Here is a 72089-nt window from a genome sequence, read left to right on the forward strand (position 1 = left end):
GAATGTAAGAGCAGAATCTGTCCAATCTGTCACCCCATTCTTGTTGTGAACCCTCTGGTAACACAAATAGCTACTGCAGAGTTTTGCTAAATTGGAAGAGATTAACGAACAGGAGGAAAAACCACACAACCCCAAAATAAGGAAGCTACTGATACAGACAGAAGGAAAAGGTAAGAGAAAAGAAACTGCTCTTAAAAACAAATGTTTGCCTAAACTATTTCCAAAACATTTGTAGTTCCTAGTTTACTAGGAAAATCCTTGGTGTTTCTGACAATATAAACACTTCAAGTTGCTTGCCCTGATGATTCTTGACTTGAATCCTGAAATCCTTCCTGTGCCCTTAACTATAACTTTAATGCAGAAACAAGCAAATACTCATCAAAATACTGCTCAGCAGAGACGGGAAATCTCCTTACCATGACAGGAATGCAGAGCCCTGAGAATCAGCATATGATTCCAACATGTCTGAAACTGTCTATCTTGGACAGTGCCCTTTATGTTTCCCCTGTACAGTCCCTGCAGACTCTCTGATTGGCCAGGACTTCCAGACAATTCCTTTGGCTCTGTGAGCAATGGGAGGAGCAGAAAATAGACTCTGGAGAACTACAGCTTGAGAGCTTCCATTGGGAGTGAACAAATAATTCGCCAATACCAAGGGCTCCGATTTCAAGGCAAACTCAGTCTTGCAGACTGTTCATCCTAGCAACTGATGGTGGTTTTTTTTTTTCTGGTGTGTAAAATACTGCCATCTGGACTATGTGTGGGAATGCTGCCACAAGACCAAACATCATTTTCAATTAATTATAGCAATGGGTTCCTTCCCCACTCTGAACTCTGGGGTACAGATGTGGGGACCTGCATGCAAGACCCTCTAAAGTTCTTTTTACCAGCTTAGGTTGAAATCTTTCCCAAGGCACAAATTCCACTTTGTTCTTGAACAGTATGCTGCCACCACCAAGTAATTTAGACAAAGAATCAGGGAAGGACCACTTGATGTTTCTCTTTCCCCAAAATATCCCCCCAAGCCCTTATACCCCCTTTCCTGGGGAGGCTTGAGAATAATATCCTAACCAATTGGTTACAAATTGAACACAGATCCAAATCCCTGGACTTTTGGACACTGAAAAAAAGATCAATCAGTTCTTAAAAGAAGAATTTTATTTAAAAAAAAAGGTAAAAATCCCCTCTGTAAAATCATGTTGGAAGATAACTTTACAGGATAACAAAAGATTCACAAAACACAGAGGAACCCCCTGTAGCCTTAGTTTCAAAGTTACAACAAAACAGGGATAAACCTCCCTCCATCAAAGGGAAAATTCACAAGTTGAGAAAACAAAGATAAACTAATACGCCTTGTCTGGCTGTACTTAAAATTTCTGTACTATGAGAGACTGGTTCAGAATAGTTTGGAGGACATGGATTGATGTCCAGTCCCTCTTAGTCCCAAGAGCCAATGAACACAGAAACAAAGAACCCAAAACAACCCCCCCCCCCCGGATTTGAAAGTATCTTTTGTCCCCATTGGTTCTTTGTTCAGGTGCCAACCAGATTATTTGAGCTCCTTAACCCTTTACAGGTAAGGAGGAATTTTAGGCTACCCTTATGGTTATGAAAGAGGCCAAATGACTTGATCATGAACATGCAAGTCCACTGTGTGGAAAAGGCTTTCTTCACCGAGGAATCTGGCATAAAAGATACTTGCCAATATCCCTTTGTGAGATCTAAAGTGGATATATATTTGGCAGGTCCCAACTCTTCAAATAGTTCTACTCTCTGCATTGGATAAGCATCAAATTCAATACTGTGTTGATCATTCAGAAATCGATGCAGAAACAGGTTATGCTATCCTGGGTTAGAACTAACACAATGGGACTTATCCACTCACTGAGTGATTCCTTCACCAGTCCTCTGGCCAAAATGCCCTGGAGTTCATCTCACATGGTATGCCACATTTTATGAGGGAACAGCTACGGAGTGTCCCTGATCTGATGTCCAGCAGCCATTTCAGTATGGTGGTATTTTAGGTGGGTGTGCCCTGCTGGGGAGAGAACATAGTGGTAAAGGAATCAAATAACTGCAACATCAGGATCTTTTCTTCAGGCTGCAGTCCCTCTCCCATTCTTGTGTCACAGGGACAGGGGGAACTAATTTGGGCTCTGGAGGGTATGAGTGTGACTGGTTGTCACCCCTGGGGTGCAGTCTGGGAGCTGTGGGAACTGATGCATCCCTCTAACCAACCAGCTGGGCTGGCCCCTTTTCACACTGTCATTGTCTCTCTGCAGGTCTTCCTATCGCCCAACACAACAGTAAATGGCACCACACACCCAAATGGAGCTACCAGAGAGCTAACCTAAGCCACCCAAGTAGAAAGGGAGGACATCAGCCAATTTCCGCACTCCCCAAGTTCACACCACCTACTGGACTGAATCCATAATACTGTGTTGCACTCTGGAGGGGGTCTGTAGATTGTAAGCTCATTGGTAGATTTCACCCTCCCCTCGATGTGGGAAGGCTATTCAACAGCCTGTGTCAAACAAGTTGAGATTTTCCCCAGAAACTTCACTCAAAGGCACAGTGGTTTAGATAAATCAAAAAGGAAATTTAACTACAGAAATATATATTTGAAATTAATATAAGTGATACCAAAGAGGTCAAAGCAGGTTACATAGCAAATAAACAAAACTGCAAACTAAGCCTTAGATATTATATAGATTGACTATGAATCAGCAATTTCTCACCCTGGCTGGTGATACAAGAAGCACTCCGTGAAGCTCCATACACAAGTCAGAAATCCTTTTGGCCTGGGACCAGCACTTCTCCCAGTTCAGACTTTGTTCCTAGGATGTTTCCGGTTCTCTTGTGTGAGGAGTGAGACCACAAGATGCAGTCACACCCCACCTTGTATAGATTTAAAAGAGTATATGGCAGGAATTCTTAGTTCCAAAAAGAGTTCCCTGCTCACTTTGTGGAAAAATATAGGTACTCAAAATGGAGTTCAGTGTCTTGTGGTCTGGTCGCATACCCTTGCATGCACTCTTCGGTCATAGCAGGTATTATCCAAAGACTTTTGTTGCATTCTCAGGAAGACTTACCAAGTGGGAGATAAGCTTTCCTATGGCTAACTGTTCGCCTAATGGTGCATTACCCTGAATAGGGTCTTCACCACTTGTCTAGACTGGAATCATTTTGCTTAATGGGTGTCACTGATATGTAACTACATTTGAAATACAGACACATAGTCAAAATGCATCACATCATATAAAAATGACATGTGCACACAAACAGGATAATCATTTTCAGCAAATGGTAACTTTTCAGATGACACCTGACAAGACATATATTTTACAAAATGAGGAGAGATTAATAAGACTGGGGCTTTTCCGCTTGGAAAAGGGATGGCTAAGGAGAGATAATATTAAGGTTTATAAAATCACAACTGGTGTAGAGAAAGTATATAAGGAAGAAGTTTACTACTTCTCATAACACAAGAACTAGAGGTCACCAAATCAATTAATAGGCAGCAGGTTTAAAACAAATAAAAGGAAGTATTTTTTCACACAACACACTGTCAACCAGAGGATGTTGTGAAGGCCAAGTGTATAACAGGGTTCAAAAAAGAATCAGATAACTTCATGGTGGAGAGGTGCATCAATGGCTATTATCCAGGATGGGTTCTAGCCTCTGTTTGACAGAAGCGGGGAATCAGCGACAGAGGATGGATCACTTGATGATTCCCTGTTCTGTTCATTCCCTCTGGGACACCTGGCACTGTCTACTGTCGGAAGACAGGATACTGGGCAGGATCGACCTTTGGTCTGACCCAGTCTGGCAATTCTTATGTTCTTATGTTTTTAGGTTCATAATCATACAATTATGAAGAATATGGTGTTCAGTGTCACTTGGAGGGTCTGAGGAGGATCCTTTCTAGGTTTTTAAAAGATTCAAATGATAGCCGTAAACCACAATAGAAAACAAAAAAAGAAAAGGAGTACTTGTGGCACCTTAGAGACTAACAAATTTATTAGAGCATAAGCTTTCGTGAGCTACTGCTCACTTCATCGGATGCATTTGGTGGAAAAAACAGAGGAGAGCATTTTCCACCAAATGCATCCAATGAAGTGAGCTGTAGCTCACGAAAGCTTATGCTCTAATAAATTTGTTAGTCTCTAAGGTGCCACAAGTACTCCTTTTCTTTTTGCGAATACAGACTAACACGGCTGCTACTCTGAAAATAGAAAACATGATTCCAAATATACATACCAAATGATGGGGTCTAAATTAGCTCTTAACACTCAAGAAAGAGATCTGGGGGTCATTGTAGATTGTTCTCTGAAAACATCTGCTCAATGTATGACAGTAGTCAGAAACGCTAATAGAATGCTGGGAACCACCAGGAAAGTGATAGATAAGAAGACATAACATGCAATAATGCCACTATGTAAATCCCATACGGTGAATACTGAATGCAGTTTTGGTCTCCCCATCTCAAAAAAGATATATTTGAAATGGAAAAGGTACAGAGAAGAGCAACAAAAATGAATAGGGATGGAACAGCTGCCATCTGAAGAGAGATTAAAAAGACTGGAACATTTCAGCTTGGAAAAGAGAGGATGTGATAGAGGTCTTATAAATTGTGAATGGTATGGAGAAAGTGAATTCAGAAGTATTGTTTACTCCTTTACTTAATGCAAGAACCAGCAGTTAATAAGCAGCCGGTTTTAGCCAAAATGTTCAGGGACACAACCCCATGTTTCCTGTGTCCCTAGCCTCTGACTGCCAGATGAAGGGACTGGATGACAGGAGAGGGATCACTCGATAATGGCTCTGTTCTATTCTTTCCCTCTGAAGCACCTGGCAATGCTTCCTGTCAGAAAACAGGTATACTGGACTAAACGGACCATTGGTCTGATGCAATATAGCTGTTCTTATGTTCTCATCTGGGCTTCCTTTTTCTTCTCTGTGTGCTGGACCTCATAGCTGATGGAACCCACATGCCTCATTATCTCCAAGGGTCCCTCCCATTAAACCATTCATATGAACAGGAAACTTGGTAGTAACCATAACACCAGTCTGAACATTTGCAGCTAGACCCCCTATGTTACAGATCTTCTCTTGTACCTGTTATGCATTCAGCAAATTCTTCTAGTAAACTCCCATAATATCTTGAGGCCCTTTCTTAATTGAAGATTGTATTGGGGCTTTTGCTCTTTCATGATTTTCCAAGCAAGTCTAGAAATACTCGAGGTGCTTCCCAGACAGCGTTTCAAAGAGAGCACCTTACTGATAGCAAAAATGAGGTGGGGGAAGAGTTGGTCCCAACATTTGGAATTTTAGGCTACAATCTTGTTTAATGTCACTAGGAAAGTTCTGTGAAATCACTCTACCAATCCTTCAGTTCTAAATGCCATTACCCTCAATATGCTCGTTTGTTCATTTGGCTCATAGCCAGAGTGCAAGGACTATGACTAGAGGACAATAAACATGGCTGGGTGCCTTTCTCACAGAACTCTGCCTGGGGTCTTCCATGCTGAGTAACATCGAGGTCTGATGTATGATAGATAAGAAGACATAACATGCAATAATGCCACTATGTAAATCCCACACGGTGAATACTGAATGCAGTTTTGGCCTGGGGTCTTCCATGCTGAGTAACATCGAGGTCTGATGTATGATAGATAAGAAGACATAACATGCAATAATGCCACTATGTAAATCCCACACGGTGAATACTGAATGCAGTTTTGGCCTGGGGTCTTCCATGCTGAGTAACATTGAGGTCTGATGTATGATAGATAAGAAGACATAACATGCAATAATGCCACTATGCAAATCCCACACGGTGAATACGGAATGCAGTTTTGGTCTCCCCATTTCCTGGACAGTCCTGCCACTAACTGAGCTAGTCTATTGCAATGTGCATACATGTATTAGTGTACCTGTACCAATTGAGCCAGAATATTTATGACCGTGCTTTGTTGAAAATAAATCTGAGCCAATTCCTCCTCTACGAGCCAAGTCTAGATATATCGGGAAGATCGGTTGCAGCTGGCTGTATGGCCTATCTGGCCAGAGTCAGTACAGCACAAAGAAAGAACTATATATATCCCACACAGTGAATACTGAATGCAGTTCTGGTCTCCTCATCTCAAAAAAGATCTATTTGAAATGGAAAAGGTACAGAGAAGGGCAACAAAAATGATTAGGCATAAGGAACAGTTTCTGTCTGAGAAGAGATTTAAAAGACTGGGACTTTTCAGCTTGGAAAAAGAGAGGATGTGATAGAGATCTTATATATTGTGAATGGTGTGGAGAAAGTGTATTCAGAAGTCTTGTTTACTCCTTCACTTAATGCAAGAATCAGGGGTCACCCAAGGAAATTAATAAACAGCTGGTTTTAGCCAAAATGTTCAGGGACTCTGTCAGGGTTCCCCTCCCACTCTAAACTTTGGGATACAGATGTGGGGACCCGTATGAAAGGCCCTCTAAGCTTATATTCTACCAGCTTTGGTTAAAACTTCCCCAAGGCACAAATTCCTTTCCTCATCCTTGGATGGTATTTCTGCCACCATCAAGTGATTTAAGCAAAAATTCAGGGACGGGTCACTTGGAATCCCTGTTCCCCCAAAATATCCCCCAAGGCCCTTCACCCCCTTGCCTGGGGAAGCTTGAGAATAATATACCAACGAATTGCCTTAGCAATGTGACTACAGACCAGACCCTTTGTCTTCAGGATACTAAAATCAATCAGGTTCTTAAAAGAAGAACTTTATTATAAAGAAAATAGTAAAAGAATCACAATACCAAAATCAGGATGGAAGGTAACTTTACAGGGTAATAAAAGATAAAAGATAAACTAAAGCATTTCCTTGCCTACTTACAATTTCTGTGGTTTAGATGGATTATTGCAGGAATATTTACAGGAGATGTTGTAGCTGCTTGGTGTCTCTCTCCACCCGGAGACCTGGATCTCCCGCGGTGAGATTTTCAATCCCGTCTGGTTTCCTCTGAGCCAGAAACATGCTTTTCTCTTTATTGCCTTTTGGTTCTTCTAGTCTTCTCCAGAACCAGAGATGCAGGGGTACAGAGACAGCAGACCCCTCTCCTCCCCCCCACAAAAAGAATTGTTCTACTTGTTGTGAACCTCTAACCCTGTAGGTTTGAGATTTGAGCAACTCTCCTGTCAGTTCTTCCTTGGTCCAAATGAGCAAACCCATCCATAGAGGCCACAGGATTCCTCCAGTTGAAGTCACAGTTGTTGTAAATCAGATCATTGATTTAAGTCCCTACATGTGACTGTCATAAATATAAGTACAAGTAGCTGTCATAAATATAAAGGGAAGGGTAAACACCTTTAAAATCCCTCCTGGCCAGAGGAAAAATCCTTTCACCTGTAAAGGGTTAAGAAACTAGGATAACCTCCCTGGCACCTGACCACAATGACCAATGCGGAGACAAGATACTTTCCAAGCTGGAGGGAGGGAGAAACAAAGGATCTGTCTGTGTGATGCTTTTGCCGGGGACAGAAAAAAAATGGAGTCTTAGAACTTAGTAAGTAATCTAGCTAGATATGCGTTAGATTATGATTTCTTTAAATGGCTAAGAAATTAGACTGTGCTGAATAGAATGAATATTCTTGTCTTTGTGTCTTTCTTGTAACTTAAGGTTTTGCCTAGAGGGATTCTCTGTGTTTTGAATCTAATTATCCTGTAAGGAATTTACCATCCTGATTTTACAGAGGTGATTCTTTTTACCTTTTCTTCTATTAAAATTCTTCTTGTAAGAAATTGAATGCTTTTTTCTTTCTTCTTAAGATCCAAGGGTTTGGGTCTGTGGTCACCTAAGCAAATTGGTGAGGATTTTTATCAAGCCTTCCCCAGGCAGGGGGGTGCAAAGTTTTAGTGAGGATTTTTGGTGGAAAGATTTCCCAAACAACATTTTCCCAGTAAACCCAGTCAAACATTTGGTGGTGGCAGTGGAAGTCCAAGGGCAAAGGGTAAAATAGTTTGTACCTTGGGGAAGTTTTAACCTAAGCTGGTAAAAGTAAGCTTAGGAGGTTTTCATGCAGGCCTCCACATCTGTACCCTAGAGTTCAGAGTGGGTAAGGAACCTTGACATGGTGGCTGCGGTGGGAATGGTCACCCGCAGCCAGACTAAACCAGTGGTCACGCCTAGCGCTGTTCTGGAAGCTTCTACCAGGACCCAGTCAGAGGTGATGGACCCGGACCCCAGGCCAATGTCTGCAACAGCAGTAGTGGATCCAGTCCCAGAGACCCAGACAGAACCAGTTCCAGAACCGGCACCAGCGGAATAACCAGCACCAGATCCATTGCCAGCACTGAATCCAGTACTTGCAACTCCAACCCCAGAGGGCCCCACCAAACCTGAACCGGCAGCAGCCAATAACCCTACGGAAGAGGCTCAGCCGGAGCCTGAACCCCAACATATTGCACCAGCGGAGAGCGGTTCACAGTCAATGGAAACAGCCCCATCCCCTACATCACTTCCAGAGGGACCAAGTATAGGTCCACAATCCAATGAGGAACTGATGTCTCCAGCATCAAGGGAACAGTTCCAGGCTGAACAGGAAGTAGACAAAAGCCTTCAGAGAGCTTGGATGGTGGCGCAGAGCAACCCACCGCCTCTCAGCTCTTCTAATCGATCCAGGTTTGTTGTAGAAAGAGGACTCTTATACAAGGAAACTCTTTCTGGTGGACAGCAGAAGTCTGGCATCCTCAGGGACAATTGGTAGTTCCAACTAAGTACCGGGTCAAGCTCTTGAGCTTAGCCCATGATCATCCCAGTGGCTGTGCTGGGGTGAACAGGACAAAAGACCGGTTGGGGAGGTCATTCCACTGGGAGAGAATGGACAAGGATGTTTCTATCTATGTCTGGTCTTGTGAAGTATGCCAAAAAGTGGGAAAACCCTAAGACCAGGTCAAAGCCCTCTCCAGCCACTCCCCATGATTGAAGTTCCATTTCAGCGAGTTGCTGTGGATATTCTGGGTCCTTTTCCAAAAAAGACACCCAGAGGAAAGCAGTACATACTGACTTTCATGAATTTTGCCATCCGATGACCGGACGCATTAGCTCTAAGCAACTCCAGGGCTAAAAGTGTATGTCAGGCACTTCAGGACATTTTTGCCAGTGTAGATTGGCCCTCCGACATCCTCACAGATGCAGGAACTAATTTCCTGGCAGGAACTATGGAAAGCCTTTGGGAAGCTCATGGGGTAAATCACTTGCTTGCAACTCCTTACCACCATCAAACAAATGGCATGGTGGAGAAGTTTAATGGAACTTTGGGGGCCATGATACATAAATTCGTAAATGAGCACTCCAGGGATTGGGACCTAGTGTTGCAGCAGTTGCTCTTTGCCTACAGAACTATACCACATCCCAGTTTAGGGTTTTCACCATTTGAACTTGTATATGGCCGTGAGGTTAAGGGGACATTACAGTTGGTGAAGCAGAATGGAAGGGATTTATACCTTCTCCAGGAACTAACATTCTGGACTTTGTAACCAACCTACAAAACACCCTCTGAACCTCTCAAGCCCTTGCTAAAGAAAACCTACAAAATGCTCAAAAAGAGCAAAAAGCCTGGTATGATACACATGCCAGAGAGCGTTCCTTCAAAGTAGGAGACCAGGTTATGGTCTTAAAGGCGCTCCAGGCCCATAAAATGGAAGCGTCATGGGAAGGGCCATTCATGGTCCAGGAGCACCTGGGAACTGTTAATTAACTCATAGCATTCCCCACCTCCAACCGAAAGCCTAAGGTGTACCATATTCATTCTCTAAAGCCCTTTATTCCAGACAATTAAAAGTTTGTCAGTTTACAGCCCAGGGAGGAGATGATGCTGAGTGTCCTGAAGGTGTCTACTATGAAGGGAAAAGTGATGGTGGTGTGGAAGAGGTGAACCTCCCCATTACCGTTGGGTGTATGAAGCGACAGCAGATCCAGGAGCTGTGAACTAGCTATGTGCCAACGTTCTCAGCCACCGCAGGGCTGACTGAATGGGCATACCACTCCATTGGCACAGGTAATGCTCACCCAATTAAAGTCCAACCTTACAGGGTGTCTCCTCAAGCTAAAACTGCTATAGAGCGGGAGATCCAGAATATGTTACAGACGGGTGTAATCTGCCCATTCCATATTGCATGGGCATCTCCAGTTGTTCTAGCTCCCAAACCAAATGGGGAGATACGTTTTTGCGTAGACTACCATAAGCTAAATGCTGTAACTCGCCCAGACAACTATCCAATGCCACGCACAGATGAACTATTAGAGAAACTGGGACGGGCCCAGTTCATCTCTACCTTGGACTTAACCAAGGGGTTCTGGCAGGTACCACTAGATGAATCCGCCAAGGAAAGGTCAGCCTTCATCACACATGTCGGGCTGTATGAATTTAATGTGCTCCTTTTCGAGCTGCGGAATGCACCCGCCACCTTCCAAAGACTTGTAGATGGTTTCCTAGTGGGATTAGGGGAATATGCAGTCGCCTACCTTGACGATGTGGCCATATTTTCAGCTTCCTGGGCAGAACACCTGGAACATCTACAAAAAGTCTTTGAGCGCATAAGGGAGGCAGGAATAACTGTTAAGGCTAAGAAGTGTCAAATAGGCTGAAACAGAGTGACTTACCTTGGACACCAGGTGGGTCAAGGAACTATCAACCCCCTACAGGCCAAAGTGGATGCTATCCAAAAGTAGCCTGTCCCAAAGTCAAAGAAACAGTTTCAATCCTTCTTAGATGTGGCTGGTTATTACAGACAATTTGTACCGCAATACAGCCAAATCGCCGCCCCACTGACAGACCTAACCAAAAAGAAACAGCCAAATGCCGTTTAGTGGACCGAAGAGTGTCAGAAGGTCTTTAACCAACTTAAAGTGAAACTCATATCTGACCCTGTACTAAGGGCCCCAGACTTTGACAAACCATTTCTAGTAACCACAGATGCATCCGAGCGTGGTGTGGGAGCAGTTTTAATGCAGGAAGGACCGGATCAAGAATTCCACCCTGTGGTGTTTCTCAGCAAGAAGCTGTCTGAGAGGGAAAGCAACTGGTCAGTCAGTGAAAAAGAACGTTACGCCATTGTCTACCCTCTGGAAAAGCTACTCCCATATGTTTGGGGATGGCGTTTCCACCTGCAAACCGAACATGCTCCGCTACAGTGGCTTCATACTGCCACGGGAAATAACAAAAAACCTATTCGGTGGAGTTTAGCTCTCCAAGATTTTGGTTTCGACATCCAACACATCTCAGAAGCTTCTAACAAAGTGGCTGATGCACTCTCCCATGAAAGTTTCCCAGAATCAACTGGTTAAAATAGTCCTTGATATGTGGAAAATATTGTTAGTCTTTATATACTTGGTAGTATATTTAGAGGTGCATGTGTCTTAATAAGTCTGTTTTTTTCCCTAGAGCTCCAGGAAGAAATCCCAGCCTGTGTTTCACCCTAGCTGTGATTTGGGGGGCGGGGGCATGTCATAAATATAAAGGGAAGGGTAAACAACTTTAAAATCCCTCCTGGCCAGAGGAAAAATCCTTTCACCTGTAAAGGGTTAAGAAGCTAGGATAACCTCTCTGGCACCTGACCACAATGACCAATAAGGAGACAAGATACTTTCCAAGCTGGAGGGGGAGAGAAACAAAGGGTCTGTGTATGTGATGCGTTTGCCTGGGACAGAACAGGAATGGAGTCTTAGAACTTAGCAAGTAATCTAGCTAGATATGCAAAAAGAAAAGGAGTACTTGTGGCACCTTAGAGACTAACAAATTTATTTGAGCATAAGCTTTCGTAAGCTACAGCTCACTTCATCGGATGCATGTGGTGGAAAAAACAGAGGGGAGATTGATATACACACAGAGAGAACATGAAACAATGGGTTTATCATACACACTATAAGGAGAGTGATCACTTAAGATAAGCCATCACCAGCAGCGTGGGGAGGTGGGGGGAAGGAGGAAAACCTTTCATGGTGACAAGCAAGGTAGGCTATTTCCAGCAGTTAACAAGAATATCTGAGGAATAGTGGGGGGTGGGGTGGGGTCAGAGGGAGAAATAACATGGGGAAATAATTTTTGTGTAATGACTCATCCATTCCCAGTCTCTATTCAAGCCTAAGTTAATTGTATCCAGTTTGCAAATTAATTCCAATTCAGCAGTCTCTCGTTGGAGTCTGTTTTTGAAGCTTTTTTGTTGAAGGATAGCTATTCTCAGGTCTGTAATCGAGTGACCAGAGAGATTGAAGTGTTCTCCAACTGGTTTTTGAATGTTATAATTCTTGACGTCTGATTTGTGTCCATTCATTCTTTTACGTAGAGACTGTCCAGTTTGACCAATGTACATGGCAGAGGGGCATTGCTGGCACATGATGGCATATATCACATTGGTAGATGCGCAGGTGAACGAGCCTCTGATAGTGTGGCTGATGTGATTAGGCCCTATGATGGTATCCCCTGAATAGATATGTGGACAGAGTTGGCAACGGGCTTTGTTGCAAGGATAGGTTCCTGGGTTAGTGGTTCTGTTGTGTGGTGTGTGGTTGCTGGTGAGTATTTGCTTCAGATTGGGGGGCTGTCTGTAAGCAAGGACTGGCCTGTCTCCCAAGATCTGTGAGAGTGATGGGTCGTCCTTCAGGATAGGTTGTAGATCCTTGATGATGCGTTGGAGAGGTTTTAGTTGTGGGCTGAAGGTGATGGCTAGTGGCGTTCTGTTATTTTCTTTGTTGGGCCTGTCCTGTAGTAGGTGACTTCTGGGTACTCTTCTGGCTCTGTCAATCTGTTTCTTCACTTCAGCAAGAGGGTATTGTAGTTGTAGGAATGCATGATAGAGATCTTGTAGGTGTTTGTCTCTGTCTGAGGGGTTGGAGCAAATGCTGTTATATCGTAGAGCTTGGCTGTAGACAATGGATCGAGTGGTATGATCTGGATGAAAGCTAGAGGCATGTAGGTAGGAATAGCGGTCAGTAGGTTTCCAATATAGGGTGGTGTTTATGTGACCATCGCTTATTTGCACCGTATTGTCCAGGAAGTGGATCTCCTGGAGCGGCAGCGAACCAGCGGAGCAGCGGGGACAGCAGAGCAGCTCACAGCAGGAGTTTGCCTGGGACTGGTAAGTATCCGAGTGTGTGTGTTTGCTTGCTGAGGAAGTATCCGAGCGTGTGTTTGCAGGGAGGGCAGGGAGAGAGCCTGAGTGAGTGTCTGATTGGCTGCTAGCCTGCAGGGGGCGGGCATTAGGGTGTCTGTGTGTTTGCGTCAGGGAAGCCTGGCTGTTTAAAAATAGCCAGAGCCTCGCGAACCAGCGGAGCAGCGGGGACAGCAGAGCAGCTCACAGCAGGAGTTTGCCTGGGAGTTCGCCTGGAGTGAGCCCAGTGAGGCTTACATCTTGCCAACGTCTCTGAGGAAGCTCATAGTAGGTAGGTGATATGGAAGGGGGGGGTTCAGCTGTTGTGACCTGCACTGGATGTGCCATGTTTGTCTTTCTTCCACAGGACAGAAGCGACTTTGTCTGTACAAAGTGCAAGCTGGTCTCCATATTGGAAGAGAAGATTGAAGGTCTGGAGCAACAGGTAACGACCCTGCGTTGTATACAAGAGACTGAGGATTTTCTGGACCAAACTCAGGATAGGCTTCTAGGGGCACAAAGCTCTAAAGATATAGAGCAGGTTGCACAGAGGAGCCAAGAGGCCAGTGAAGAAGCTTGGCAACATGTGACCTCCAGAAGAGGTAAGCGGAATGTCCGGGTTCCAGTAACACAGACACAGGTAACTAACCGCTTTCATGTTCTCTCCACAGGTACCATTGCGGAGAGTGGACCAGATGATATGTCTGGGGGGAGAAAGCGGAAGGAGACTCCGCTGGTTGGGAGGCATGAGATGCGATGTCCTGAGGTTGGGGGTTCCACGACCACCACTCCCAAGAGGAGAAGGCGGGTGGTGGTGGTCGGGGACTCTCTCCTCCGGGGGACTGAGTCATCTATCTGCCGCCCTGACCGGGAAAACCGAGAAGTCTGCTGCTTGCCAGGGGCTAAGATTCGTGATGTGACGGAGAGACTGCCGAGACTCATCAAGCCCTCGGATCGCTACCCCTTCCTGCTTCTCCACGTGGGCACCAATGATACTGCCAAGAATGACCTTGAGCGGATCACTGCGGACTACGTGGCTCTGGGAAGAAGGATAAAGGAGTTGGAGGCGCAAGTGGTGTTCTCGTCCATCCTCCCCGTGGAAGGAAAAGGCCTGGGTAGGGACCGTCGAATCGTGGAGGTCAACGAATGGCTACGCAGGTGGTGTCGGAGAGAAGGCTTTGGATTCTTTGACCATGGGATGGTGTTCCATGAAGGAGGAGTGCTGGGCAGAGACGGGCTCCATCTTACGAAGAGAGGGAAGAACATCTTTGCCAGCAGGCTGGCTAACCTAGTGAGGAGGGCTTTAAACTAGGTTCACCGGGGGAAGGAGACCAAAACCCTGAGGTAAGTGGGAAAGCGGGATACCGGGAGGAAGCACAGGCAGGAATGTCTGTGAGGGGAGGGCTCCTGCCTCATACTGGGAATGAGGGGCGATCAACAGGTTATCTCAAGTGCTTATATACAAATGCACAAAGCCTTGGAAACAAGCAGGGAGAACTGGAGGTCCTGGTGATGTCAAGGAATTATGACGTGATTGGAATAACAGAGACTTGGTGGGATAACTCACATGACTGGAGTACAGTCATGGATGGTTATAAACTGTTCAGGAAGGACAGGCAGGGCAGAAAAGGTGGGGGAGTAGCACTGTATGTAAGGGAGCAGTATGACTGCTCAGAGCTCCGGTACGAAACTGTGGAAAAACCTGAGTGTCTCTGGATTAAGTTTAGAAGTGTGTGCAACAAGAGTGATGTCATGGTGGGAGTCTGCTATAGACCACCGGACCAGGGGGATGAGGTGGATGAGGCTTTCTTCCGGCAACTCACGGAAGCTACTAGATCGCATGCCCTGATTCTCATGGGTGACTTTAATTTTCCTGGTATCTGCTGGGAGAGCAATACAGCGGTGCATAGACAATCCAGGAAGTTTTTGGAAAGCGTAGGGGACAATTTCCTGGTGCAAGTGCTAGGGGAGCCAACTAGGGGGAGCGCTTTTCTTGACCTGCTGCTCACAAACCGGGTAGAATTAGTGGGGGAAGCAAAAGTGGATGGGAATCTGGGAGGCAGTGACCATGAGTTGGTTGAGTTCAGGATCCTGACGCAGGGAAGAAAGGTAAGCAGCAGGATACGGACCCTGGACTTCAGGAAAGCAGACTTTGACTCCCTCAGGGAACAGATGGCCAGGATCCCCTGGGGGACTAACATGAAAGGGAAGGGAGTCCAGGAGAGCTGGCTGTATTTCAAGGAATCCCTGTTGAGGTTACAGGGACAAACCATCCCGATGAGTCGAAAGAATAGTAAATATGGCAGGCGACCAGCTTGGCTTAATGGTGAAATCCTAGTGGATCTTAAACATAAAAAAGAAGCTTACAAGAAGTGGAAGGTTGGACATATGACCAGGGAAGAGTATAAAAATATTGCTCGGGCATGTAGGAAAGATATCAGGAGGGCCAAATCGCACCTGGAGCTGCAGCTAGCAAGAGATGTCAAGAGTAACAAGAAGGGTTTCTTCAGGTATGTTGGCAACAAGAAGAAAGCCAAGGAAAGTGTGGGCCCCTTACTGAATGAGGGAGGCAAGCTAGTGACAGAGGATGTGGAAAAAGCTAATGTACTCAATGCTTTTTTTGCCTCTGTTTTCACTAACAAGGTCAGCTCCCAGACTGCTGTGCTGGGCAACACAAAATGGGGAAGAGATGGCCAGCCCTCTGTAGAGATAGAGGTGGTTAGGGACTATTTAGAAAAGCTGGACGTGCACAAGTCCATGGGGCCGGACGAATTGCATCCGAGAGTGCTGAAGGAATTGGCGGCTGTGATTGCAGAGCCCTTGGCCATTATCTTTGAAATCTCGTGGCGAACGGGGGAAGTCCCGGATGACTGGAAAAAGGCTAATGTAGTGCCCATCTTTAAAAAAGGGAAGAAGGAGGATCCTGGGAACTACAGGCCGGTCAGCCTCACCTCAGTCCCTGGAAAAATCATGGAGCAGGTCCTCAAAGAATCAATCCTGAAGCACTTAGAGGAGAGGAAAGTGATCAGGAACAGTCAGCATGGATTCACCAAGGGAAGGTCATGCCTGACTAATCTAATCGCCTTTTATGATGAGATTACTGGTTCTGTGGATGAAGGGAAAGCAGTGGATGTATTGTTTCTTGACTTTAGCAAAGCTTTTGACACGGTCTCCCACAGCATTCTTGTCAGCAAGTTAAGGAAGTATGGGCTGGATGAATGCACTATAAGGTGGGTAGAAAGCTGGCTAGATTGTCGGGCTCAACTAGTAGGGATCAATGGCTCCATGTCTAGTTGGCAGCCGGTGTCAAGTGGAGTGCCCCAGGGGTCGGTCCTGGGGCCCGTTTTGTTCAATATCTTCATAAATGATCTGGAGGATGGTGTGGATTGCACTCTCAGCAAATTTGCGGATGATACTAAACTGGGAGGAGTGGTAGATACGCTGGAGGGGAGGGATAGGATACAGAAGGACCTAGACAAATTGGAAGATTGGGCCAAAAGAAATCTAATGAGGTTCAATAAGGATAAGTGCAGGGTCCTGCACTTAGGATGGAAGAATCCAATGCACCGCTACAGACTAGGGACCGAATGGCTCGGCAGCAGTTCTGCGGAAAAGGACCTAGGGGTGACAGTGGACGAGAAGCTGGATATGAGTCAGCAGTGTGCCCTTGTTGCCAAGAAGGCCAATGGCATTTTGGGATGTATAAGTAGGGGCATAGCGAGCAGATCGAGGGACGTGATCGTTCCCCTCTATTCGACACTGGTGAGGCCTCATCTGGAGTACTGTGTCCAGTTTTGGGCCCCACACTACAAGAAGGATGTGGATAAATTGGAAAGAGTACAGCGAAGGGCAACAAAAATGATTAGGGGTCTAGAGCACATGACTTATGAGGAGAGGCTGAGGGAGCTGGGATTGTTTAGTCTGCAGAAGAGAAGAATGAGGGGGGATTTGATAGCTGCTTTCAACTACCTGAAAGGGGGTTTCAAAGAGGATGGCTCTAGACTGTTCTCAATGGTAGCAGATGACAGAATGAGGAGTAATGGTCTCAAGTTGCAATGGGGGAGGTTTAGATTGGATATTAGGAAAAACTTTTTCACTAAGAGGGTGGTGAAACACTGGAATGCGTTACCTAGGGAGGTGGTAGAATCTCCTTCCTTAGAGGTTTTTAAGGTCAGGCTTGACAAAGCCCTGGCTAGGATGATTTAACTGGGACTTGGTCCTGCTTTGAGCAGGGGGTTGGACTAGATGACCTTCTGGGGTCCCTTCCAACCCTGATATTCTATGAATCTATGATTCTATGATTCTTGTGTGGACTGGTCCAGGCTGAGGTTGATGATGGGATGGAAATTGTTGAAATCATGGTGGAATTCCTCAAGAGCTTCTTTTCCATGTGTCCAGATGATGAAGATGTCATCAATGTAGCGCAAGTAGAGTAGGGGCATTAGGAGACGAGAGCTGAACCCATTGTTTCATGTTCTCTGTGTGTGTATATCAATCTCCCCTCTGTTTTTTCCACCAAATGCATCCGATGAAGTGAGCTGTAGCTCACGAAAGCTTATGCTCAAATAAATTTGTTAGTCTCTATGGTGCCACAAGTACTCCTTTTCTTTTTGCGAATACAGACTAACACGGCTGCTACTCTGAAACCTAGCTAGATATGCATTAGATTGTGATTTCTTTAAATGGCTAAGAAATTAGACTGTGCTGAATAGAATGAATATTCTTGTCTTTGTGTCTTTCTTGTAACTTAAGGTTTTGCCTAGAGGGATTCTCTATGTTTTGAATCTAATTACCCTGTAAGGTATTTACCATCCTGATTTTACAGAGGTGATTCTTTTTACCTTTTCTTCTATTAAAATTCTTCTTGTAAGAAATTGAATGTTTTTTTCATTGTTCTTAAGATCCAAGGGTTTGGGTCTGTGGTCACCTATGCAAATTGGTGAGGATTTTTATCAAGCCTTCCCCAGGCAGGGGGGTGCAAGGTTTTAGTGAGGATTTTTGCTGGAAAGATTTCCCAAACAGCGTTTTCCCAGTAAACCCAGTCATATGTTTGGTTATGACAGTGGAAGTCCAAGGCCAAAGGATAAAATAGTTTGAACCTTGGGGAAGTTTTAACTTATCTGGTAAAAGTAAGCTTAGGAGGTTTTCTTGCAGGTTTTCTCTGTACCCTAAAGTTCAGAGTGGGGAAGGAACCCTGACAGTAGCGTCATCTCAATGGGCCAAAATTTCACCTTTCACCTGTTTATCTTTCGGCTCTGAGCTGCGGAAATTAAAGACACTGGTCCTGCTACAGAGAGCGCTATTCTGTTAGGGTGCTGAAGGAGTCTGAAGGAAATCCCCAGTTTATGTACCATTCTGAGACTCGATATGAAATATGTAGATTCCAAAACACGTGGACCCTGATTTTGCTTTAGGGAGGTGTTCTGGGCCAGGGTGCTCGAAACCCCACAAGTCCGGCAGGAGTAATCTGAGAAAAACGAGGCTTACACACAGCTGTGAGTTATTGGCTTTATTGAAGGTTAGTGACTCACCCGCAACAGGGACTCCAAGCGTTGCAGTCATGGGGCAGGGACCTTCGGAGCTTTGCCTGGGACTGAGTCCAACGGAGGGGCAGACAGTCAGCATTAATAAGCACTACACAAAAATAGCTCATGAATATAAAGTTAGGTGCTTCTTAAAGTGGGGCTTTCTACTACCTGGCGAAGGGCCATGCAAAGCAACTGTGTCCTTCAAGAACTATCTATATCCTGCAATAACACAGCAGCTGTGTTCTTCAAGAACTATCTCCTACAATAACAAAGCAGCTATCTATGTCCCACAGTAACCTCTCAGATCGAGAAAGCGAAAGTTCCCTAGCTAGGCTGTAACAAAGTCTTCCGCAGTCCCTTACATGAGGCCAGTGTCAATTTGGAGTGACCCACTGAAGGCAGAATGTGAGAGTAGAATCTGGCCAATGTGTGACCCATTCTTGTGGTTAACCCTCTGGTAACACAGATACCCACTGCAGAGGCTTTGGCTGCACTTCCTAATAGGGTAGGGTTGCTGAATTGGAAAATTTGAGCAAATCTGAGAAAAAACTACAGCACCCTCAAAAAGAAAGCTACTCAAACAGATATAAAGACACAGTAACAAGGAACTGATCTTAAAAACAAATATTTTTCTAAAGTATTTCCAAAACATTTGTAGTTCCAATTTTACCATGTAAATCCCTTGGTGTTACTGACAATACTAAGCAGTTCAAGTCTCTGTCCTGCTGAATTCCTGACAGATTGTTCTTGACTTGAACCCTGAAACGCTTCCTGAGCCCTTACCGCTAACTCTAATGCATAAAGAGGCAACTCACCGAAATCCTGCTCAGCAGAGAGAGGAAATAAACTTACAGCAATAGGAAGGCAGAGCCCTGAGAATCAGTGTATGAATCTCACATGTCTGACACTCAGCGTGCTCGGCATTTATCATTTCCCTGAACCGTCCCTGCAGATGCTTATATTGGCCAGGACTCCCAAACAATTCCCTCAGCTCCATGAGCAGGGAGAAGGGTAAAAAAATAGACCCCGGAGAATTTCAGCCTGAGAGCTTCCCCTGGGAGTGAAGAAAGAATTTGCGGATAACAGGAGCTCAGATGGTCAGGGCAAACTGAGTCTTGCAGACATTTCAGCCTATCAGTTTCTGTGGCTTTTTAATGTCCTGCCATCTGCACTCTGTGTGGGAATGCTGCCACAAGATAGGGGACCAAAGCCTGTTTTCAATTGATCATAGCAGTGTAACACTTTATAACACCCAGGCAGTTGTAATATCCAGTCCCTTACCCCTGAAATTCAGTGCCACCCTGTAGAGGCCAAATGACAGGATCTTGAATTGATGCAAGCTGAAGGGCATGGAAAAGGCTTTCTTCTCTCAGGATTCTGAGATCAAAGGTGCTGCCAAGTATCCCTTTGTGAGGTCTAAAGAGGAGATATATCTATCAGCTCTGTAATGTTCTAATAGCTCATCTGCTCTCTGCATCAATAAGCATGAAAGTTCAATACTGTGTTGATGTTTCCAAAATCCATGTAGATATGTTTTTTTTTCTATCCAGCAGCAATACTGGTAACTTTGGGATTTCTCCACTCACTCTAGAGACTAACAAAATATATTTGATACAGACTAACACGGCTGCTACTCTGAATCCACTCACTCTGTGATTCCTTCACCACTCCTCGGGACAAAATGACCTGGAGTTCATATCAGAAGGTATCCCACATTTTATGGAAGATACAGCCACAGAGTTTGCCTGATATTTTGCCCTGAGGCCATTTGAGTGTGGTGATATTTTAGTTAGGTGTGCCCTGTTGGGGCGAGAACACAGTGGTCAAGGAATGAAATTACTGCTATATCTGGATCTTTTTTTTTGCTCTGCAGTCCCTCCCCCATGCTCCTGTCACAGGTGCCTGGGGGCCTAATTTGGGCTCCGAATGGTATGAGTTTGACGGGTTGTCACCCCCGGGGTGCAGTGGGAGCCATGGGAATTGCTGCACCCCTCTTATACATAGCAGGGCAGGCCCTTGTCCACACTGCTTTGCTATTGATTCAGCCTCTTCATTCTCTGTTATCTCCCAAAATGACAGCAGATAGTGCCACACACCGAAACTGTGGCTTTACCTAAGCCACCTAAGTACAAATAGCAGACATCAGGCAACAGAGGGCTTTTACTTCACACTCTCACCTGATTCTTTGCACACAGACAGAAAGAAGAAGACCAGAAGTCCCAAGTGGAGGCAATGTGATGCTTATTCACTTTAGTTTCCAGCAAACATATGTACCATAAATCTAACACCGCAGAACCTTGCTCCCCAGTGTTCCTTCTCAGCTTTGATGCCACAGAACCTAGTGTCCCTGTGTCCCAATCTCCCACTTCCTTGGTAGGCATAATTATCTTATCTGTTTCATTATATGAACAAATCCATCTGGCCACGCAGAAACAACACACAGAATGTTTTTGGACTTTTGTCACATGCCTTGGCATAAGATATAAGAATATACAGATATAAGAGTATCAAAAATCAAACGGTTAAACAAGCCCCAAAATTCAGTCTCAGGCAATGATACAGGCCTGAATCTTACATAGTCACTAGCACGTCTAACACTCCACCTGATTTTTGTTTCTCTTTTCTTCTGGGACCCTCCTACCCAGGTGTCCTGGGAAAGGCACAGGGCACATGGTGGCACATTTCCTGAAAGCGCCAGGTATCGAGGTGGAATGTGTCCATGCTCCATTTGCCCGACTGCCCTCTGTGCAGTATGCTGTTCTGCACCGTCCCTCCTACGGGCATACTGCAAGGATTCCAATTTGAGTTCCAGACTTCCCATAGCAATGGGCCTGAGAAGGTTGGGTCCCGGTAATCTGCTACACTGTGGTGGAGGGCCTACATCGCTTTATGTGTTACAATTAGCAGTTGTGCTTTATGGATCTGTCCCCTCCTTAACCACCGCAGTACACATTGCAGAATTAGTATACGCAATAATAAGCCAATAGCCATAATAATCCACAGTAACACTTTGAGCCCTGGCCATTGTAATGTTGTCCATCATCTGGGCCACCACCAAAAGCACTGCTTCTCCTCTTTGGACAGGGTTAAGATTCTTTTAACACCATTCTGGAGAATATATTCTCGCCCATGCATCCTTCATGACATTTATTAACATTGCTAGTTGAGTATTTTATAGCCTCCTCCTAGGCATCATCTGGGCCATCACCAGGAACACTGCTTCTCCTCCTTGAACAGGGTTAAGATTCTTTTAACATCATTCTGGAGAATATATTGTAAATGTATCCAATTGTTGCCTGTTCTTGCAGGTTTTGCATACTTTTGTTCGTGGCAGTGTGTAGCTCTGTATAATTTGGCCAGATGATGAAATGATATATCTTTTATGCTACATATGTCATGTAACATATCTCTGAAAAGGTTATGATCTACTGAATCTATTCATCCTATTTATATGCATATATCATTGTTGTATTTGAAGTTTTGAATATTGGCTGTGTACTTGTTTGATTTTAAGTAGCCTTAGTAAGGCATTTGGCCAGCTTCTTTAGAAAGGAATTTTCAAGTTAAGTGCCCAATGAAGAAACACTTAATGGACAATGGATCTTGGAAGGCTCCAATCCACATAAAAAAGTCTACCTAAGGACATTCAAGGTAGCATTTGAACAATGGCTGCTACCTATAAGCTCTGATTCATACATGGATATGTGACTTGAGCATGTGACTCCAAAACTCCATCTTGGAGCTGGGATTCTACACAGGGGGAGGGAGGGGTGTTCACCCGCAAGAGAAAATCTATTTATACCCCTGGGAGACCCGTACACTTTTCTTCAGCTGTCTCAAGAAATAGCCTCTCCACCCCGAAAGGAAACCTGAAAGAAACTGGAACAAAGGACAGTAACCACAGGAGTGTGAGTGATTGCTGGACCCAGACTACAAGGAGGATAGTCTGTAAAAGAAGCTTACTGGAACATCTCTGAGGGTGAGGTTTCATCTCTAATCACTTTCTTACTGTATCAGGCATAGACTTGTGTGTTTTATTTTATTTTGTTTGGTAATTTATTATATTCATAGAATCATAGAATCATAGAATCATAGAATATCAGGGTTGGAAGGGACCCCAGAAGGTCATCTAGTCCAACCCCCTGCTCAAAGCAGGACCAAGTCCCAGTTAAATCATCCCAGCCAGGGCTTTGTCAAGCCTGACCTTAAAAACCTCTAAGGAAGGAGATTCTACCACCTCCCTAGGTAACGCATTCCAGTGTTTCACCACCCTCTTAGTGAAAAAGTTTTTCCTAATATCCAATCTAAACCTCACCCATTGCAACTTGAGACCATTACTCCTCGTTCTGTCATCTGCTACCATTGAGAACAGTCTAGAGCCATCCTCTTTGAAACCCCCTTTCAGGTAGTTGAAAGCAGCTATCAAATCCCCCCTCATTCTTCTCTTCTGCAGACTAAACAATCCCAGCTCCCTCAGCCTCTCCTCATAAGTCATGTGCTCTAGACCCCTAATCATTTTTGTTGCCCTTCGTTGTACTCTTTCCAATTTATCCACATCCTTCCTGTAGTGTGGGGCCCAAAACTGGACACAGTACTCCAGATGAGGCCTCACCAGTGTCGAATAGAGGGGAACGATCACGTCCCTCGATCTGCTCGCTATGCCCCTACTTATACATCCCAAAATGCCATTGGCCTTCTTGGCAACAAGGGCACACTGCTGACTCATATCCAGCTTCTCGTCCACTGTCACCCCTAGGTCCTTTTCCGCAGAACTGCTGCTGAGCCATTCGGTCCCTAGTCTGTAGCGGTGCATTGGATTCTTCCATCCTAAGTGCAGGACCCTGCACTTATCCTTATTGAACCTCATTAGATTTCTTTTGGCCCAATCTTCCAATTTGTCTAGGTCCTTCTGTATCCTATCCCTCCCCTCCAGCGTATCTACCACTCCTCCCAGTTTAGTATCATCCGCAAATTTGCTGAGAGTGCAATCCACACCATCCTCCAGATCATTTATGAAGATATTGAACAAAACGGGCCCCAGGACCGACCCCTGGGGCACTCCACTTGACACCGGCTGCCAACTAGACATGGAGCCATTGATCACTACCCGTTGAGCCCGACAATCTAGCCAGCTTTCTACCCACCTTATAGTGCATTCATCCAGCCCATACTTCCTTAACTTGCTGACAAGAATGCTGTGGGAGACCGTGTCAAAAGCTTTGCTAAAGTCAAGAAACAATACATCCACTGCTTTCCCTTCATCCACAGAACCAGTAATCTCATCATAAAAGGCGATTAGATTAGTCAGGCATGACCTTCCCTTGGTGAATCCATGCTGACTGTTCCTGATCACTTTCCTCTCCTCTAAGTGCTTCAGGATTGATTCTTTGAGGACCTGCTCCATGATTTTTCCAGGGACTGAGGTGAGGCTGACCGGCCTGTAGTTCCCAGGATCCTCCTTCTTCCCTTTTTTAAAGATGGGCACTACATTAGCCTTTTTCCAGTCATCCGGGACTTCCCCCGTTCGCCACGAGTTTTCAAAGATAATGGCCAAGGGCTCTGCAATCACAGCCGCCAATTCCTTCAGCACTCTCGGATGCAATTCGTCCGGCCCCATGGACTTGTGCACGTCCAGCTTTTCTAAATAGTCCCTAACCACCTCTATCTCTACAGAGGGCTGGCCATCTCTTCCCCATTTTGTGATGCCCAGCACAGCAGTCTGGGAGCTGACCTTGTTAGTGAAAACAGAGGCAAAAAAAGCATTGAGTACATTAGCTTTTTCCACATCCTCTGTCACTAGCTTGCCTCCCTCATTCAGTAAGGGGCCCACACTTTCCTTGGCTTTCTTCTTGTTGCCAACATACCTGAAGAAACCCTTCTTGTTACTCTTGACATCTCTTGCTAGCTGCAGCTCCAGGTGCGATTTGGCCCTCCTGATATCTTTCCTACATGCCCGAGCAATATTTTTATACTCTTCCCTGGTCATATGTCCAACCTTCCACTTCTTGTAAGCTTCTTTTTTATGTTTAAGATCCACTAGGATTTCACCATTAAGCCAAGCTGGTCGCCTGCCATATTTACTATTCTTTCGACTCATCGGGATGGTTTGTCCCTGTAACCTCAACAGGGATTCCTTGAAATACAGCCAGCTCTCCTGGACTCCCTTCCCTTTCATGTTAGTCCCCCAGGGGATCCTGGCCATCTGTTCCCTGAGGGAGTCAAAGTCTGCTTTCCTGAAGTCCAGGGTCCGTATCCTACTGCTTACCTTTCTTCCCTGCGTCAGGATCCTGAACTCAACCAACTCATGGTCACTGCCTCCCAGATTCCCATCCACTTTTGCTTCCCCCACTAATTCTACCCGGTTTGTGAGCAGCAGGTCAAGAAAAGCGCTCCCCCTAGTTGGCTCCCCTAGCACTTGCACCAGGAAATTGTCCCCTACGCTTTCCAAAAACTTCCTGGATTGTCTATGCACTGCTGTATTGCTCTCCCAGCAGATATCAGGAAAATTAAAGTCACCCATGAGAATCAGGGCATGCGATCTAGTAGCTTCCGTGAGTTGCCGGAAGAAAGCCTCATCCACCTCATCCCCCTGGTCCGGTGGTCTATAGCAGACTCCCACCATGACATCACTCTTGTTGCACACACTTCTAAACTTAATCCAGAGACACTCAGGTTTTTCCACAGTTTCGTACCGGAGCTCTGAGCAGTCATACTGCTCCCTTACATACAGTGCTACTCCCCCACCTTTTCTGCCCTGCCTGTCCTTCCTGAACAGTTTATAACCATCCATGACTGTACTCCAGTCATGTGAGTTATCCCACCAAGTCTCTGTTATTCCAATCACGTCATAACCTGTCACGTCATATTCTGTCTGTTACTACTTGGAACCACTTAAATCCTACTTTTGTATTTAATAAAATCACTTTTTATTGATTAATTAACCCAGAATATGTATTAATACCGGCTGGGCGGGGGAGCAAATAGCTGTGCATATCTCTCTATCAATGTTACAGAGGGCGAACAATTTATGAGCTTACCCTGTATAAGCTTTATACTGGGTAAAAAGATTTATTTAGGGTTTGGACCCCAATGGGAGCTTGGCATCAGAGTGTTGGAGACAGGAGCTCTTCTTAAGCTGTTTTCAGTTAAGCATACAGCTTTTGGGAGACATGATTCAGACCTGTTTGCAACAGGCTAGCATGTCTGGCTCAAAGAAGGCAGGGTTCTGGAGTCCCAAACTGCCAGGGAAAACAGGCTCAGGGGTAGTCTCAACACATCAGGTGGCAATTTCCAAAGGGGTTTCTGATGGTTGACAATGAAAGAGGTCAGGTGATGGTCAGGAGAGGGAACTCAAAACGGAGAGAGCAGTGCTTGGTGATGGAGTGATAAGATATTAGGTATGAGGAACTTCTCAGACTGAACTTCCACAGTGCTGAGCTCTGCCAAACTGGGACAGAGCACCCTTGATTAATGAGGAGATAGCCTTTCCCCTCTTGTCACAAGGTTTAAAATCAGTGTCCCAGGAGATCACCATCTGAAGGTGTATTTGTGCAATTTGTCACGAAGCTCTTTGGTTTTGACCCCATAAATAATAGGGTTAAGCATGGGGGGGATGAGGAGATAGAGGTCACCCAAGATGATGTGAATGTGGGGAGCAATGCCCTGACCAAAATGGTGTGCCAGGGTGGAGAAGAAGCCAGGAGTATAGTATATCAGTATCACACAGATGTGGGCTGTGCAGGTGTTGAGGGCTTTTTGGTGGACTTCATTGGAGGAGATTCTGAGGACAGCCCTGATGATCAAACCATAGGACAATGCAATGAGCATAGGGTCTAAACCGATGATTAGAAAGAGTATCACCAAGCCATATATGCTGTTCACTCTGATGTCCCCACATGATAACTTCGCCACAGCTATAGGTTCACAGTGTGTGTGGGGAATAATATGGTTTGCACAGAATGACAGCCTGGTCAGCAGCAAGGGCAGAGGCAGAACGAAGAGAACAGATTTGATCAAACCTAGAAGCCCTAGCATAGCTACTCGTCCTTTGGTGAGGATGATGGTGTATCTCAGAGGGTTACAAATGGCAACGTAGCGATCGAAGGCCATTGTCACGAGGATGTTTGAGTGCATAACAGCAACCAAGGGAAGGAAGAACGACTGGGTGAGGCAGCCATGCACAGTAATGGTTTTCAAATCAAACCAAAATATGCACAATGCTTTTGGCACAACAGAGGTAGACGTGGTGATATCTGTGAGTGCCAGCATGCATAGCAGCAGGTACATTGGCTTGTGTAGGGTTTGCTCTTTGCTTACAACAAATAGAAGCATGAAATTTTCCAAAAGACCGGTAATGTAGATCATTGTGAAAGGGATGGAAATCCACATATGAGCAGCTTCCAGGCCAGGGATGCCCATTAGGATGAATGTTGAAGGGTCAGAGGGGGTGAGGTTGAAAGCTGCCATGAAGTTCTCAATTTTTCGATCAGGCTCAGAAATGTTCAAGGTGCCTGTGAAGACAGAGAAAAAGAGTGAGAGGGGTTACACACTTTATAACAAATAGTTGGGTAAATACTTTATAGTTATTAATAATCAAGAAAGGGGGTTGAGAAGTGAGGTGGGAATATTTATAGTTGACACATGATTATTTTGGTTATAGTCAAGTGTAGAGAAGTCCTCAAATGGAGGAAACCAAGCCATGTGAAACTATCCTCTCAGTGCAAGCATGGTCAGAAACTCAGCAAAATATTGAAATCCAGGAGGAGTGGGATGGGAAATCATACAGAAAATATAATGCGATGAGATCAGCCAGTCAAAGTTTTACCATCCTCTGGACTCCTCTGTGTTGTACTGTGCACCCTTCTCACACAGGATATTGCAGATTTGGGGGGGGGAGGTTCTGGGAAGGGCAATGAGGATGACCAAGGCACAGGGGAAAATGTCATATGGAGAGAGGTTGTAAAAACTAGGATTCTTGCCTTAAAAAGGACATGAATAAGAGAGGACATGAGAAAAGTCTAAAAAATACTCGATTACAGACCTAAGAGTGGCTATCCTTCAACAAAAAAGCTTCAAAAACAGACGCCAATGAGAGACTGCTGAATTGGAATTAATTTGCAAACTGGATACAATTAACTTAGGCTTGAATAGAGACTGGGAATGGATGAGTCATTACACAACGTAAAACTATTTCCCCATGGTATTTCTCCCCCCCACCCCCCACTGTTCCTCTGATATTCTTGTTAACTGCTGGAATTAGCCTACCTTGCTTGTCACCATGGAAGGTTTTCCTCCTTCCCCCGCCCTGCTGTTGGTGATGGCTTATCTTAAGTGATCACTCTCCTTACAGTGTGTATGATAAACCCATTGTTTCATGTTCTCTGTGTGTGTGTATATAAATCTCTCCTCTGTTTTTTCCACCAAATGCATCCGATGAAGTGAGCTGTAGCTCACGAAAGCTTATGCTCTAATAAATTTGTTAGTCTCTAAGGTGCCACAAGTACTCCTTTTCTTTTTATAGAATCATAGACTATCAGGGTTGGAAGGGACCTCAGGAGGTCATCTAGTTCAAGCCCCTGCTCAAAGCAGGATCAATCCCCAACTAAATCATCCCAGCCAGGACTTTGTCAAGCTTGACCTTAAAAACCTCTAAGGAAGGAGAGTTCACCACCTCCCTAGGGAACCCATTCCAGGGCTTTACCACCCTACTAGTGAAAAAGGTTTTCATAATATCCAACCTAAACCTCCCCCACTGCAACTTGAGACCATTAGTCCTCATTCTGTCATCTGCTACCACTGAGAACAGTCTAGATCCATCCTCTTTGAAACCCCCTTTCAGGTAGTTGAAAGCAGCTTTCAAATCCCTCCTCCTTTGTCTCTTCCGCAGACTAAACAAACCCAGTTCCCTCAGCCTCTCCTCATAAGTCATCTGCTCCAACCCCATAATAATTTTTGCTGCCCTCTGCTGGATGTTTTCCAATTTTTCCACATCCTTCTTGTAGTGTGAGACCCAAAACTGGAGACAGTGCTCCAGATGAGGCCTCACCAATGTCGAATAGAGGGGAACGATCATGTCCTTTGATCTGCTGGCAATGCCCCTACTTATATAGCCCAAAATGCCATTGGCCTTCTTGGCAACAAGGGCACACTGTTGACTCATATCCAGCTTCTTGTCCACTATAACCCCTAGGTCCTTTTCTGCAGAACTGCTGCCTAGCCATCTGGTCCCTAGTCTGTAGCAGTGCATGGGATTCTTCCGTCCTAATTCCATCTCAAATTGCAAAATTGTTCCTGTGTAACAGTTCTTGAAGCACCCTGCAGTGAGTATGGGTGTAACAAGAGAAGCTCTAAGGTTTGATTAGAGGCACCTCACCCCCATCAGGGGAGGAGTTGTGGGGAGCGTGGGGTGTCTCAGAGGTTGTGGGAGTCAGGGATGGCTGGGGAGCATGGAGAAGACACCGGTGACCAGCGTGCTGTTGGAATCAGGGCAGTCTGAGATGGGGAAGCAGATACAGACAGGGGGGTCAGAGTCTGATGGGAGATTGATCCAACTGAAGAGCAAAGATCAGGCACTTCACAGGTGAGAAGATCTATTGAAGTTACATAATTAACATTCAACAACAACCATTGGAAAGCTAGCTGAGTAATATTTGTGACACCTGGACTGCAGTTCTGTGGTTTGGCAAGAGAAAGAGACTCTGACACCCACCCCAAAACACACTCTGGACCAAGAAAAGTCCTGCCGTGCGCTCACAAACCCCAGTGCAGCCTGCCTGTCGATGTAAACACTGCTCCTTGCCCCATAACCCTCAGTGTGCCCCGCCTGCCCATGTACCCCCCGCTCCATCCCTGAACCCCCAGTGCTGGCCACTTGTTCATGTAGATTTCCCACCCCACAACTTTCCGCCCTGTCCCACAGTTATACCCCTTACCCAGGACCAAAACCAAGATGCCACAATGACAGCTCACAGAAATTCACAAATTTATTAGAGCATAAGCTTTCGTGAGCTACAGCTCACTTCAAGTGAGCTGTAGCTCACGAAAGCTTATGCTCTAATAAATTTGTTAGTCTCTAAGGTGCCACAAGTACTCCTTTTCTTTTTTCTTTTAGCTCACAGAAATAGCTCCTTAAACTCAGTGTCGGCCTGCACTGTGGAAAAGGGGGAGATCAGCCTGAACTGCCTTTCTGGGAGGCAAAGGAAATCCCACCAGCAGCTCAGCCTGTGCAGGGAAGGAGACTGGGATGGACCTGGCAGGAGGGAGAGAGGATAAGAAGATTAAAAGGAGCCAGTGTGAGCAACTCCTCTTCAAAATGACCCAAAGCATTAATGTATTGCAGCCTATTAGAAATGCGGACACCCCTTCCTGAGGCTGCTTTTCCATGTTAGCAATTGCTGATGTTATTATGAGGCAGTAGTTGGGTTGCTAACAGGAGGAAGGATGGTCCGGATGTGGCCTGGTGTCAGAGACAATCTGCTACAGTGCTACTTTTATCTGGATACTGAACGTCCCCGTCCCCCCATATGCACGCATAGACTTGGATCTGCCACAGTGAGATTTCCAACCCCACCTGGATTCCTCTGAGCCAGAAACATGCTTTTCTTTTTACTGCCTTTTGGTTCTTCTCTTCCTCTCCAGAACCAGAGATGCAGGGATAAGGAGAGAGCAGACCTCTCTCCCCCCGCACAAAAAGAATTGTTCTTCTAATTGTTCTGAACCTCTAAGCCTGTGGGTTTAAGATTTGAGCAGTCAACTCTCCTGTCAGTTCTTCTTTCATCCAAATGAACTCACCAGTCCTTAAAGGTCACAGGACACCTCCAGTTGAAGTTACTGGAGGATCACAGTTGTTGTAAATCAGACCATTTATTTAAGTCCCTACATGTAGGGTCATCTCAATGGGCCAAAATTTCACCCTTTAAACTGTTTCACTTTTGGTTCTGAGCTGCGGAAATTAAAGATTTCCTGGTCAGGCTACAGAGAAAACTATTCTGTTAGGGTGCGGAAAGAGTATGAAGGAAACCCTCACACACACACACACACAGTTTATGTGGTATTCTGAGACCAGGTATGAAAGATGTAGATTCCAAAACACGTGGGCACCGATTTTGTTTTCAGGGAGGCCAGTGTCAATCTGAAGTGACCCACTGAAGGCTGAATGTGAGAGCAGAAGCTGGCCAGTGTGTGACCCATTCTTGTGGTGAACCCTCAGGTAACAGAGACACCCACTATAGAGGCCTTGGCTGCACTTCCCAACAGGGTAGTGGAGTTGCTGAATTGGAAAACTTGAGCAAATCAGAAAAAAAACTACAGCACCCTAAAAAAAAAAGCTACTCAAACAGATAGACGGACACAGTAAGAGACAAGAAACTGATCTTAAAAACAAATATTTTTCTAAACTATTTCCAATACATGTATATTTCCAATTGTACCTGCTAAATCACTTTCTGATAATGTTAAACAATTTAAGTCACTATGCTGGTGAATTCCTGCCTAGATGGTTCGTGACATCAACCTTGAATCCTTCCTGAGCCCTTACCACTAATTCTAATGCAGAAACAGGCAACTCACCAAAATTCTGCTCAGCAGAGAGAGGAAATAAACTTACAGTGACAGGATGGCAGAGTCCTGAGTATCAGTGTATGAATCTCACATCTATGACACTCAGCGGGCTGGGCAATGACCTTTATCATTTCCCTGTAAAGTCCCTGAAGACACTCAGATTGGCCAGGACTCCAAAACAATTCCCTCAGCTCCATGAGCAGTGGGAAGAGTAAAAAAATAAATCCCAGAGAACTTTAGCCTGAGAGCTTCCCCTGGGAGTGAGGAAATAATTTGCTGATACCAGGGGCTCAGATGGTCAGGGCAAACTGAGTCTTGCAGACATTTCAGCCTAGCAATTTCTATGTCTCTTTAATGTCCTGCCATCTGCACTATGTGTGGAAATGCTGCCAAGAGATACGGGACCAAAGCCTGTTTTCAATTGGTCATAGCAGCGTACCACTTTATAACGCCCAGGCAGTTGTAATATCCAGTCCATTAGCCTGTGAAATTCATTGCCACCTTGTAGAGGCCAAATGACAGGATCTTGAATTGATGCAAGTTGAAGGGCATGGAAAAGGCTTTCTTCTCTCAGGATTCTGAGATCAAAGGTGCTGCCAAGTATCCCTTTGTGCGGTCTAAAGAGGATATATATCTATCATCTCTGAACTGTTCTAATCGATCTTCTACTTTCTGCATCAATAAGCATGAAACTTCAATACTGTGTTGATCTTTCCAAAATCAATGCAGAAATGGGTTTTTCTATCCTGCATTAGAACTAGTACCATGTGCTTCTCCGTTCACTCTGTGGTTCTATCACTCCCAAGGCCAAAATGACCTCGAGTTCATCTCACAAGGTATCCCAAATATTACGGGAGATATAGCCACAGAGTTTGCCTGATGTTTTGCCCTGGGGCCATTTGAGTGTGGTGGTATTTTAGTTAGGTGTGCCCTGTTGGGGCTAGAACACAGTGGTAAAGGAATCAAATAACTGCTATATCTGGATCTTTTCTTCAGTCTACAGTCCCTCCCCCATGCTTGTGTAACAGGTCCCTGGGGGCCTAATTTGGTCTCTGAACAGTATGAGTTTGATGGGTTGTCACCTCCGGGGTGCAGTGGGAGCCATGGGAATTGCCGCACCCCTCTAATCACCCAGCAGGGCTGGCCCTTGTTCACACTGTTTTGCTGATGATTCAGTCTCTTCATTCTCTGCTACCTCCAAAAACGACAGCATATGGCGCCACACATCCAAACTGAGCTACCTGAGGGCTTACCTAAGCCACCCAAATACAAACAGCAGACATCTGGCATTAGAGGGCTTTTCCTTCACCCTCTCATCTGATTCTTGTCACACAGAGATAGAGCAGAAGACCAGAAGTCCCAAGTGCAGGCAATGTGTACCATAAATCGGACACCACAAAACCTTGTTTCCCAGTGTCCCTTCTCAGCTCTGATGCCACAGAGCCTTGTTTCTCAGTGTCCGGACCTCCCCTCACCTTGGCAGGCATAATTATCATATCTGTTCCATTATACTAACAAATCCATCTGGCCAAGCAGAAATAACATGTTATTTGACGTTCTTGTCAACTGCTGGAAATGGCCCACCTTGATTATCACCAAAAAAGGTTTTCTTCCCCCCCCCCCCCGCCCCGCTGGTAATAGCTCATCTTAAGTGATCACTCTCCTTACAGGGTGTATGTTAAAACCCATTGTTTCATGTTCTCTGTGTGTGTATATAAATCTCCCCACTGTATTTTCCACCAAATGCATCCAATGAAGTGAGCTGTAGCTCACGAAAGCTTATGCTCAAATAAATTTTGTTAATCTCTAAGGTGCCACAAGTACTCCTTTTCTTTTTGGTGTTTAGGCTGTCCATGTCAAACCACATGTCTGGATGACTGTGTTTCCCATTGTCATTAATCATGGCATATCCTAAATTATTCCATGCAATGTGTGACATTCTATACCTTGAAGGAGGGTCCTGTAACCCCCATATTCCTCACTGATATATAATTGTGATCTTGCATACAAAGCATGCCATGTGAGGTATCGGGGAAAGCTTATGAATTGCTGAAACTAAATATGTATATCTTCAGTGCATATGAAATTATGAGATTGTATCATATGGTAGTCATTGTGTATCCTGTTGTCCTGTGTTTTTGGTGACAATTCCATGTGTATCAACTCACCCACCAATTAAATTGATGCTTCAATCCTTCTCTGTAAGTACTGCAATTGGGGTGTATGGGCCTACCCACCATGCTCTGGAGTGTACCACCTGTGTATTGGACTGAAAAGACACATTGAAGAGCGCTGGTTGCACCTGCTTCCACAGTGGTTCACACACGTTCACAATTGGAGAGTATTTCCATCTCCAGGCTTCAGCCAGTTTAAATCAGGATGATTCCAGCTTGGCATCCATATTCCCTGTAATGTTACATTCTGAAAAGTGGTTCTAGCACCCCAGGAGAGATTTTATGCCCAGTGCAAAGTGCACATAACCACAGCACATCCAGGGACTACCCTTCATGGGGGTACCATTATGATTTCCAATGGTAACATCACATCCCAACTGTGAGAATGATTCATACCCTCTGCAAGACTATAAGGTTATGGTTTTTAGCCTCTCAATGACAAAACACATGTCCAGATGACAATGTTTCCCACTGTCATTGATCATGACATATTCTAAGGTATACCATGCAATGTGTGACATTCTATACTTTATCCCCCATATTCTTCATTTATATATAATTGTGATTTTGCATATAAAGCATGTCCTGTGAGTTGTCAGTGTAAAGGTTATGAAGTGCTGAAACCCAGAGTTCTAACTAAATATTTATATCTTCAGTGCATATGACGTTATGAGATTGTATCATATGGTTGTCATTGCTGTAAATTGGGGAATCAGCCAGCTATTATCTCCCCAAAGACAACAGCAAGGAAAGTAACTAGTGCCTCAGCAGAGTGACAAACAACCCGTCAACAGCCATTGGCCAGCAAGGGAGTTACTATTCAATGACTCATCTGCATGAGGCCACACCAGTGGAATTGCTCAACCTTTTCTAGGGTATCAGCAATGCCCAGGAGACATGCCTTTACTTGTGTTCTCCAAACACATGGGACTGAGGGTATAAAACATAACACAGCGCCCCATGCTTGGCTTTTCTCCTGTCCCCAACCATGCTGCCGATAAAAAAGTCACTCAGAAGAAAAATGAAGATTCCAACAGAAGAGACTGGCCCAGGTTTAGGGCACAAACCTGTATATTAAGGCCTGAAATATCCAATGAGATAATAAAAACTGCTTAATCTAGATGTTCCCAAGTCAAATAGGGTTAAGAGTTTAGACTGTGTGCTTATAGTTTATTTTCTTTTGGTAACTTGGGGACTTTTTGCCTATTATTTATAATCACTTTATATCTATCTTATGTAGTCATTACATTTGTTTAAGTGTATATCTGAACCAGTCAGTTTGCCTGAAGTGTGTGCAAAATCTGGTCAGGTTTGCAAAGGCTGGTGTATAACCACTTTCCATTGATGAAGTGGGGAACCAATTAATAAATCTGCACTGCTCATCTTGAGCAGTGCAAGATGGTATATTCCTGAGGTACAGTGTTGAGAGCTGGGGGGATTTGGCTAGTGCCTTCCTCTATGTGTTTAATGAGTGGTTCTGGGAACATTCATGCAATCAAGCTGGGTGTGGACTTCCAAATGCTGTTGTTCTCAGTGATAACAGGGCCTGGTGGGGTTTGCTGATTGTCACTAGAAAAGCATTGTGGGATACAGCCCAGGCTGGGAACCATCCAAGAGGAGCTAAGGTGAGTGCTGCATTAGAGAGTCTCTTCTGTGAGCGGGTGGGGTGAATATCCAAGTGTCTGGCAGCTGTGACCATTTGTTTGACTGGAGCTAGTTGGAGGTACTGTTTGGCCATGTGTTTGTTTATTTGACAATGATGAATTGGGAGATTTTTGTTCCCTGTGGGCCTTGAGTGGTTGATTGGAGGGAAAGCTCTGAGCCAGGGCAACTGCTTTGAGCCAGCAGCCTTATAAAAAGGCAATTAGTTGTGAACTGAGTGATCAACACACAGAGGTCAGGAAAACTGAGGGAGTTTGCCTGGGAGTTCATCTGGGGGGAGTTTCTACAGAGTGTTTTTGCCTTTCAGGCTTCTGTGAGCAGTAAATACAACATCTGAGGAGGCTCTTAGAAGGAAGACATGGATTGTGAGTGATCAGTAGTTGTGACCTGCACAAGATGTGTTATGTTTGTCTTTCTCCCCAAGGATTGTACAGATGAAGTACTTCTAAATGCAAGCTGGTGTACATATTGGAAGAGAAAGTTAAAGGACTAGAGAACTAAGTATCAACCCTGTGTTGCAACAGATAAAATAAAGACTTTCTGGACAGAAGCCAGCGTTTGATTCTGGATGCACAATATACTGAAGAATCAACGAGGGCAGAGCAGAATGGGAAAAGATTAGCAGCATTTAACATCCAGAAGAAAGAGGAAAGCCCATGTACCCCAGTTCAGATAGATATAAGGATCTCTGCACAGGTACTTCTGCAGAAAATGGTTTGGAAGAACTATCTGAGGGAAGGGATCAGACCCCACCAACTGGAATGCATGAGATGCATTGTCCTAGGGATGGAGGTTCCATGACCACCACTCCCAAGAGGGGGAGATGGGTGGTGGTGGTCGGGGACTCCAAGCTAAAGGGGATGGAGTCATCCATCTGCTATCCAGACTGGGAAACTCGAGAAGCGTGCTGCTTGCCTGGAGCTAGAATTCGGGATGTGAAGGAGTGTCTGCTAAGACTGATCAAGCCCTCGGACGGCTACCCCTTCCTACTTCTACACATGGGCACCAATGGTACTGCCAAGAATGATCTTGATCGGGTCACTGCAGACTACATGGCTCTGAGAACAAGTATAAGGGAGTTTGAAGCTCAAGTCCTGTTCTCGTCCATTCTCCTTGTTGAAGAAAAATGCCCAGGTAGGGACCATCGAATTGTGGAGGTAAATGTGTGGCTACGCAGGTGGTGTCAGAGATAGGGCTTTGTATTCTTCAACCTTGGGATATTGTTCCAGGAGGAAGAACTACTAGGAAGATATGGGATCCACCTAACGAAAAGAGGGAAGAGCATCTTTGCAGGCAGGATTGCTAACCTAATGAGAGGGTTTTAACTAGGTTTGCCAGGGGACGGTAGCGTGCAGTAAGTGGGGAAACAGGATACCAGGAGGAAACTTAAGAAGGAGGGTGCAACAAGGGGGCATTCTGATTCATACTGAGAAAGTAGGGTAATCGGCTAGTGATCTTAGGTGTGTGTACACAAACTCATTAAGCCTGAAAAATAAGCAGGAAGAATTGGAAGTCCTGGCACAGTCAGGGAGCTATGATTTGTTAGGAATAAAAGAGACTTGGTGGGATAGCTCACATGACTCTAGCATTGTGATGGCTGGGTATAAACTGTTCAGGAAGGGGAGGATAGGTGGTGGAGTTGCACCGAGAACAGTCTAGATCTATCCTCTTTGGAACCTCCTTTCAGGTAGTTCTTCTCTTCCGCAGACTAAACAATCCCAGTTCCCTCAGCCTCTCCTCATAAATCATGTACTCCAGACCCCTAATAACTTTTGTTGCCCTCCGCTGGACATTTTTCAATTTTTCCACATCCTTCTTGTAGTGTGGGGCCCAAAACTGGACAAAGTACTCCAGATGAGGCCTCACCAATGATGAATAGAGGGGAACAATCACATCCCTCGATCTGATGGCAATGCCACTACTTATACAGCCCAAAATGCTGTTAGCCTTCTTAGCAACAAGGGCACACTGTTGACTCATATGCACCTTCTCGTCCAGTGTAATCCCTAGGTCCTTTTCTGCAGAACTGCTGCCTAGCCATTCGGTCCCTAGTCTGTAGTGGTGCATGAGATTCTTCCGTCCTAAGTGCAGGACTTTGCACTTGTCCTTGTTGAACCGCATCAGATTTTTTTTGGCCCAATCTCTAATTTGTCTAGGGCCTCTGTATCCTATCCCAACCCTCCAGCATATCTACCTCTCCTCCCAGTTTAGTGTCATCTACAAACTTGCTGAGGGTGCAATCCATGCCATCCTCCAGATCATTAATTAATATATTGAACAAAACCGGCCCCAGGACTGACCCTTGGGGCCCTCCGCTTGATACCAGCTGCCAACTAGACTTGTAGCCATTGATCACTACCCATTGAGTCGGACGATCTAGCCAGCTTTCTATCCACCTTTTAGTCCATTCATCCAGCCCATACTTCTTTAACTTGTTGGTAAGAATACTGTGGGAGACTGTATCAAAAGTCAAGGAACAATACATCCACTGCTTTTCCCTCATGCACAGAGCCAGTTATCTTGTCATAGAAGGCAATTAGGTCAGTCAGGTATGACTTGCTCTTGGTGAATCCATGCTGACTGTTCCTGATCACTTTCCTCTCCTCTAAGTGCTTCAGAATTGATTCCTTGAGGACCTGATCCATGATTTTTCCAGAGACTAAGTTGCATGAGTTGTATGATTGCTCAGAGCTCCAGTATTAAATTGGAGAAAAGCCTGTTGAGAGTCTTTGGGTTTAGTTTAGAGGCAAGAGGAATAAGGGTGATGTTGTGATGGGTGTGTGCTATAGATCACCGGATGAGGAGGATGAGGTAGGTGAAACTGTCTTTTGACAACTAACTGAAGTTTCTAGAACACAGACCCTGGTTCTAATAGGGGATTTTAATCACCCTGACATGTTCTGGGAGAGCAATACAGCAATGCAAAGACAATCCAGGAAGTTTTTGGAGTGTGTTGGGGTAACTTCCTGGTGTAAGTGCTGGAGGAACCAACTAGGGGCCATGGTCCTCTTGACCTGCTGCTTACAAACAGGGAAGAATTGGTAGGGGAAATAGAAGTAAGTGGCAACCTGAGCAGCAGTGACCCTGAGAAGGCTAAGTTGAGGATTGTGGTAAATGGGGGCAGGTAAGCACCTTTTATGGACACCCAACCAGTCAGTTTGCTAAAAAATCCTTCTTAGTAGCTGTTCTCTACTTATGTTACCTGTAAAGGGCTAAGAAGTCTCACTGAAATGTTTAGGTAAGAGGAAATGAGTTGGCACCTGGCCAAAAGAGCCAATGGGAAGACTAGAAACTTTTAAAATTGGGGGGAAAAACTTCCCTTCTGGGTCTGTGTTGTTTTCTTGTCTGGAGAGACGGAGAGCAGCAGGTATGCTGTAAGAAGCTTGGGCCAGGTATAAAAATCATCAGCATCCATACCTAGACTTTCTCATTTGGAACTACAAATATGTAAGTAGAACAGGAAATGTTTAGCTGACATGGTCTTCCAGGTTTGGCTTGTGGCAACAGCTGATTTATTTTTCTTTTCTCCGCTCTTCCTTGGAGGAGGGGTGAAAGAGCTTGAGGGTAAATCCCAATCCCAATTGCGACTTCCTGGGGCCAGAGTGGGGAATTAGCCTTCACAAGGATACTGACAAAAGGAAGAAAGGAGAGCAGCAAAATACAAACCCTGGACTTCAGAAAAGCAGACTTTGACTATCTTAGGGAACAGATGGGTAGCATCCCCTGGGAGGCTAATATGAGGGGGAAAGAAGTCCAGGAGAGCTGGCTGTATTTTAAAGAGGGCTTATTGAATGCGCAGGAACAATCCATCCTGATGTGCAGAAAGAATAGCAAACATGGTGGGCGATCAGCTTAGTTTAACAGTGAAATTTTCAGTGAGCTTAAACACAAAAAGGAAGCTTAGAAGAAGTGGAAACTTGGACAAATGATGGCAGGAGTATAAAAATATTGCTCGAGCATGCAAGGGTGCTTCATCCTTCCTGATTACACAATTGGAGTTGCAGCTAGTAAGGGATGTGAAGGTTAACAAGAAGGGTTTCTACAAGTTAAAATTAAAATAAAATCTTAATAATAATAATTAATAATGAGGGATTTCAGTTATCCTCATATTAACTGGGTATATGTCACCTCAAGATGGGATGCAGAGATAAAATTTCTTGACACCTTAAATGACTGCTTCTTGGAGCAACTGGCCCTGGAACCCAGCAGAGGAGAGGCAATTCTCGATCTAGTCCTAAGTGGAGCACAGGATCCGGTCCAAGAGATGAATATACCTGGATCACTTGGTAATAGTGACCATAATATAATTAAATTTAATATCCCTGTGGCAGGAAAAACACCACAGTAGCCCACCACTGTAGCATTTAATTTCAGAAAGGGGAACAATACAAATATGAGGAGGTTAGTTAAACAGAAGTTAAAGGGTACAGTGCCAAATGTGAAATCTCTGCAAGCTGCATGAAAACTTTTTAAAGACTCCATAATAGAGGTTCAATTTTTTGTATGCCCCAAATTTAAAAAACAAACAAACAAACAAACAAACAAAAACGAGTAAGAGGGCCAAAAGAGAGCCACCATGGCTAAGCAACAAAGTACAAGAAGCAGTGAGAGGCAAAAGGGCATCCTTTAAGAAGTGGAAGTTAAATCGTAGTGAGGAAAATAGAAAGGCACATAAACACTGGCAAATGAAGTGTAAAAATAAAATTAGGAAGGCCAATTTTTTTTTGAGGAACAGTTAGCGAAAGACTCAAAAAGTAATAGCAATTTTTTTAAAGTACATCAGAAGCAGGAAGCCTGCTAAACAACCAGTGGAGCGACTGGATGATCGAGGTGCTAAAGGAGCACTCAAGGATGTTAAGGCCATTGCGGAGAAACAAATTGAATGCTTTGCATTGGTCTTCACAGCTGAGGATGTGAGGGAGATTTCCAAACCTTAGCCATTCTTTTTAGGTGACAGATCTGAGGAGCTGTCCCAGACTGAGGTATCATTAGAAGAGGTTTTAGAACAAATTGATAAATTAAACAGCAATAAGTCACCAGGACCAGATGGTATTCACACAAGAGTTCTGAAGGAACTCAAATGAGAAATTGCAGAACTAGTAACTGGTTTCAGAGTAGAAGCCGTGTTATATCCACAAAAAGAACAGGAGTACTTGTGGCACCTTAGAGACTAACAAATTAATAATAAATAACTAATAAATGTGTTAGTCTTTAAGGTGCCACAAGTATTCCTGTTCTTTTTGTAGAACTAGTAACTGTAGTCTGTAACCTATCATTAAAATCAGCTTCTGTACCAGACGACTGGAGGATAGCTAATGTGACGGCAATTTTTAAAAAGGGCTCCAGAAGTGATCCTGGCAATTATAGGCCTGTAAGCCTGACTTCAATACCAGGCAAATTGGTTGAAACTACAATAAAGAACAATATTGTCAGACATATAGATGAACATAATTTGTTGAGGAAGAGTCAACATGGTTTTAGTAAAGGGAAATCATGCCTCACCAATCTACTAGAATTCCTTGAAGGGGGCAACAAGCATGTGGACAAAGGAGATCCAGTGGATAGAGTGTACTTAGATTTTCAGAAACCCTTTCACAAGATCCCTTACCAAAGCCTCTTATGCAAAGTAAGCTGCCATGGGACAAGAGGGAAGGTGCTCTCATGGATTGATAACTGGTTGAAAGATAGGAAACAAAGGGTTGAAAGATAGAAACTGGTTGAAAGATAGGAAACAAAAATAGGAAATAAATGGTCAGTTTTCAGAATGGAGAGAGGTAAATACGGTGTCTCCCAGGGGGTCTATTCTGGGACCAGTTCTATTCAACATATTCATAAATGATGTGGAAAAAGGGGTAAACAGTGAAGTGGCAAAATTTGCAGATGATACAAAATTAATAAAGATAGTTAAGACCCAGGCAGACTGTGAAGAGATACAAAGGATCTCTCAAAACTGAGTGACTGGGCAAGAAAATGGCAGATGAAATTAATTGTTGAGAAATGCAAAGTAATGCACATTGGAAAGCATAATCCCAACTATACCTATAAAATGATGGGGTCTAAATGAGATGTTACCACTCAAGAAAGAGATCTTTAAGTAATTGTGGAGAGTTCTCTGAAAAAATCCACTCAATGTGCAGTGGCAGTCAAAAAAGCAAACAGAATACTGGGAATAATTAACAAAGGGATAGATAATAGGACAGAAAATATCATGTTATCTCTATATAAATCCATGGTATGCCCACATCTTGAACACCGTGTACAGATGTGGTCGCCTCATCTCAAAAAAAGATATATTGGAATTGGAAAAAGTTCAGAAAAGGGCAACAAAAATTATTAGGTGTACAGAATGGCTACCATATGAGGAGAGATTAATAAGACTGGGACTTTTCAGCTTGGAAAAGAAATGGTTAAGGGGAGATATGATTGAGGTCTATAAAATCTTGACTGGTGTAGAGAAAGTAGATAAGGAAGTGTTGTTTACTTCTTCTCATAACAGAAGAACTAGGGTTACCAAATGAAAACAATAGGCAGCAGGTTAAAAACAAATAAAAGGAAGTATTTCTTCACACAATGCACAGTCAATCTGTGGAACTCTTTGCCTGAGGATGTTTAGAAGGCCAAGACCATAACACGGTTTAAAAAAGAACTAGATAAATTCATGGAGGATAGGTCCATCAGTGGCTATTAGCCAGGATGGACAGGAATGGTGTCCCTAGCCTCTGTTTGCCAGAAGCTGGGAATGAGTGACAGGGGATGGATCACTTGATGATTACCTGTTCTGTTCATTCCCTCTGGGGCACCTGACACTGGCCACTATTGGAAGATACTGGGCTAGAGGGATCTTTGGTCTGAACCACTAGGGCCATTCTTATGTTCTTACAGTTATGTTAGCAATGAGAAGAAGGGCATAGAAAGTGTGGGACCATTAGTGAATTGGGGAGACAACTTAGTGATAGATGATGTGGAAAAAGCAGAACTGCTCAATGCTTTTTTTGCCTCGGTATTCACAGACAAGGTCAGCTCCTAGACTACTGCCCTGGGCAACATTGTATGGGGAGGAAGTGAGCAGCACTCAGTGGTGAGAGAACAGGTTAAGGACTATTTAGAAAACTGGACATGCACAAGTCCATGGGACCAGAAGCAATGCATCCGTGGATGCTGAGAGAGTTGGCTGATGTGATGGCAGAGCCATTGGCCATTATCTTTGAAAACTTGTGGTGATTGGGGGAGGTCCCAGATGATTGGAAAAAGGCAAATATAGTGACCATCTTTAAAAAAGGGAAGAAGGAGAATCCAGGGAACTACAGAGCGGTCAGCCTAACCTCAGTCCCTGGAAAAATCATGAAGCAGGTCCTCAAGGTTTCCATTCTGAAACACTTGGAGGAGAAGAAGGTGATCAAAAAAGTCAACATGTATTTACCTTTTGGTGCTTGCATGTAACAAGGTCTTTCTCCTTTCCTCTCAGGCAGCAACTGCCTCTTCCTGTGGTATTGCCCAACCTCCGAAGACCTGCTCAGTCCAAGTCCTCTCCCCTACTCGGGTTGTCCAAGCAGCAAATAAAGGGGATCAATCAAGTTCAGTGTATATATGAGAGATGAATGCTTCCTCTTCAGGCTGTCCCTGCAGCAGTCCCTCCCTTCCCTCATGGAGGGACCCTCTGGGCAGTTGTTCAGGGATTCTCATGGAGGACTTCAATCATCCTGACATCTGCTTCAAGAGCAATATATCAGTGCACAGGCAATCCAGGAAGTTTTTGCAGAGTGTTGCGAACAACCTCCTGATTCAAGTGCTGAAGGAATCAACTATGGACCATGCTCCCCTTACCTGTTGCTCACAAAGACAGAAGAATTGGTAGAGGAAATAGAAGTGGGTGGCAACCTGGGCAGCAGTGCCCATGAAATGGTGGAGTTCAGGATCCTGACAAAAGGAGAGCAGCAGAAGACAGACCCTGGAGGTCACTAAATTTACACATTTCAACTTTTATCATTTATATGAAGTTTTGTCCCAGTTGACTAAAATAAGTGAGGAACAGTTGTCCATAAGGCCAGTTTGCTAGGTTGCTATCAGTCGTAATGTGGTTTTTATATTGGTTTGATTATTTATATTATTTTCTTGGGTTTTATTTATGCTCAATTCCAGTATATGCTATTCATAATACTTAGTCATATTAGTTGGCTATAACACAAGGAACCTACAGGTCTGTATCCAGTATGATTAGCTAAAGCAAGTTAGTATGAATGGTTATAACCTTTGGCATAGATAAATGGCCTACCAGTTCCTCCTTTTGAGTTTGGGAACCAACCAAAGAACTGAATATGTTTACTGAATATGTCTAAAGTTATACATAATATTGCCTCAGAATCCCCCGTCAGGTACAGTCACCTAGCACAGCATCCTCCTGAGATGGGATGTGGATCATCCAAGTGCTATGAAAGGTCACCATTTAGGATCCACCTCAGAGGCTTTAAGTCTCTGGTGAGAATCTGAGCCCCAGTTATGCTTCTCCAGGTTCCCTGATGCTTTAACAGGTTCTAACGGGGTCGACTCACCACCTCTGGTGCCTCCCGCTGGTTGCTCGAGAAAATGGCTCTGTCCAGGCATGGAGTGCCCACTGCCTTGTTCTCTGTTCATCTGTGTTGTAATCTCCTCAACCAGGACATGCGTCGCTCTCTGAACCGCAGTGTCCTCTTCAGGACGCTGCCCTCTGGCAGTGCCCACTAATCCATTCTCCCCACTTCCGGGGGTAGACCATCTGTCCTAGTCCACACCTGCCTTCATGGCCAGCTGCCACCCCAGAGTGTAGTCCCTTGCCTCAGGGAAAAGACCCCACACTCCATTGGCCACACTCCCTCGTGGCAAGGTGTGGTGTAAGTGGGGGGGGGAGGGGCGGGAAACAGGCCTGCCGACTACTCATGGTCCTGACCCAGGGACCCTCTAGTGGCAGTTTCTCACTGCTCCTCCTGCATTCCCCTCTTCTCCCTATGCTCCCTGGGTCTCTTCCCCTTGGTCCTTGCACCATCTCGGCCCTTCCTAGCAGGGGCCTCAGCCTGGCAGCTCTGCTCCCCTTAGCCTGCCCAGCACTGCACTGTCCAAGGTGATATCTCCTTACCTCAGGAGCCAGTGTGAAAGATTTCTGTTACCAATCTGCCTGAGGCATCAGGTGATCAGGCTGAGGCCGAAGGATCATTGCGGGAGGAGATGATGGAGCATACCAAGTAACTGAGTTTTAAACTTTATTCATAAAATAATAAAGTAACAGCGGAGAGTGCTGGGGGAGGGGGTCCCCAAGTCACTCAAAGGAAGGAAGAAAGCATTAGTCCCCCAAGCCCAAGCCCTAACCCACTTTCATACTCACACCCACACTACCTGAGGCTGGCCAAGCCTGGGTGTAATGTAAGAAGAAGAGGGGGATGGGTGGATGGGAGTTCTTGTCCTGTGCACAGGTCATCCAGGGTCCGCTGTTGATCTCCAATTTGCGTTAGCTTCCAGGAGGGTTTTAAGACCTGGGGTCTCTTGGGGGCATCTCCTTCAGAGACCTTTGTTCCCCATGCTCTGTGTACCAGTCCAAACTGGCCTTCCAGGCTTCTTCAGCTTTCCCAAAACACACCAGTTTCAGGGCCGTGAGACAGTTATGATTTTCCCTTGTTGGCCTTCACCATCTCGCTCCTTTTTGTGACCCCTGCATTTCATTCAACAACTCTCTTTTCTCACAGCTGGGGGGGGGGTGGACTTCCCTCCTCTTCTGTCTTGGCAGGTAGCAGAGTGAGTGTGGGCAGTGGCCTTGGGATTGCATCAGCTCCTTACCTTCAGGTTTAGCTGGTACATCAAGTTAACCCATTCTTTTCTTCTTTCTTCCCCATTCGGCCTTTTGCTGCCTGTAAAGAAACCTTTTGTTCTGCATTCATACCTTTAACCTTCCCGACATTCTTTCCAATACATACAAAACCATTAGCCATGATTTGAGGACTTCAATAGCTCGGACATAGGTGAGAGGTTTATCACAAGAGTGGGTGGGTAAGATTCTGTGTCCTGCATTGTGCAGGAGGTCAGACTAGATTATCATAAGCTTTATACAGGGTAAAACAGATTATTTGGGGTTTGGACCCCACTGGGAGTTTGGCATCTGAGTGTTAAGGACAGGAACACCTCTTAAGTGGCTTTCAGTTAAGCTTGCAGTTTGTGGGACGTCGTTAAGACCTACGTCTGTGTTTGTGGCCAGCAAGTGTGTCTGGCACAATCAGGCAGGGCTCTGGAGTCCCAAGCTAGCAGGGAAAGCAGGGGCAGAAGTAGTCTTGGCACATCAGTTGACAGCCTCAAGGGGGTTTCTGTGATTCAACCCATCACACTGGTGTAGTCAAGCAGGATCTTGCACAGATGATTGCTTTGAGATTCTGGTAGTGATTTTAAGTGAGTTTTGGTGTGGTGGCTGGAGAAAAGACAAAGTGATTTCTGATTTGTTATTTTCTGTTTGCTTATTTCTGGGAAGGGAATAGAGGCAGAAAAATCAGTAACATGAGTGAGAGCAAGGCTCAGAAAAAGCTAGAACAACACAGGTTGCAAATGGCTTAGAAAGAAAATGAACATAAAAGATTGATGGAATTAAAACAAATAGAAATTAATGCAGAGACAGCCAGAGAGAAGGCTGCCCATAAAAAAGCTCTGGAGTTAAGAGACAGAGAAATACAGGCCCAGATGGAGGCCCAGAAACATGAACTGGATGTTATGGAGTGGAAGAGACAAAACCCTCCAGCTGCTGGCTCCACTTCCCCGAAAATCCACAAATGGGAGTGACTATGTCCACAGTATGATGAATCCAGAGATATTGCCGAATATTTCATCACCTTTGAGAGACCATGCACCCTCCGTGCAATCCCTGAAGATCAAAACATGACCACATTGATAGAAAAATTGCCTGGCAGAGCTCTGGACATATTCTATAAAATGCCTATTGATGATGTTTCAAACTATGGTAAATTTAAGGAACTGGTTTTGAAACAGTTTCGGGTTACACCTGAAACCTACGGGTTAAATTCAGGAATCTTCAGAGAGGATCTGGATTGAGTAATGTGGCTTATGTAAATGAAATGAGAGATTTGGTAGATAAGTAGGTGAGGGGAAAAGGAATTACAAGCTTGAAAGAAATGTGTGATTTGGTTACTCAGGAACAATTCCTGAATACGTGCAGTGATGATGTAAAACAGTAGTTGTGGGACAAAAAGATGAACGCAGTGGGTGAATTAGCTGGGTTTGCAGACTCTTATGAGCAAGCACAAGCTGCAATTAAACATAAACCCCTGGCAGACGAGTACAGGGTTGGGGGAAAGCAAAGTCACCGTTTTACCCCTGGGAAAAAGGAAGCTTTGCGTTCACTTCCCCATTCCCCTGTTACTCGTCCCAAATCTTCTGGACAAGCAGAGGACCCAAAGAGGTGCTATAATTGTAAGTCAAGTGGGCACCTAAGGAATAACTGTCTCTTGCTGAGTAGAAACAGGCAGCAAGTAACACATGAAGCTGCTGCTTCTTTCCACACAGGATTTGTAAAGCTTGTTTCTACACAACCAAGCAGTGAGCATATGCATACTGTTAAACTGAATGGAAAAGTGCTTCTTAGATTGAGGGACACAGGGGCAGAAATTTCTGTGTTCAGGAGAGACCTGATTCAGGAGAAGGATTTGTTGCCAGTGGAAATGGCAGAATTAGAACTGGTGGGGGGTTACAAAGTCCTTGCAACTTTAGCTAAAGTACACATGCAAACTAGTGATTTGGAGGCTGAGCTGACTGTTGCAACAGTGGCACACAATTTTACACCATTTCCACTAGGGAATGATTTCTTTGATGTGGCAGAATCTGTCCAGGGTTGGTTAGCAGTGAGAAGGAATCTTGTGCTAAAAGACCTGGTGGGGAGGGCATGGTGAAGTCACATGGACTGCTGGGGAAATAGGAAGGTGTCTCAGATTTCTCTGTAGCAGTAAAGCATACAGCTTTGAGGGCAGAGATGGTTATAGCCAGTTCCTGTAGCCCCAGGGCTCAAGGCAAGTTCCAGAGGGAGAGGCTGGATGAAGCCAGCTCCTGTCCTGTAATCATCTGCCTGAGGAAGGGGAATATTCCACCCTGTAGCTGGGAGGCCATCCAAGCTGCTGACTGCCAGGAAGTTGCAGGTCAGCAGGGGACAGGGCCTGCCCTGGGGTGCACAGAGACATGTGTCCCAAAGGTGGAAGTTGGGGTCCTGGTGACCTCCTCTGGCCTCTCTGGTTCTGGCTGGGGTTGCCAGATTTCCACTGCATTAATAGCCCAAAGTCACTTAAAAATTCACCTTAAAAGTAGCCAAATCTATTTTTGAAACAAAGTTTTTTGTTCGCACATCCATCTATAGATCAAATAACAAATGAAAGCTTTCGATGGATACCTACTACAGATGTGATTTAAAAAAAATGAGAAGACCCAGCATAAGTTTGTCCACTTTAACAACACATCTATGAGTGACAATAAAATTCAAAATCAAAACCCAGCATTGGTACTTGTATCCCGATTGAGGGTTGGCAGGTAATGCAAACAAAAAATGGTAAATGATGGATTTAAAATAGTCTGAAAGTAGCTCAAAACATTTGTAATGGAAAAACAATAGCATTATTATATTATTTATGTGTAATTGCATTCAGTGATGGTAGTCAATGTCCACGCATTTTGTGCTGAATTAGTTTGCTATGGTTAGCCTTTATTTGGTTTATACTCCAGGTTTTCTGAAGGATTGGAAGTTAAAAAAAAAAATCAGGTAAATGTCATTCACCGGATCACTGTACAAATGACAAAGAAGGTCAGCATTGTAGTTTCTTACTTTTCTCTTCGCCTGTCTCAAACTGCAGTTTCTGTTCATCAAACTGATAAAGAACCTTTTTCACAGAGGGAGTAATGCATAGCCACATTGCATCAGAAAGCTGTAGTGTCTTCTAGTAGTTTAAGAATTATGGAAAGGCCGCATGATAGGGTGTGTGGGGTTGGGGGCTGACAGGTGATGCTGAAAGAGGTGAGCTGCAGGAAGGCAGAATCTCCCCTGAACAACAGCCCAAAGGTCCCTTCCAAGGACGGCCTGCTGCAGGGACAGCCTCTGCAGGAAACATTCATCTCTCATATGTATGCTGGACTTGATTGATTCCCTTTATTTGCTGTTTGCACTACCGAAGTAGGGGAGAGTCGTTGTACTGAGCTGGGCATCAAAGGTTGGGCCATAGCCACAGGAAGAGGCAGGCGCTGTCTGAGAGGAAAGGATAAAGACCTTGTTACATGCAAGCCTTGTGGTCAGCAGACACCCTTCATACTGCCTTACCTAAGATGGAGACTTGGGACAATCTCAGGGAGATGTTAGAAAGTGGCTTAGGGACGGCCACCTTACATAGGCAGCGGGTATAATAAGGCAGGGGCGGCTAAACCTCCCCTTTGCCAACCCACCAACCTTTAGGGAGGGGACACTTGGGCCATGGTGACCCCACCTGTGCTCCACCACTGATACCCTCTCCCACTTTCACCCCGTGGCCCCACCCATGGTCCACCACTTTCTGTCCTTGCTACTCTCCTCCACTGAGGTCCCTGCTGCTTCTCACTGAATCTTTCGTTTCCTCCCCCACGAGGTCCCCACAGCCCTCCACTCATCGAGTCTATCCCCTCCTCGACCCCTTGTGCCCCCTCAGCAACCATGGCATTTGTTGAGTCTCAACTCCCTCTCCTACAACCTCTCCTCCATGGCACCCCATACCAGTAGATCGCTGAGCTCCTCCTCTCCTCCTGCCATCCCCTGTGACTCATTGACCACCACCTGCTGAGTCCCTCCTCTCCTACACCCCAACCCTCCCGCCTGAGGTTGCTACCACCTGCTGCTCACCAGTGAAAAACAGAACCACATTTAAAAGTGGGCCCTGGCCTCTTTCCCAGCTCCTCCTCCTATGTCCCATCCCCCTTAGCTGAGTGGCTTCAGCATCAGCAGGCTCAGCAGCACAAGGCATCCCCACTTGGGTCAGACATCAACTAAAGAGTAGAGACATGCAAAGGCCATTGGTGAGTAAATGGGGCCAATTTGAAAGAAGGAAAGTGAACTAGGGACACTAGAATAAGCAAATTTGTGTCTCGGTCTCTCTCATTTACCTCGGAATATAACAAGACATTGCCATTTTTAGAGTACAGTGAGCAGGCAAATGCAGTGTTCTGCTTTCCTTGCAGATCGCTTTCCAGTGGTTTGAGAGACCCCACCTTCACCAAAAATGGAGTAAAAGACTTGAAAAATATAGAAAAAAGGTTCAGAGATGTATACATCCTACCATACAGAAGCAAGGTTCTGAAAGGTGGCATTTTTTTCAAACATTCAAAAGATGTAGGCTCAGTTTTGGGAATCTTCTTGCATAGAATATCAGGGTTGGAAGGGACCTCAGGAGGTCATCTAGTCCAACCCCCTGCTCAAAGCAGGACCAGTCCCCCAATTTTTGCCACAGAACTCTAAATGGCCCCCTCAAGGATTGAACTCACAACCCTGGGTTTAGCAGACCAATGTTCAAACCACTGAGCTATCCCTCCCCCCTTAATCTCCCTAACATCCTCTGCAGTGTAAACAGATGCTAGGTTGGGGGTTCTCGTGCTGGCCAGTTGGCCAGCAGAAAAAATGAGTCTGCTTAAGAAACATAGAAAATCTGTTAATAAAGGAACAGTTCCTAGGATTTGTTGGTTGGTCAGAGAGGGGATGCAGGCATTGTAACGGGGCAGGGACTCACCACTGTGGTGCCTCCTGCTGGTTACTCTGGGAATTTAGATCTATCAATAGCTCACCTTCCACCATGGTGTCACATTTGTTGTCGCTCTTGCTCCACCTCCAAGACCCAGGTTGCAACCGATCCAGTCCCACACTACAGCCCCATGTCAAGCCCCTTCCATAGGGGTGCACTGCAGTCCTTTCACTGGCCATTCTTTCCAGCAGTCAGTGGGGCAAAGGGGGAGGGGACCTAGGCCCATCCATTTCTCTGTGTCCTGAGCCAGGGACCCTCAAGAGGCAGCCTCTTATTACCCTCCTCCACTCCCCTCTACTGCCTGCCCTCCCTTGGCCACTTCCCCATAGCCCTTGCACCCACTCAGCCATTATATCAAGGCCCGCAGTCTGGCAGTTTTTGGCTAGAGCTCCCTCTGCCCTGCCCAATACTGCTCTGTCCAGGATGCTGTCTCCTTATCAGGAGCCAGTTCTTCTCCATTTGCTAGTCAGGAAGAAACTGAGCTCCTGTCTGCTCTGCAGCCTTCTTATAGGGCCCCGCCTGGCAATGATTGGCTGCTTCTAAGCCTTTCCTAGCTGACTGATTTCTGGGCAATCTCTCCCAGGGTTGCTATTAACCCCTTCCACAGCAGAGTGGGGCAACTGCCCCACTACATGGCACCATCTATTGCAATATTAAGCATCAGGTACTGGAAACTTGCCCGTCATAGCATAATTTTATAATGGGGCCATTGTAAAGCTAGGTCATTTAAATGGAGTACAGCAAAAATGCTGCAAGATCACCCCACTGCTGAATATGTATATATATATATATATATATATATATATATATATATATACACTTCATGGATCATCAACTGAATTTAGGTTTAATTGAGGCCTGCAAAGTTATCTGTGTAGCAACGAGATGTTTTTTATACTCTAGAGGGCTTGTTTACCTTCTTTTCTCAGCCTGGCACACACCATGCTTAATTAGAGGTCCTAAAGTTTTGTTCAGAGTAATGAACATTTCAGAGTTATGAACGCTCTCCATTTCCAACATATTCATAACTCTGAAGTTCTACTGTATATCAGATGCTACACAGCTGCTGGTGTATATTCACGGTTCTAGAGGCTGCAGCGATAGAATTAAAAGAGGAATTTCTGTTTTGCACACACAATAACAACTGGCGAAGAGATTTTTAAACTATTGAATAATTTTGCCCAAGACACAGGCATTGGCTGGGGACATTGTTTTGGAATTTGCAGCCATGGAGCACCATCTATGATAGGATGGCATGGCTGGCTTGTGACAATGGTACAAGAAGTTGCTCCCTCAGCAACCTGGAATCATCATATGATCCACACTCAGGCATTGGTTGCTAAGAAGATGCTAGAGGACCCCAGCAATATTCTTTGAAGTGCAGTAAATATTATTAACCTGTCTCTGGTTAATTCAAGGGTTTTTACCATTTCATCCAAAAAGATGGGGACAAACTTCACACAGTGGTTGTTACACTCAGAAGTCAAGGACTTTCATGATGACAAGATGTGAAGTGCTTAAGGAATTGCATATATTTCTTGCCGATACTATCAATATGGCAGCCAGACATAAGAACAAGGACCGCTGTTCCCCCTTAACAGTCTCCAGCTTGGGGTTTATCACACAATGCTTTGCTAGTGACAAGCAGCAAACCCCACCAGGCCCTGTTATCACTCAGCACAACAGCATGTGAAGCCCCACACCCACCTAGATTGCATGAATGTTCACAGGGCAACTCATCAATCACACACAGAAAGGCACTAGCCAAATCCCCCCAGCTCCTAGCACTGTACCTCAGGAATATACTGCCTTGCAAAGCTCAAGATGAGCATGGCAGATTTATTAATTGCCCCCCCCCCATCAATGGAAAGTGGACATACAACAGCTTTTGTAACCTGAGCAGATTTACCACACATTTCAGGGAAACTGACTGGTTCTGATAAACAGTTAAGCAAATTTAATGACTACAAAAGACAGATTTAAAGTGATTATATTATTATGTGGATATTAAACGGACTCATGATATGAACAAAAGCATGCAAAACCTGCAGGAGCATCTGGAAAGAACAGCCAACAATTGGACACATTTACAATATATTCTCCAGAATGGTGTTAAAAGAATCTTAACCCTGCCCAAAGAGGAGAAGCAGTGCTTCTGGTGGTGATCCAGAAGATGGACAATTTTACAATGTCCAGGGCTCTCAATGTTGCTGTGGATTATAATGGCTATTGGCCTATTATTACATATACCAAATTCTGCAATGTGTACTGCGGTGGTTAAGGAGGGGACAGATCCATGAAGCACAACTGCTAATTGTAACACATAAAGCGATGTAGGCCCTCCACCACAGTGTAGCAGATTACCAGGACCCAACCTTCTCAGGCCCATTGCTATGGGAAGTCTGGAACTCAAATTGGAATCCTTGCAGTATGCCCATAGGAGGGACGGTGCAGAACAGCATACTGCACAGAGGGCAGTCGGGCAAATGGAGCAAGGACACATTCCACCTCGATACCTGGCGCTTTCAGGAAATGTGCCACCATGTGCCCTGTGCCTTTCCCAGGACACCTGGGTAGGAGGGTCCCAGAAGAAAAGAGAGACAAAAATCAGGTGGAGTGTTAGACGTGCTAGTGACTATGTAAGATTCAGGCCTGTATCATTGCCTGAGACTGAATTTTTGGGCTTGTTTGACCGTTTGATTTTTGATACTCATATCTGTATATTCTTATATCTTATGCCAAGGCATGTGAAAAAAGTCCAAAGACATTCTGTGTGTTCTTTCTGCGTGGCCAGATGAATTTGTTCATATAATGAAACAGATAAGATAATTATGCCTACCAAGAAAGTGGGAGATTGGGACACAGGGACACTAGGTTCTGTGTCATCAAAGCTGAGAAGGAACACTGGGGAGCAAGGTTCTGCGGTATCTGATTTATGGTATATATGTTTGCTGGAAACTAATGTGAATAAGCATCACATTGCCTCCACTTGGGACTTCTGATCTTCTTCTTTCTGTCTGTGTGCAAAGAATCAGGTGAGGGGGGAAGGGAAAGCCCTCTATTGCCTGATGTCTGCTGTTTGTACTTAGGTGGCTTAGGTAAGCCCTCAGGTAGCTGAGTTTGGGTGTGTGGAACTTTCTGTTGTTGTTTTGTTCGATAACAGAGCACGAATAGGCTGAATCACCAGCAAAACAATGTGAACAGGGGCCAGCCCAGCTGGGTGATTAGAGGGGTTTCAGCCATTTTCATGGCTCCCAAACTGCACTCCAGGGGTGACATCACACGCATACCGTCTGGGGCCCAAATTAGGCCCCCAAGTATCTGTTGAACAAGAATGGTGGAGGGACTGTAGATCGAACAAAAGATCAAGATGTAGCAGAGTCAAGGTTCCTTCCCCACTCTGAACTTTAGGATACAGATGTGGGGACCTGCATGAAAACCTCCTAACCTTACTTTTACCAGCTTAGGTTAAAACTTCTCCAAGGTACAAACTATTTTACCCTTAGCCCTTGGACTTCCACTGCCACAACCAAACGTTCGACTGGGTTTACTGGGAAAACGTTGTTTGGGAATCTCTTTCCTGCCAAAATCTTCACCAAAACCTTGCATCCCCCTGCCTGGGGATGGCTTGATAAAAACCTTCACCAATTTGCATAGATGACCACAGACTCAAACCCTTGGATGTTAAGAACAATGAAAAAAGCATTCAGTTTCTTACAAAAAGAATTTTAATATAAGAAAAGGTAGAAAGAATCACCTCTGTCAAATCAGGATGGTAAATACCTTACAGGGTAATTAGATTCAAAACATAGAGACTCCCTCTAGGCAAAACCTTGAGTTACAAGAAAGACACAAAAACAGGAATATCCATTCCATTCAGCACAGCTTATTCTCTCAGCCATGTAAGGAAATCATAATCTAACGCATCTCTAGCTCGATTACTTACTAAGTTCTAAGGCTCCATTCCTGTTCTGTTCCCAGCAAAAGCATCACATAGACAGACAGACCGACCCTTTGTTTCTCCCTCTCTCCAGCTTTGAAAGTATCTTGTCTCCTCGTTGGTCATTGTGGTCAGGTGCTAGGGAGGTTATCCTACTTTCTTAACCCTTTACAGGTGAAAGGATTTTTCCTCTGGCCAGGAGGGATTTTAAAGGTGTTTACCCTTCCCTTTATATTTATGACAAGAAGTTCTTTGATTCCTTTACCACTGTGTTCTCACCCCAGAAGGGCATACCTACCAAAAATACCAACACTGGCTAACCTAGTGAGGAGGGCTTTAAACTAGGTTCACCGGGGGAAGGAGACCAAAGCCCTGAGGTAAGTGGGAAAGCGGGATACCGGGAGGAAGCACAGGCAGGAATGTCTGAGAGGGGAGGGCTCCTGCCTCATACTGGGATTGAGGGGCGATCAACAGGTTATCTCAAGTGCTTATATACAAATGCACAAAGCCTTGGAAACAAGCAGGGAGAACTGGAGGTCCTGGTGATGTCAAGGAATTATGACGTGATTGGAATAACAGAGACTTGGTGGGATAACTCACATGACTGGAGTACAGTCATGGATGGTTATAAACTGTTCAGGAAGGACAGGCAGGGCAGAAAAGGTGGGGGAGTAGCACTGTATGTAAGGGAGCAGTATGACTGCTCAGAGCTCCGGTACGAAACTGTGGAAAAACCTGAGTGTCTCTGGATTAAGTTTAGAAGTGTGTGCAACAAGAGTGATGTCATGGTGGGAGTCTGCTATAGACCACCGGACCAGGGGGATGAGGTGGATGAGGCTTTCTTCCGGCAACTCACGGAAGCTACTAGATCGCATGCCCTGATTCTCATGGGTGACTTTAATTTTCCTGATATCTGCTGGGAGAGCAATACAGCGGTGCATAGACAATCCAGGAAGTTTTTGGAAAGCGTAGGGGACAATTTCCTGGTGCAAGTGCTAGGGGAGCCAACTAGGGGGAGCGCTTTTCTTGACCTGCTGCTCACAAACCGGGTAGAATTAGTGGGGGAAGCAAAAGTGGATGGGAATCTGGGAGGCAGTGACCATGAGTTGGTTGAGTTCAGGATCCTGACGCAGGGAAGAAAGGTAAGCAGCAGGATACGGACCCTGGACTTCAGGAAAGCAGACTTTGACTCCCTCAGGGAACAGATGGCCAGGATCCCCTGGGGGACTAACATGAAAGGGAAGGGAGTCCAGGAGTGCTGGCTTTATTTCAAGGAATCCCTGTTGAGGTTACAGGGACAAACCATCCCAATGAGTCGAAAGAATAGTAAATATGGCAGGCGACCAGCTTGGCTTAATGGTGAAATCCTAGCGGATCTTAAACATAAAAAAGAAGCTTACAAGAAGTGGAAGGTTGGACATATGACCAGGGAAGAGTATAAAAATATTGCTCGGGCATGTAGGAAAGATATCAGGAGGGCCAAATCGCACCTGGAGCTGCAGCTAGCAAGAGATGTCAAGAGTAACAAGAAGGGTTTCTTCAGGTATGTTGGCAACAAGAAGAAAGCCAAGGAAAGTGTGGGCCCCTTACTGAATGAGGGAGGCAAGCTAGTGACAGAGGATGTGGAAAAAGCTAATGTACTCAATGCTTTTTTTGCTTCTGTTTTCACTAACAAGGTCAGCTCCCAGACTGCTGTGCTGGGCATCACAAAATGGGGAAGAGATGGCCAGCCCTCTGTAGAGATAGAGGTGGTTAGGGACTATTTAGAAAAGCTGGACGTGCACAAGTCCATGGGGCCGGACGAATTGCATCCGAGAGTGCTGAAGGAATTGGCGGCTGTGATTGCAGAGCCCTTGGCCATTATCTTTGAAAACTCGTGGCGAACGGGGGAAGTCCCGGATGACTGGAAAAAGGCTAATGTAGTGCCCATCTTTAAAAAGGGAAGAAGGAGGATCCTGGGAACTACAGGCCGGTCAGCCTCACCTCAGTCCCTGGAAAAATCATGGAGCAGGTCCTCAAAGAATCAATCCTGAAGCACTTAGAGGAGAGGAAAGTGATCAGGAACAGTCAGCATGGATTCACCAAGGGAAGGTCATGCCTGACTAATCTAATCGCCTTTTATGATGAGATTACTGGTTCTGTGGATGAAGGGAAAGCAGTGGATGTATTGTTTCTTGACTTTAGCAAAGCTTTTGACACGGTCTCCCACAGCATTCTTGTCAGCAAGTTAAGGAAGTATGGGCTGGATGAATGCACTATAAGGTGGGTAGAAAGCTGGCTAGATTGTCGGGCTCAACGGGTAGTGATCAATGGCTCCATGTCTAGTTGGCAGCCGGTGTCAAGTGGAGTGCCCCAGGGGTCGGTCCTGGGGCCCGTTTTGTTCAATATCTTCATAAATGATCTGGAGGATGGTGTGGATTGCACTCTCAGCAAATTTGCGGATGATACTAAACTGGGAGGAGTGGTAGATACGCTGGAGGGGAGGGATAGGATACAGAAGGACCTAGACAAATTGGAAGATTGGGCCAAAAGAAATCTAATGAGGTTCAATAAGGATAAGTGCAGGGTCCTGCACTTAGGATGGAAGAATCCAATGCACCGCTACAGACTAGGGACCGAATGGCTCGGCAGCAGTTCTGCGGAAAAGGACCTAGGGGTGACAATTGACGAGAAGCTGGATATGAGTCAGCAGTGTGCCCTTGTTGCCAAGAAGGCCAATGGCATTTTGGGATGTATAAGTAGGGGCATAGCGAGCAGATCGAGGGACGTGATCGTTCCCCTCTATTCGACACTGGTGAGGCCTCATCTGGAGTACTGTGTCCAGTTTTGGGCCCCACACTACAGGAAGGATGTGGATAAATTGGAAAGAGTACAACGAAGGGCAACGAAAATGATTAGGGGTCTAGAGCACATGACTTATGAGGAGAGGCTGAGGGAGCTGGGATTGTTTAGTCTGCAGAAGAGAAGAATGAGGGGGGATTTGATAGCTGCTTTCAACTACCTGAAAGGGGGTTTCAAAGAGGATGGCTCTAGACTGTTCTCAATGGTAGCAGATGACAGAACGAGGAGTAATGGTCTCAAGTTGCAATGGGGGAGGTTTAGATTGGATATTAGGAAAAACTTTTTCACTAAGAGGGTGGTGAAACACTGGAATGCGTTACCTAGGGAGGTGGTAGAATCTCCTTCCTTAGAGGTTTTTAAGGTCAGGCTTGACAAAGCCCTGGCTAGGATGATTTAACTGGGACTTGGTCCTGCTTTGAGCAGGGGGTTGGACTAGATGACCTCTGGGGTCCCTTCCAACCCTGATATTCTATGATTCTATGATTCTATGAACACACTCAAATGGCCCCAGGACAAAACATCAGGGAAATTCCATGACTGTATATCCTGTAATATTTGTGATACCTTGTGAGATGAAAAACAGGTCATTTTGGACCTGGGAGTGGTAAAGAAATCACAGAGTGAGTGGAGAAATCCCATGGTATTAGTTCTGACGCAGGATAGAAAAACCAATTTCTGCATCGATTTTGGAAAGATCAAGACAATATTGAAATGTGATACTTCTCGATGAAGAGAGCAGATGAACTATTGGAACAGCTTTCAGAGTAGCAGCCATGTTAGTCTGTATCCACAAGAAGAACAGGAGTACTTGTGGCACCTTAGAGACTAACAAATTTATTAGAGCAAAAGCTTAGTGAGCTGTAGCTCACAAAAGGTTATGCTCTAATAAATTTGTTAACTCTAAGGTGCCACAAGTACTCCTTTTATTAGAACAGCAAATATCTGCTCGATATATATCCTCTTTAGATCTCACAAAAGGATACTGGGAAGCCCCTTTGATGTCAGAATCCTGAGAGAAAAAAGCCTTTTCCATGCCCTTCAGCTTGCATCAATTCAAGAATATGTCACTTAGCCTCCAGAGGGTAGCAATGAATTTCAGAGGCTAATCGACTGGGTATTACAACTGCCTGGGCGTTATAAAGTGGTACGCTGCTATGATCAATTGAAAACAGGCTTTGGTCCCGTATCTTGTGGCAGCATTCCCACACATAGTGCAAATGGCAGTACATTAAAGAACCATAGAAATTGCTAGGCTGAAATCTCTGCAAGACACAGTTTGCCCTGAACATCTGAGCCCCTGTTATCAGGAAATTATTTCTTCACTCCCAGGGGAAGCTCTCAGGCTGAAGTTCTCCAGGGTATATTTTTTTTACTTTTTCCACTGCTCATGGATCTGAGGGAATTGTTTTGGAGTCCTGGCCAATCAAAGCGTCCGCAGCGACTGAACAGGGAAATCATAAAGGTCACTGCCCAGCATGCTGAGCGTAAAACACACGAGATTCATACATTGATTCTCAGGGCTCTGCCTCCCTGTCGCTGTAAATTTATTTCCTCTCTCTGCTGAGGGAGATTTTGGTGAGTTTCCTGTTTCTGCATTAAAGGTAGTGCTGAGGGTTCAGGAAGTGTTCAAGGGTTCATGTCAAAAACTACGTGGCCAGGAATTCACCAGTACAGTGACTTAAACTCTTTAGTATTACGAGAAACACCAATTGACTTAGCAGGTAAAATTGGACATAAACATGTATTCGAAATAGTTTAGACAAATTTTTATTTTTAAGATCAGATCCTTGTCTCTTACTGTGTCCATCTATTGTTTGAGTAGCTTTCTCTTTTGGGGTGCTGTAATTTTTTCTCTGATTCGCTCAAGTTTTCCAATTCAGCAACTCCACTACCATGTTGGGAAGTGCAGCCAAGGCCTCTGCAGTAGGTGTCTCTGTTACCCGAGGGTTCACCACAAGAATGGGTCACACACTGGCCAGCTTCTGCTCTCACATTCAGTCTTCAGTGGGTCACTTCAGATTGACACTGGCCTCCCTGAAAGCAAAATCAGGGCCCATGTGTTTTGGAATCTACATCTTTCCTACTTGGTCTCAGAACGCCACATAAACTAGGGATTTAGATTCATAGATTCATAGATACTGAGGTCAGAAGGGACAATTCTGATCATCTACTCCGACCTCCTTCACAGCGCAGGCCACAGAATCTCACCCACCCACTCCTATGAAAAACCTCACCCATGTCTGAGCTATTGAAGTCCTTAAATCATGGTTCAAAGACTTCAAGGAGCAGAGAAGCCTCCCTCAAGTCAACCATGCCCCATGCTACAAAGGAAGGCGAAAAACCTCCAGGGCTTCTTCCAATCTGCCCTGGAGGAAAATTCCTTCCCGACCCCAAATATGGCGATCAGCTAAACCCTGAGCATATGGGCAAGATTCACCAGCCAGATACTACAGAAAATTCTTTCCTGGGTAACTCAGATTCCATCCATCTAATATCCCATCTCAGGGTATTTGGCCTATTTACACTGAATATTTAAAGATCAATTACTTACCAAAATCCCATTATCCCATCATACCATCTCCTCCATAAACTTATCAAGTAGAATCTTAAAACCAGATAAATCTTTTGCCCCCACTGCTTCCCTTGGAAGGTTATTCCAAAACTTCACTCCTCTGATGGTTAAAAACCTACGTCTGAATCATAGAATCATAGAATCATAGAATATCAGGGTTGGAAGGGACCCCAGAAGGTCATCTAGTCCAACCCCCTGCTCAAAGCAGGACCAAGTCCCAGTTAAATCATCCTAGCCAGGGCTTTGTCAAGCCTGACCTTAAAAACCTCTAAGGAAGGAGATTCTACCACCTCCCTAGGTAACGCATTCCAGTGTTTCACCACCCTCTTAGTGAAAAAGTTTTTCCTAATATCCAATCTAAACCTCCCCCATTGCAACTTGAGACCATTACTCCTCGTTCTGTCATCTGCTACCATTGAGAACAGTCTAGAGCCATCCTCTTTGAAACCCCCTTTCAGGTAGTCTGATTTCACGTCTAAACTTCCTGGTGGCCACTTTATACCCATTTGTTCTTGTGTCCACATTGGTGCTGAGCTGAAATAATTCCTCTCCCTCTCCTGTATTTATCCCTCTGATATATTTATAGAGAGCAATCATATCTCCCCTCAACCTTCTTTTAGTTAGGCTAAACAAGCCAAGCTCCTTTCATAAGACAAGTTTTTCATTCCTCGGATCATCCTAGTAGCCCTTCTCTGTACCTGCTCCAGTTTGAATTCATCCTTTTTAAACATGGGAGACCAGAACTGCACACAGTATTCCAGGTGAGGTCTCACCAGTGCCTTGTGTAATGGTACTAAAGCCTCCTTATCCCTACTGGAAATGCCTCTCCTGATGCATCCCAAAACCGCATTAGCTTTTTTCACAGCCATATCACATTGGCAGCTCATAGTCATCCTATGATCAACCAATACTCCAAGGTCCTTCTCCTCTTCCGTTACTTCTAATTGATGCGTCCCCAACTTATAACTAAAATTCTTGTTATTAATCCCTAAATGCATAACCTTACACTTCTCACTATTAAATTTCATCCTATTACTATTACTCCAGTTTACAAGGTCATCCAGATCCTCCTGTATAATATCCCGATCCTTCTCCGAATTGGCAATACCTCCCAGCTTTGTATCAGCTGCAAACTTTATTAGCACACTCCCACTTTTTGTGCCAAGGTCGGTAATAAAAAGATTAAATAAGATTGGTCCCAAAACTGATCCCTGAGGAACTCCACTGGTAACCTCCCTCCAACCTGACAGTTCGCCTTTCAGTAGGACCCGTTGCAGTCTCCCCTTTAACCAATTCCTTATCCACCTTTTGATGTTCATATTGATCCCAATCTTCTCCAAATTAACTAATAATTCCCCATGTGGCACGGTATCAAATGCCTTACTGAAATCTAGGTAAGTTAGATCCACTGCATTTCCTTTATCTAAAAGATCTGTTACTTTTTCAAAAAAGGAGATTAGGTTGGTTTGGCACGATCTACCTTTTGTAAAACCATGTTGTATTTTGTCCCATTTACCATTGACTTCAATGTCCATAACTAATTTCTCCTTCAAAATTTTTTCCAGGACCTTGCATACTACAGATGTCAAACTAACCGGCCTGTAGTTACCCGGATCACTTTTTTTCCCTTTCTTAAAAATAGGAACTATATTAGCAATTCTCCAATCATTCGGTACTATCCCTGAGTTTACAGATTCATTAAAAATTCTTGCTAATGGGCTTGCAATTTCAGGTGCCAATTCCTTTAATATTCTTGGATGAAGATTACCTGGGCCCCCCGATTTAGTCCCATTAAGCTGTATCAGTTTTGCTTCTACCTCCGATATGGTAATATCTACCTCTATATCCTCGTTCCCATTTGTCATCCTACCATTATCCCCAAGATCCTCTTTAGCCTTCTTAAAGACTGAGGCAAAGTATTGATATTGGGCCATGCCTAGATTATCTTTAACCTCCACTCCATCCTCAGTGTTAAACGGCCCCACTTCTTCCTTCTTAGTTTTCTTCTTATTTATATGGCGATAGAACCTTTTACGATTGGTTTTAATTCCCTTTGCAAGGTCCAACTCTACGCGACTTTTAGCCTGTCTCACTTTATCCCTACATGTTCTGACCTCAATTAGGTAGCTTTCCTTGCTGATCCATTCCATCTTCCACTCCCTGTAGGCTTTCTGCTTCTTCTTAATCACCTCTCTAAGATGCTTGCTCATCCAGCTTGGTCTACAACTCCTGCCTATGATTTTTTTCCCCTTTCTTGGGATACAGGCTTCCGATAGCTTCTGCAGTTTTGATTTAAAGTAATCGCAGGCCTCCTCTACCTTTAGATCCATAAGTTCTTCAGTCCAATCCACTTCCCTAACTAATTTCCTTAATTTTTGAAAGTCATCCCTTTTGAAATCAAAAACCCTAGTTGCAGATTTATTTTTGTTAATCCTTCCGTTCAGTTTGAACTGAATTAGCTCATGATCACTTTAGCCAAGATTATCCCCTACAACCATTTCTTCTATGATGTCCTCGCTACTCACCAAAATTAAATCTAAAATGACAGTCTCTCCCCTGTTCCCTCTGGCTGCAAGTTCTTTCCATTCCTATTTTCCCTTATAATCCTCTTCAACCCATCCTGTATCCTCCTGGGGCTCATATTTGGTGTAGTCTCCCTTGACTCTTCCGCTTTTCCTATAGGACTAGCCTCTCTTCTCTTCTTCCTTGCCCTTCCACCTTCAATGATCACCTGCTGAGCCCCTTCTTCATTTTCCAACTCTGCAAACCGGTTCCTAAGCTCTACTTCTCCTTCACTAGCCCGTCTTTTCCTCTGCCTGGTTCTTTTAGTCACATGCTTCCACTGACCACTTTCCTCACCCAGTCTCCCCTCAAAATTCCCCAGCCCTGCCTCCATCTGTAAGTCTGAGCTTTTCCCTTCAGATACCTCATGGCTTTTCTCCATCATCTGCTCAAACCCTTTCCTAAACTTAACCAGACTTTCCAACTGCATCTCCAGACCTCGGATCTTTTCCTCCATCAGCTCTATCAGACGGCATTTCATGCAGAAAAACTCTTACCAGGTTCCCCCTCCAGGATCATGTACATACCACAGCTTCCACATCCAGTCCTCTTCATTGTGTCTACCACTACACTAGTCACTCCCACAGCTGCCTCCATATCTGTCATCGCCTTCCCACCTAAGTCCTGTTAATCTGGGAAACACAAGCCACGCCAAAAAGACCACCCCCCCAGCAAAAACAAACCCCAAACAAGCACTGCAATACAAACTCACCTTTCAAACTCCCACTGAAACTCCCCTGTTTACAGCTCTGTTTTCTAGCACCTGTGCCACTGCAGCTGTCATTGAGATGACCCTAAATTCACATGTAGGGACTTAAATAAATGGTCTATTTTACAACAACTATGATCCTCCAGTGACTTCAACTGGAGGCATCCTGCGACCTCTATGGATGGGTGAGCTCGTTTGGACCAAAGAAGAACTGACAGGAGAGTTGCTCAAATCTCAAACCCACAGGTTTAGAGGTTCAGAACAATTAGAATAATAATAATTTTTGTGGTGGGGAGAGGGGTCTACTCTCTCTGTACCCCTGCGTCTCTGGTTCTGGAGACGACGAGAAGAACCAAAAGGCAGTAAAGAGAAAAGCATGTTTCTGGCTCAGACAAAACCAGGTGGGGTTGAAAATCTCACTGGGGGAGATCCAGGTCAGTGTGCATGTATTGTGGGGATGGGGATGTGAAGTATCCAGATCACAGTGGTATTGTAGCAGATTGTCTCTGACACCACCCCACATCCAGACCATCCTTCATACTGTTAGCAACCATGATACTGCCTCATAGTAACATCAGCAATGCTAACATGGAAAAGCAGCCTGAGAAAAGGGTGTCCAGGTTTCTAATGGGCTGGAGTACGTTAATACTTTGTGTCATTTTGAAGAGGAGATGCTCACAGTGGCTCCGTTTAATCTTCCTGTCCTCTCTCCCTCCCCCAGCTCTGTCCCTCTCTCCTTCACTGCACAGGCTGAGCTGCTCCCGGGATTTCTTTTGATGCCAAAAAGGCTGTTGCACCTGATCTCCCCCTTTTCCCCAGTGCTGGCAGACACTGAGTTTAACCTAGTCTGAGGAGCTATCTCTGTGAGCTGTCATTGTGGGGTCTGGCACCTGGTTTTGGTCTTGGGTGAGGAGTATCACTGTGTGACAGGGCTGAAAGTTGTGGGGTGGGGAACCTATATGAACAAGTGGCCAGCACTGGGGGTTCTGGGGTGAATGGAGCAGGGGTACATGGGCAGGCGGGGAGCACTGAGGGTTATGGGGCAAGGAGCAGGGTTTACAACGACAGGCAGGCTGCACTGGGGTTTGTGAGGGCATGGCGGGACCTTTCTTGGTCTAGCGTGTGTTTTGGGGTGGGTGTCAGAGTCTCTTTCTCTTGCCAAACCACAGAACTGCAGTCCAGGTGTCACAAAGATTACTCAGCTAGCTTTCCAATGGTTGTTGTTGAATGTTAATTATGTAACTTCAATAGATCTTCCCATCGGTGAAGTGCCTGATCTTTGCTCTTCAGTTGGATCAATCTCCCATCAGACTCTGACTCCCCTGTCTGTATCTGCTTCCCCATCTCAGACTGCCCCGATTCCAACAGCACACTGGTCACCAGTGTCTTCTCCATGCTCCCCAGCCATCCCTGACTCCCACAACCTCTGAGACACCCCACGTTCCCCACAACTCCTCCCCTGCTAAGGGTGAGGTTCCTCTAATCACACCCGGTCACTTGATTGGGCATCATCAGTAACTGTGTCTCACTGGTGAGAAATCTCACAAGTGGTAAATTCCAAAGTAGGCTCCTGTGGAGCTTCTCTTGTTACACCAATGCTCACTGCAGGGTGCTTCAAGAACTGCTACACAGGAAAAACTTGCAATTTGAGAAGTATGCACTTTACATAATGAGAGAGGAACTATGGGAAATGTGAAGGCCTAGATAAATACAGCTGCCATGTGCAGGAACCCCTGGTAGCTGACCAAAAGAGTGTGCCACTTGGACAGAGATGGTAAAGAAAGGGTGCTCTGGGACCATGTGTCAGCCATCCCTCTTAGTCATTAATAGCAAGGGTTGTACATTTATTCCACAGTGCAGAGATTTCATGGCTCAAGTCATTATTTTTCTCACATAAAACATTCACCCATGCAGTGCCTCACGGAATTGCTCAGGCTCATGAAATACACAACCAGCGTAAGACTTCCAAGGCTTTGCAGTCTCATGAGAATTTCTCCACATGGGGCTAAATTTACCATGGTCACAAATAGAAACAAATGCCTTCAGTAATTTCAGGCACTAACTTGCAGGCAAAATGCCATCAGCTGACCCAGGGGAAAATGTTCGTAGATTCCAAGGTGAGAAGGGATGATTTTGATAATCTTGTCTGGGTAACACAGGCCTGAGAATTTCCCCAAAATTATTCTTAGAGCAGACCTTTTAGAGAAAGATCCAAATTAGATTTAAACTTTCTCAGTGATGAAGAATCCTCCGAGATCCTTGGTCAATTTTTCGAGTGGTTAATTACTCTCACCGTTTAATAAATGTGTGCCTTATTTCCAATCAGAATTTCTTTAACTTCAATTTCCAGCCATTGGAATGTGTTACACCTCTGTATGTTAGATCAAAGGGCTATTATTAAATATTTGTTACCCATCCTCGTACTTACAGACTGTTATCAAATCATCCCACAACCATCTTTACTGCGCTAAATAGATTGAGATTTTTGAGGCTATCACCATAGGCCGGGCTTTCTAATCTTTTACTAATTCTTGTGATTCTTCTCTGAATCCTCTTCAGTGTATCAACATCCATCATTAAAAGTGGACATCAGAACTGGACAGAGGATTCCAGCAGCAGTCACACAAGTGCCAAATACAGAGGTAAAATAACTTCACTCCCTCACCTTGATATCCCCCTGTTTATCTTCTTCAGAATCATTGTGTTTCCCAAGATAGTCACCCATCGTGTTAGTGTCACCTACATTCTTTGTTCCTAGATGTATATATCAACATAGGTATATTAGAACATGTATTGTTTGCTTCAAACCAGTTTACAAACCAATCCAGATTGCTCTGAAGCACTGAACTGTCCTCTTCATTATTTACCATCCTCCAATGTTTTGTCATTGTCAAATCTCATGAGTATTCAGGCATGAGAAGGGTAAGCAGATGAAAGTTTCTGCTTACACTTGTCAGTTAACACCTCTAACTTATGTCTGGGAGAAGCTGGGTGCCTGCAAGAAAGTCTTTCACCAAAGGACACAAGAAAAGTAACATATGTGCAGACCTGTAGCCCTAAATACCAAGACCCTTGTGCCCTTCTCGTCCATTCTGTTGAGCACAAGGTCATAGCCCAGCATGATAACATCTGTTTCCATTTGGCTCCTCGCGAATATAGAAATGGTCTTGTGAATCAGACCTATGGTCAATCAAATCCAGTTTCTTCTCTCCAACAGTGACAGCCCCACGTACTGCAGAAGAAGGTGTAAAAAAACCAGTAATAGGTGGATGGGGTGGGATGACTTGACCATCAAAAAGCTGTGACCCTAATGCCTAACAACTAAAGATTTGCTTGTGCTCTGAAACACATGGCTGTATAGGCTTTCAGAAATATTTATTTAGGTCTAACTATTGTCACTGGAAAATCTCTCTATCCATGGAAATGTCCAAACTCTTCCTGGTTCTTGCTTATCTCATATCCTCAACTACCTCTTGTGGTAAAGAGTTCCTCAGTCTGTTTAGGCATTGAGTGGAGAAAGCATTCTTTATTTATCTATTTTGATTTTGCCACATTTCAGTTTAATGGAATGTCTACTTGATCTTGTTTTATGAGACAGGGAGACACATTCTTGATCAGATCTTTACTAGTCAGTATTTTATAGAATTTTCTCATGTCCTCTCTTATTCATCTCCTTTGTGAGGTAATAATTCCAGGCTTTACAACCTCTCTCCATATGACAGATTCCCCTGGCCCTTGATCATTCTCATTGCTCTTCCCAGACCCCCCCCCCAGTTCTGCAATATCCTGTGTGAGAAGGGTGCACAGTATGACACAGAGGAGTCCAGAGCAGGGAGAAACTTGACTGGGTGATCTCATGTCATTGTATTTTCTCTATGATTTCCCAATCCCACTTCTCCTGGATTCCAGTATTTTGCTGAGTTTCTCTCCATGCTTGCACTGAGAGCAGGGTGTTACATGGCTTGGTTTGCTCCATATGAGGACTTCTCTCGACTTGAGTATAACCGAAATAATCTCGTGTCATCTGTAAATGTTGGCACCTCACTTCTTGCCCCCCTTTCTTTACTGTTAATAACTATAAAATATTTAACCTACTATTTCTTATAAAATAAGAATCCCCCCCCCCACTGTGCTTCTCTCTCTTCACAGGAAATTTGAACATTTCTGAGCCCGATCGACACACTTAGAACTTCATGGAAGCTTTCAACCTCACCCCCTATGTCCCTTCAACATTCATCCTAATGGGCATCCCTGGCCTGGAAGCTGCCCAGCTCTGGATTTCCATTCCTTTCTCTATGTTCTACATTATTGGCCTGTTGGAAAATGTCATGCTTCTGTTTGTTGTAGGTAAAGAGCAGACCGTGCATAAGCCGATGTACCTGCTGTTCTGCATGCTGGCACTCACATTGATCGCCACCTCTACTTCCATTGTGCCAAAAGCACTGTGCATTTGGTTCACTTTGAAAACCATTACTGTGAGTTGCTGCCTTACCCAGATGTTCTTCCTTCCCATGGTTTCTGTTATGCACTCAAACATCCTCGTGATAATGGCCTTCGATCACTACGTTGCCATATGCAACCCTCTGAGATACGCCACCATCCTCACCAAAGGACGAGTAGCTATGCTAGGGCTTCTAGGTTTGATCAAATCCATTCTCTTTGTTCTGTCTCTGCCCTTACTCCTGACCTGGCTGCCATTCTGTGCGAACCGCATGATCCCGCACACATACTCTGAACCTATAGCTGTGGCAAAGATCTCGTGTGGGGACATCACAGTGAATAGCATATACGGCTTGATGATACTGTTTCTAGTCATCGGTCTAGAGCTGTCACTCATTGCCCTGTCTTATGGTCTGATTATCAAGGCCATCCTCAGAATCTCTTCCAACAGAGCCCACCCTAAAGCCTTCAACACCTGCATAGCCCACATCTGTGTTATACTAACATATATTCCTGGCTCCTTCTCCCATCTGGCACACCTCTTTGGTCAGGGCATTGCTCCCCACGTTCACATCATCTTGTGTGACCTCTATCTCCTCATCCCCCCCATGCTCAACCCTATCATTTATGGGGTCAAAACCAAAGATCTTTGTGAGAAATTGGGCAAATACACCTGCAGAAGGTGATCACCTGGGCCACTGATTTTAAACCCTTGTGACAAGAGGGGAATGGCTATTTCCTCCTTAATCAAGGATGCTCTGTCCCAGTTTGGCTGAGCTCACCATTGTCAAAGTTCAGTCTGAAAAGTTCCTCACACCTAATGTCTTATCACTCCATCACCAACCACTGCTCTCTCCTTTTCTGAGTTCCCTCCCTCTGACCAACACCTGACTTGTATCATTGTCACCCATCAGCACACAATCCCCACACACCCTGTCACTCGGCTTTTCCGTGGCTCTAACACAACCAGGTAGCTTTCCCTTAGTCCCTGTGTGAACAAGGTTCTTTATCAGTTTGATGAACAGAAGCTGCAGTTTGAAGTGAAAATTAAGAAACTAAAATGTTCAACTTCTTTATCAATTTTACAGTAATCCGGTGAATGAAATGTACCTGATTTTCTTTACTTCTAATCCGTCAGAAAACCTGTGGGATAAATCAAAGGCAGACTGTACAAAGTAATTCAACAGAAAACTTGGACATTGACTACCATCACTGAATGGAATTCAAAGTAAATAATATAATTATGCTATTGTTGTTTTTTCATTACAAATGATTTGGACTACTTTAGGGCTATTTTTAATGCTGCCATTTGCCATGTTTGGTTTGAATCACCTGCCATCCATCAATCAGGATGCAAGCACAAGTACTGGGGTTTTGATTTTGAGTTAATTGTCATCTCATATATGTGTTGCTAATGGGGACAAAATCCTGCTTAGGCTTGTAGCTTTTAAAAAAAAAATCTGTAGTAGGTATGTAATGAAAGCTTTCCTTTGTTATTTTATGGATAGAGAAATGTGTTAATATAAATAAGTTTGTTTCAAGAAATAGATTTGACTACTTTCAGGTGAGTTTTTAAGTGACTTTGATCCACTAATGCAGTGGAAATCTGGCAATGCCAGCCAGATGCAGAAGTGCCAGAGAAGCAGGCCCAAAGGCAGAGCTGAGGAGCTGCAGCTGGAGCTGACCAGAACCGGAAGTTGGTAGGACTCACAGACAATTCCCTCAGCTGCATGTGCAGTGGGATGAACAGAAGATAGAGCCTGGAGAACTTGAGCTTGAGAGCCTTCCTGAGGAATGAAAAAAAGATTTGCCAATACCAGGGGTTCAGATTATGAGATTAAACTGACTCTTGCAGACTGTTCAGCCTAGCAATTAACAACATTCTTTTCTGTGTGTAGCGTAATGCCATCTGCACTCTGTGTGGGAATGCTGCCATAAGATACGGGACCAAAAATCCATTTCAATTGATCGGAGCAGCGTACCACTGCACACTACCCATGCAGTTGTAATATCTATTCAATTAATCTCTAAAAAGTCAGTGGCACTCTGCAGAGGCCAAACGATGTGATTCTGAATTGATGCAAGCCGTAGGGCATGGAAAAGGCTTTCTTCTCCCAGGATCCAGCTATCAAAGATATTTGCCAATGTCCCTTTGTGAGGTCTAAAGTGTATATATATCTGGCAGCTCAAAATGATTTAATAGTTCATCTACTCTCTGCAGGTAAGCATCAAATTTCAATACAGTGTTGATCTTTCAGAAATCGATGCAGAAACGGGTTATGCTATCCTGCATCAGAAGCAGTAAAATGCGACTTCTCCACTGATGGTGTGATTCCTTCATCAGTCACAGGGCCAAATTGACCTGGAGTTTATCTCACATGGTAACCCACATTTTACGAGGAAACAGCTACAGTTTCCCTGACCAGTTGCCCATGGTTATATTTTAGGTAGGTGTGCCCTGCTGGGCTGAGAACACAATGGTAAAGGAATCAAACAACGGCTATATCTGGATCCTTAGTTCAGGCAAGTGTCCTTCCCCCATGCTTGCATCACAGGTGCTTGGGGACCTGTTATCACCCAGCATGACAGCAGATGGCCCCACATGAATACATTAAACAGTAATGGTGCCAATTGTGGTCAGATGTTTGGCTGCGTGTGTGTGTTCTGTGCACCGAGAGTTGGCACAGCGGATGTCCAGTGAACTGCCTAATGGCCACAAGATGCATTAAGTTACGAAGGCTCCCAGCCAGGTTTATTCTCAACGAAGCACAGTAATAGCCCCTGGCAGACTCTACGAGGATACAGAGTAGCAGCCGTGTTAGTCTGTATTCTCAAAAAGAAAAGGAGTACTTGTGGCACCTTAGAGACTAACAAATTTATTAGAGCATAAGCTTTCGTGAGCTACAGCTCACTTCATCGGATGCATTTGGTGGAAAAAACAGAGTAGAGATTTATATACACACACACAGAGAACATGAAACAATGGGTTTATCATACACACTGTAAGGAGAGTGATCACTTAAGATAAGCCATCACCAACAGCAGGGGGGGGAAAGGAGGAAAACCTTTCATGGTGACAAGCAGGTAGGCTAATTCCAGCAGTTAACAAGAATATCAGAGGAACAGTGGGGGGTGGGGTGGGAGGGAGAAATACCATGGGGAAATAGTTTTACTTTGTGTAATGACTCATCCATTCCCAGTCTCTATTCAAGCCTAAGTTAATTGTATCCAGTTTGCAAATTAATTCCAATTCAGCAGTCTCTCGTTGGAGTCTGTTTTTGAAGCTTTTTTGTTGAAGTATAGCCACTCTTAGGTCTGTGATCGAGTGACCAGAGAGATTGAAGTGTTCTCCAACTGGTTTTTGAATGTTATAATTCTTGACGTCTGATTTGTGTCCATTCATTCTTTTACGTAGAGACTGTCCAGTTTGGCCAATGTACATGGCAGAGGGGCATTGCTGGCACATGATGGCATATATCACATTGGTAGATGCGCAGGTGAAGGAGCCTCTGATAGTGTGGCTGATGTGATTAGGCCCTATGATGGTATCCCCTGAATAGATATGTGGACAGAGTTGGCAACGGGCTTTGTTGCAAGGATAGGTTCCTGGGTTAGTGGTTCTGTTGTGTGGTGTGTGGTTGCTGGTGAGTATTTGCTTCAGATTGGGGGGCTGTCTGTAAGCAAGGACTGGTCTGTCTCCCAAGATCTGAGAGAGCGATGGCTCGTCCTTCAGGATAGGTTGTAGATCCTTGATGATGCGTTGGAGGGGTTTTAGTTGGGGGCTGAAGGTGATGGCTAGTGGCGTTCTGTTGTTTTCTTTGTTGGGCCTGTCCTGTAGTAGGTGACTTCTGGGTACTCTTCTGGCTCTGTCAATCTGTTTCTTCACTTCAGCAGGTGGGTACTGTAGTTGTAGGAATGCATGATAGAGATCTTGTAGGTGTTTGTCTCTGTCTGAGGGGTTGGAGCAAATGCGGTTATATCGTAGCGCTTGGCTGTAGACAATGGATCGAGTGGTATGATCTGGATGAAAGCTAGAGGCATGTAGGTAGGAATAGCGGTCAGTAGGTTTCCGATATAGGGTGGTGTTTATGTGACCATCGCTTATTAGCACCGTAGTGTCCAGGAAGTGGATCTCTTGTGTGGACTGGTCCAGGCTGAGGTTGATGGTGGGATGGAAATTGTTGAAATCATGGTGGAATTCCTCAAGAGCTTCTTTTCCATGGGTCCAGATGATGAAGATGTCATCAATGTAGCGCAAGTAGAGTAGGGGCATTAGGGAACGAGAGCTGAGGAAGCGTTGTTCTAAGTCAGCCATAAAAATGTTGGCATACTGTAGCAAATACTCACCAGCAACCACACACCACACAACAGAACCACTAACCCAGGAACCTATCCTTGCAACAAAGCCCGTTGCCAACTCTGTCCACATATCTATTCAGGGGATACCATCATAGGGCCTAATCACATCAGCCACACTATCAGAGGCTCCTTCACCTGCGCATCTACCAATGTGATATATGCCATCATGTGCCAGCAATGCCCCTCTGCCATGTACATTGGCCAAACTGGACAGTCTCTACGTAAAAGAATGAATGGACACAAATCAGACGTCAAGAATTATAACATTCAAAAACCAGTTGGAGAACACTTCAATCTCTCTGGTCACTCGATCACAGACCTAAGAGTGGCTATACTTCAACAAAAAAGCTTCAAAAACAGACTCCAACGAGAGACTGCTGAATTGGAATTAATTTGCAAACTGGATACAATTAACTTAGGCTTGAATAGAGACTGGGAATGGATGAGTCATTACACAAAGTAAAACTATTTCCCCATGGTATTTCTCCCTCCCACCCCACCCCCCACTGTTCCTCTGATATTCTTGTTAACTGCTGGAATTAGCCTACCTGCTTGTCACCATGAAAGGTTTTCCTCCTTCCCCCCCCTGCTGTTGGTGATGGCTTATCTTAAGTGATCACTCTCCTTACAGTGTGTATGATAAACCCATTGTTTCATGTTCTCTGTGTGTGTGTATATAAATCTCTCCTCTGTTTTTTCCACCAAATGCATCCGATGAAGTGAGCTGTAGCTCACGAAAGCTTATGCTCTAATAAATTTGTTAGTCTCTAAGGTGCCACAAGTACTCCTTTTCTCTACGAGGATACTAAGACATGTATGCCCATGACAATGGATGCAGCTCAG

General features: G+C 44.8%; 1 protein-coding gene and 1 long non-coding RNA gene across 2 annotated transcripts; both read right to left on the minus strand.

The window, feature by feature from the left end:
- Positions 1-7778: 7778 nt before the first annotated feature.
- On the minus strand, positions 7779-18195 carry LOC122457503. The gene is made up of 2 exons (XR_006277062.1): positions 18061-18195; positions 7779-7837 (listed from the first exon to the last, which is right to left on the minus strand). It is a non-coding gene; the product is annotated as an uncharacterized LOC122457503 (long non-coding RNA).
- A 7993-nt stretch (positions 18196-26188) lies between these two features.
- Positions 26189-27127, minus strand: LOC119844864 (olfactory receptor 52B2-like). The gene has a single exon (XM_038376290.1). It carries the CDS (start codon positions 27125-27127, stop codon positions 26189-26191), a length of 939 nt encoding a protein of 312 aa, XP_038232218.1.
- Between the last annotated feature and the right edge of the window lie 44962 nt (positions 27128-72089).

This window comes from Dermochelys coriacea, chromosome 1 (assembly GCF_009764565.3).
Source record: "Dermochelys coriacea isolate rDerCor1 chromosome 1, rDerCor1.pri.v4, whole genome shotgun sequence".
Lineage (NCBI taxonomy): Eukaryota > Metazoa > Chordata > Testudines > Dermochelyidae > Dermochelys > Dermochelys coriacea.

Bases quoted from the DNA above. Each gene is read 5' to 3' on its own strand.
- LOC119844864 (XM_038376290.1), bottom strand. From the start codon at position 27,127: ATGGCAGCTTTCAACCTCACCCCCTCTGACCCTTCAACATTCATCCTA.